Source organism: Odontesthes bonariensis, chromosome 16 (assembly GCF_027942865.1).
Source record: "Odontesthes bonariensis isolate fOdoBon6 chromosome 16, fOdoBon6.hap1, whole genome shotgun sequence".
Classification (NCBI taxonomy): domain Eukaryota; kingdom Metazoa; phylum Chordata; class Actinopteri; order Atheriniformes; family Atherinopsidae; genus Odontesthes; species Odontesthes bonariensis.
The window spans coordinates 25,649,749-25,721,837 of NC_134521.1; the positions used below are offsets into that span (position 1 = coordinate 25,649,749).

Below are 72,089 nucleotides of genomic sequence, written 5' to 3' on the forward strand. Positions count from 1 at the left end.
ATTTTTGTGAACATATTTAGTTCTTAATGGTCTCAACATACACACACTCACTCACATAGCACCACACATGCTGTTTCTTCTACTCTGAGTCGTTACCATAGATACCACATGGTGAGGCTCATGAAGTACAGTGGGTCCATCTCACGTGGGAGAAACCATGTATTTATAGAAGCATTGTGGTGTGGCCAGAAATGCGTTTAGACAAAGCACTTTTTTAAGTAATAACAGAGGATGAAGTGAAGCAGACTGAAAGGAACATTGTACAAGTCTGTCAGTAGAGACTTTAGAATGTCTGTATGTGCTTTTGTGTAATTTAAAAAAATAGTCTAACACCAGAGCTGTCCATGGTGCTGAAATTAATGTACAGTGGAACATTTAGAACGTTATCATTTTGAACAAGTTCTATGTTTCTCTCTGTCTTTTCTTTCTGTATCTTCTTCTGTTCATGTGAGCATGTTTTCCTGAACATCATATTCATGTTTTTTTTTCCGAGGAAACTTTTATAACCACAGGGACGTTCTACTTTTTTCTGGTTCTGCAATCGGAGAACTCTTGATACCCCAAAGTGTCAGCAAGTTTTAGGAAGTTTCTTTCAATAATCTGCAAGCTTTGCATCCAACTCCTTACGAGGCTGTTATATGTGAACCAAATTCAGAGCGCAAATCATGACATATTCAATTAAACTCTATTCTGTTGAATAATGAAACGATTAACAAACTCCTACTGAAGGCATTTCTTCTTCATCAAAACACACTAGATTTTGAAGTGGGTCCCCTTATCTTCCAAGTAATTTTACTTCTTGAAATTACATAATTGAATTGCCTCCCACCCTGGCGTATGAGGTGTATTGTTCTCACAGAATGAGGCATACCTAATTGCATTCCATCATAATCACTGTGCCTTTTTCATCTCAGTTGAGAGCTTAAGTCAAATGAATGGTTAAGTGATTATATTTTGTGGAAATATTGTCTGTTAAATTTAATGACCTCCCATTATTTGAAACTGCTCACTTGACATGGGCTTTAAAAACCTAATGACCAATTACAATGAAAGCATGAACTGGACCAGATGAAACTGACAATGAAATGTCAGAGCATGTTCGCTACAGCAGGATAATCAATACAACTGGCTAAAAGGTTCACCAAAGCTGACTGTTATCGTGCTGATTTTCAGGTTGTAAGATTAATACCTGTCTTATATAAAGATCTGAAGTTACATGGCTCCCTATTTAGCTACTTTAACTATCTGCTCCTCCACTCCCAGCACCACTGGCTGTGGATGTTTGAGGACATCCCTGGATTAGACAGAGACATATAGTAATTCAGTCAGGATGTGAGGCATAGTAGTTCCAAAACGGTCTGAAGTCACTTAGTATGTCTTTCACCCATTTAGGGAAAACACTTTGCAAGTAAGCACACCATTAGCACACCAGAAAATACTTGGTTCCTGCACACACTTCTCTTCTCAGTGTTGTACTTCATTTGTGTGAATACTGAACAGATTCTCTGAATTAGTGATATCTGACAAGTAGAGATTAGTACTATCTCTACTGGTGTGTCCATTGCTTCTTCCAGCTGCCAGCTAAACTGTGCAAGCATATGTGTTTGTGTATGTGTCTGTTTACACTACATGTGAGCCTCTACTTGTTCTTAATATTGAACCTATTGCTAAGCACACTAAGTGCATTCACTTCATTGAAAAACAAACAAAAAATGGCTTTTTGTCTCGGATCATTCACGATATAAGCTTGTGCGAACAAAGAGAATGAGGTCAGAATCCTCTCGTGGTCAACACACTCTGGTTGGTCAGATGGCTCGATGGGATCAAGATGATTATGACATTGAGGTCAGATGGAAACTGCCAATGATCTACTTCTAATACAGTACTACCTCCATGACATATGCTATATCTACTGCTTCCTCTGCTTTGCATCTGTTGATGCTGCATCTGTGTCTGCCATCGGCACAGAAGCACTGGCAACGATAACATTCTTGTTTTAAACTAATGTTGTTGCAATCATGGGAATGGACTGGAAAGGATTAAATCAAAGGTTGCTCATTTTCCATCCCAATATTCCCAGCAAAGTTGCTGCTATGTTTAATATTACCTATAGTGTTGCACCAGGCTACAACAGGTTATTTTACTGTAACTTTGAAGGAATCCATACAAACATATACAAACAGAAGGCAACTTTTTTTTTAAATTTATGTTATGTGGTTTCAAATCACATTGTGAGATCATTATATAACTTGTGTTTTGAGTACCAAGAGAGCAGTGTTGAGGGATTATGTTGCGTAATCAGTCTTCACGTTTTAATGCCGTCAGAAGAAAATCCTATATTTTCTCTCCCTTATATGAATTATTGATAATATGACTATGATACCACTTATAATGAAATAGTAATGCTACACATCATTGATCGCTGAAGATATGAAACTACAAAAGACTTGCTGAAGTTGGTCAGAGAGCATTAGATTCTTTTTTTTCTCTATTGTAGGAATTCTTGTCTATTTTTTTTTTTCAAGTTCAGCCTATGTTCAACACAGGAGTTATGAATTTCCTTTTTTCCACAGTAGTGGTAGTGGTACAGTGACACTCCCCTACACAGTGGTTGTGTTACCTCTATCAGAAACCCGTAGATTGAATAACAACTGTATTTTACATCAAATAAAAAATAAAAGTGTAGATTATTGGATGAGCCACTGAGAGCTCAACACACCAGTAAATATGATACAATTTTACCAGTTGTGTTTTTCCAAAAGAAAAAAAAGATTGACTTTGACAGTACTGTATGTCCCCCTTGTTCTTGGTCTGTTGAGTTTGGACATGTACTAAATGCATCTACCACCCACTCCACTCAACCACCCCACCACTACATGAATCATGCTTCATTTATAGTAGCAATTTTCAGGTTTTTTTTTTTGTTTTACCAAGTCTAGTGCTTTCACACACATGTTAAGACAAATACACACGTGTACACACAAGTCACAACAGATGAGACGGTAGTAGCAAATATTCTTTGAAAGGAATGCTTCATGCAAAAAGGTGTCTGAGTATCTTGTCCATTGATATGATCGTGCTATATCTGTGTAAGCTTCCTCTTCTTCTCCCCCCTGTCTCTTCATCGCTCCTCTCCAACCTTTCCAAGCACAGTATACGTTGTTATTTTCTTCAAGCCACAACACTGTCCAAAAACTCTAGTTGCATTTTAAACCTGTGTATTTCTTGGAAGAAGCTTTGTCCAGCTAATGTAACCCCCCCTCTTCACTCTCTTGAAAACTCTTTAGGCTTTTCCAGCTGAGCGATTCAGGCTGAGGCGGGCGCAACCGCACTAGAGGGGAAGTCAAGTCGTGCTGGACTGGCGCGATATCCTCGCACGGTTTACAACTAAAGGAAGACCTGACCCGCAATTAATCATGCCTCTAAATGATGGAATATGCTGACTGTAAAAGTTGACCTGGGATTTCTAGTTGTCGGGTGTTTGCGAGGCATGGCTTTCCTTTTAACTTGCTTATTTCTGTTTTGGTGAGTATGGCAACTCTCTCCTCTGCATGTTCTCGGACTTTTACGCACGGCAGAAACAGACTTTGCACAAATGTGCGCCTGAGAAACCCTGTATTTTCAAATGTTTTCATACCTCGTTAAAAAAATGCTGTCATCATTGTCTGTGTATTTAGTTACAGTGCGAGCAGTGTTTGGGGAAATGAGCACACCGAGACCTATTTGGATAACATCACGCGTATATTGGATAGATTACTGGATGGCTATGACAACAGGCTGCGACCTGGATTTGGAGGTATGACCGAGTATCATCGTAAATTAATTAACATAGGCTCTTAATTTCTTGCTTTCTTTATTTCTTCACTCAGGAGATAAAGTTTTACTCCTGTGGATGTGTGCCTCGTTTGCATTTAGCCTCCGCGTTGTATTAACTAATAACTATTACAGTTCCTTTCCCCTTTACATCATTACTAAATCACCAGCTAACTACTGTGAGCCTGACAATTTCATATAGTTTATTTAATTAATTAAATTTCTCAATCTTAGTCTGTGGATGGGTTATAGATTACATAAAGCTTTAATGTTTAACCCCTTTAAATTTGGATGAACATGAAATTGTTTCACCCAAAGTTTTTGTTAAAACAGTCACTTCCTTCTGCTGTAGGTCCTGTTACAGAGGTCAAAACTGACATCTTTGTCACCAGCTTTGGACCTGTTTCAGATGTTGAGATGGTATGTACACCTTGCAGACTGCTGAAGCACTCATTCAGGATAAACAGGCAAATTCACTGGCTGTCCTTCACGTGCAAGTGTTTAATTACTGGCTAAAATATGTTGCATAAAAATAAAATGTACAGTTTGCACTGTAACTCTAAGCATATAGTCTTAACTCGTGGTTTGCTCAGCCTTCATTATTCCAGCATTTGGGAAGGATGTCATTAGTACAGCTTAGGATTTTAATCTGGTTGACAATCCTCCCACCAGTGAGGCAGAGAGAGATGTGGCTGATGTTGGGACGGGATAGGCTGGCTACTCCTGCCATGGGATAGGCTGAATGATGGATGTCTTTTGTGCTTTACGCTGTGTAGGCTTTAGGCATTAGTTACTGTGTGACAACCTCTAAAACCACTGATATGCTGGTGGCAGTTGTGTTGAGAAGTCTGTAAACAGCTTTTTAGGGGAGCTGGGTAATCCATTTGCTTAAAGATCAAGATGGAATCATTGAAGAAATGATTTTGACTGTACGGATAAAATCAACTGCATACATTGTTCTGTTAGCTCCGATAATCACTCAGTCAAGATTTGAACTTAGTATAAGCTTAATTTACGATAGGAAGTAGAGCAAAAGATAGTGGAAAGTTCTAAAACAAGAAAAGATGTATTATTCCTTTGTTTTTGTTTTTTTAGAGGCAATCCATCTTTTAGATTTTGCCAGTAAGGTAAGGAATTGAAGAATAGTCATAAAAAGAAAAGAAATAAAAAAGAGCCAACAAAAAAATGGCAGAACAAGAAAACAACTCATCACATTGGCAATTCTCTGTCAAGCTGGTTCCTCTGAAATCATGGCTCATAAAACCATCTGCCATTCTCTCCAGGGGTAGTAGATAATAATGGCACAAGATAGTAGATGCAGGAGTAGCAGCAGCACCAGTAGTAGGACCAATGGTAAATGTAGTAAATAAACTGTTAACCCTTTTCCAGGAATACACCATGGATGTGTTCTTTCGCCAAACGTGGATTGACGAACGGTTAAAATTTGAGGGTCCAATCGAGATCCTGCGGCTCAACAACCTAATGGTCAGCAAGATCTGGACACCCGACACCTTTTTCCGGAATGGCAAGAGGTCGATCTCTCACAACATGACCACCCCCAACAAGCTGTTCCGCATCATGCAGAACGGAACTATCCTCTACACCATGAGGTAACAAGGCTGGACAGTGACATCCAAACCCAGCCAAGACCGGAATAGAGCACAAACCTGGAAAGCATATTAAAAAAAAAAAAAATAGGCATCCAAGAATATGCACAGACATTAAAAGAAATGTGCCATCTGATGCTGAAAACAGCCCTTGAAAGCAATTCAAACAAATATGACTCCAACTTTCTTCCAAAAGCAGATAGATAGTATGAAAAAAAAACACTCAGAGTCAGTGATGGCACAAAAACAGATTTTTAAAAATAATTAGTTTATCTGAATAGATCAACTTTGTTTTTAAAGATTAAGATTAAATTCAAAAGCTTAACATAACCCATTCAGTAAATTGGGATATATTAAGCAACAATGGATTCATGTTCATAGATCTCTCAGATGACCTGGCTGGTTATAGATCATGAGTGAGAGTTCAAATGAAATATTATTTGATGAAAATTAAGCAAGAACTCTGTGTCAATTTTTTTATTTATTTTTTGTTGTTTTTTAGTTAACTGACATAAAAAGTTGGGTTAGTAGAAGAATGTAGTTCACTATGGCATTATTCAAAGACTATTGTTTTGTAACTTAAACTTTATTGAGACACATAGTAACAATATGTTTATGTGAATATTAAATTCAGTCCCCCTCCATTTATAGGTAAAACATTGTCTTCAAAGATCTGACCTACTTAGCAGCAATGCATGCTTGTCTTCATTTTTATCTGCTACAAAGATTACTACAAAGCAAGTCTTAGATTTCAATGAATGCCTCTCCTGTGTCTTTTTTTGAAATGTCTATACTAAATCTTTCTGGAGCTTCAGATTTATTAAGAGATTGTGGTCAGATATATCTAATCAGCTTGTGTGCAAGAGTTCTAAGGAGACTAGTGTTTGCTTGCTGTTTGAGACCATTGTCCTGTTTTTAGGAAATGGTTGCTGTACTTCTTGGTTATGTTTCAAAATAGAAAAAGGTTTTGGAAGCCTGACCTCACCCAAAGAACATCAATTGTACTTTTTGTTAAATCACAGATATTAATGCCTCATTATGTCCCAGCACACACAGCAGCAACATACAGACTTGCTTGCCTCATCAAACAGAAAAAAAAGCAGAGCTTGGTGGTAGAAAGAAATAAATCTTCTATTTATGGGGTAACCTAATATTGAGTTTTGTGTTTATATTATATATATATTTTCAATTCCACTCATCTTTCTTCTAGGTTGAAAGCAACAAAACTGGTCTGAATTTGGCACCTAAACACCCTAACAGTAGAAAAAGATCATGGTTTGTCACAAAATACAGTGTCAGCTTGGAAAGAGGTGGAAAAGACGATGGTCTTTTTGGATTTAGAAACACTGAAATAATGATTCAACGTGTCTAGAAATGCAAACTCGAAATGTTAAGTCTGAAGATTGAAGGTTCATTTTTATGAATTTCCTCTATCATGCTGTGCGATGTTAAGAGGTTGTGATCATTTCCTTCATCTCTGTCAGATCAGGATGTCTCAAAAACAAATTCTCTCTCAGTGTGTCAGCCAGTGCGCAACATGGCCCCTCACTGAAAAGATTCTGTTTAAAACAGCAGCCATTACTTAGCTTGTATGAGTGTATCAAATATAAATCAAACACTCATTTCAACTCTTTTCCATTCTGACAGATTAACTATAAATGCAGAGTGCCCCATGCGCCTGATGAACTTCCCAATGGATGGTCATGCCTGCCCACTCAAGTTTGGGAGTTGTGAGTGTGTTTTTTGTTAAGCCTCACTGGTTTGACAGATGGTGTCACTCTTCAAAGATCACCCTGTCACAGAGTATCTGACCATCTGACAAGATATTTTCAAAGATTTGACTTTGAAATGTAACATAGTATACATTTGGGAACTGAAAATAAATATGTTCCTCATTCACTATGTTGAGTTATTTATTTGTGTAGTTATTCAATTATGTGGTTTCATAATTTAGAAAAAAAAGCTGTTGGCCATTATAGAAATGTTAAGTCCCAGATACCAGGAGACTGTATTTTTTTTGTTATTTAAACAAACTAAAATTGAGCAAAGGTCCTCTTCCATTCTATTTAGATGCTTACCCCATGAGCGAGATTGTGTACACATGGAAGAAGGGACCTCTGTCTTCTGTTGAAGTGCCAGAGGAATCATCTAGTCTGTTGCAGTATGACCTCATTGGTCAGACAGTTTCAAGTGAGAGGCTGAAGTCCAACACAGGTGAGCAGAATGTTTTTGAATATACTCCAAGGTGTGTTGTGTATTGAGATGAAATCACTTTCAAGTCACTGTTTCACAACTCTGAGTTGAGATACATTTTACTCATAGTTTCCTCAAAAGATAAATTGTGTTCAGGTAAAAGTTCAGAATATCATTGGGATTAAAAGAAACACATTTTAAATATAACAAAATTGTTAACATCACCAATATCATTTTGAAAAAACTGAGTATTTTACATTTTGTAAAGATGAATTGGGATTTTTTTTTTTTTCAGCATTTATGTATCACTGGCTGTAACAACTGTCTTTGATGTTTAATTTTGTAGGTGAATATGTCATCATGACTGTCCACTTTCACCTCCAAAGGAAAATGGGTTTCTTCTTGATTCAGACTTACATTCCTTGTATAATGACTGTTATCTTGGCTCAAGTCTCTTTCTGGATTAATAAGGAATCAGTTCCAGCTCGGACTGTGTTTGGTAAGTTCTCCTTTAATTCACTTTACTCATGCACTTCTCTGTATAACTTCCAATTTGACTTTCAAGCTTAATTTCCAAGTAAAGTAGGGAACAGGGATTTAATACATTAATTTCCTCTTGGAATGGAATCTTTGGAAAATTCAAGACCAATCTTGTTTCATCTGCCAAAAATTACAGCCATATGGTCTTGCAGAGAACCGACTCTCTTTTCTAATGAAAATTGCTCCCTCCATTGTAGTTTTGCATGACTGCAAGTTATTTAAATAGAAATATGTTACGAGGCAAATGGATATCATGTCAATTTGCTGATGAGAAGCTCTGAAATGAGAGTTTTAAAAGCTGTGCATTTGGATAATTTATTATGGGGTTCCTTCTTACATTTCGATTAATCATAAAAAAAAAAAATTAACTCAGTGATCTTAATCAGTTCACACTCATTAGAAATGCAAACAAATCTATGGCTGTAATTATATTTTAGCCTTTAAAAACAGCCTCTGCGCATTTAGGTTTGAAGTACTTTTGGTTGAAATACTCGTTTATTGAAGCTACTGGATTTAACTCTTGTTCTGTGCATACATAGAAAGCTGATAACTGTTGAACAACAATTACTGTTACGGCCAATTTTCCAACACATAAAGAATAAAGATGTTAGAGATGATGTTTTGTACATCCACAAGACTTTACACGGACTGATAGAGCAATGAAAATCAGAAAACCACAGCATGCTGGTTATAACATTAGCATTATGACCAAGCCTGATACATTTAATTTGTTTTCATCTAAGAAACATCCTGTGTAAACATGGCATACTAAAATGACTATCTTCAAAAGGAATCTTTGTGTTTTTCTCTGTATATCTGTTGTGAAATGGCTCCATAGTGATGAAACCAAATCCCGTAGACTTTTCTGTTGATGCAACATAAAACCGTAAATTGAACTTAACTGTACAAACCCTAAGCAAGCATACATATCCATATCTTTTGCATTCCGATTGATTTAAACTGCACATGCAACCTTCTACAAGAGAACAAAGACAGACAGTCATCAGAGTCTGTTTTAACCTCTCGTCATTTTCTTTATTCCTTCTCCACTGTGGTGTCGCTGAATTAATTGGGAATAAATGTCCTTTCTGAAATTGGTCATGCTAGGGCAGAGACGGGTAGGATGTTTACTTGGCCCTCTTCCGAGCACTCAAAGGTTCCGCTTGCTCACATTACATTACGCTACAGTTGCCACCAAGCTCCAGCCTCAGGACCAAAGAGGGTGAGAGACACAGAACAAAGACAGAGGAAGGATGAGGACAAAAAGAGACAAAGCAAAAATGGGAAAATGTGTGAAAGTACACAGACATTGTTGTCGTTTCTAAATGTATTTCCTCTCTGTTAAAACTCAACGAGCTGCAGCTGAGTGGAGGGACACTGGTTGTTCTTGTAGCTTATGGTTCTAGGGTCTATTATCTTTTGAAGCGAGCCACCGGTACAACATGCTTGCACTCTTGTTCAGAGAATGGATCCCAGTCATTAGCGTTTGCATAGAAGCCCCATGCAGTATGCACATCTGTGGCAACTCATCATCCTCACTCATTCTGCTGTTTTCATTTCACTCAGCATTGGGTGTATCATAAAGTGGGTGTTCTCATGATTGATTAGCAGTAAAACAGTTTTTTTTTTAGGAGGGGTTATATACAAAATGAAATATTTTACATATTTATTTTTAAATAAAGGGACAAGCGTGGAATTAAAGTGAAAAGGTCACTGCTTGTGAGCTCCTAAAGTTCTTTGAAAGTACTGTGTAAAATTCCATAAGAGAGGAGAAGAGAAGAGAAGAGAAGAGAAGAGAAGAGAAGAGAAGAGAAGAGAAGAGAAGAGAAGAGAAGAGACATTAAGTCATAGTATGTTGTGTTCTGGCTTGTCAACAACCTCTTCAAGACCTGAGAGTCCCTTGAGCACAGGTCTTGCTGACTTAATTGAGTGTGGCCTCATTTTTACCTTACTTTTTCCCTGTAAAAGCACATGAATGCCCCAAGCATTTAATTTATATCCTGTCTTTATACTTCATCCCCCTCCCTCCTACGCTCTCCTTTTCTCATTCTCTTGATGCTCCCTTCTACCCTGACAAGCTTTCTTTCCATGTCCCTCCTCCTTTTTGCAATCATTTAACTTGTGCTTGTGATTGAGACGGTTGGCGTTGGTTGATTGTTGGAGGAGGCTGTATTTGGGAGTTGTTAGCTTTTACTACTCAAGTGTTGTGAACATGCTTTTGAGAAAACATTTGTTGGATAAACCAATTCCATAAGTTTCCAATCTGCTAATGAAATGTGAACAACTACAGCGAGAATTTGGTAAAAGAATGGACAGCAGCATTTAATGGCTTTTGGTCTCTGCATGTTTGAGCTGAATGAAAGTGAATTAGACATGTGTTCTGTTACTGGGTCCCTTAAGTAGTTGTTCCTTGTCACTATCTTTAAGTGATTTAATACAGGAAGACTTGAATCTGAGCAAATCTGACCACCCTTATTGACATTATTCACATGCAAACTAACAGTTCATTTTTATTATTTATCTTGTGCATTAGACTGAAATCAGTGTCATTTTCTTTTTTGTAAATCTAACAATGTTTTCTGCACTACAGTATGTAACAATGTGTAAAATCGAGACAAACTTTTGACAAACCTTTAAAAATAGTGGTTCAGATTTAATTTAAGATGAGACAGAGGTCAGAAGCAAAGCACTGCTTGTCACTCTCCACTCTGTCGGATTACATTCCTTTTTTTTTTAAAGTTTATCCTTGTATCTTCTCACCCTTAGCTCATGATATGGCTAATTAACAGGGACAGGTGCCTATAGAAAGATACGTTTTCTCTTAATGTGCTGAGTTAAAAAGCCTCATAGCTCAACGTTATGGCCATGATACAGAGGGGATGCCATGCATCAAAAGTCTTCCTTGGAAGATTTCATTTAATTTGCACTGAACTGTATTTACATTTTTTAATTCTTTGTTTAGTAAAATTACATTTTAAAATCGCATGCTTTTAGGGGCCTTTTTGTAATTGTACACATACAGCGACTTGTGTTGTTTTCTATGTTATATATTTTTTAGAAAAACATTGATTGATATTAAATATTACTATTCATTGATCATTTCATCAGTTTAGTAGTGATCACAAAATGCACACATTTTTAAAAATTTAGTTTGGGTCGCTAATTTTACTGTATAAAACATACATTTACAATCACCAAACACTCTTCAGCCATTTTCTGCTTGTGCTACAGTGTTTTAGTGAAAGAGTAAACGTGAAGACTTATATTTACAGGATGTGAAATGAACAGGAATTTTTACCAGTGCATGATATGATGAGAGCATGTAATGTGTAAAAACGATGTGCCATGAAGACAGAAAAAAAGTTAACATATGCATTTGTTAACAAGTACTGCTTATTTCAGATAGGTATATCAGACCTGCCTGCTTGGTTTCCAAGGTGACAAGTCCCACCTGAGCTGGTGGTGACAACACCATTGTTACTGAGAAAAGATTCTAGAGTCATCCATTAGGAAGAGGGCAGTAATCAGTTTTTTTCACAGATTTTTCCACATAATGTCTGGTAAATACTCCCTTTAAAATTGCTTGGGATATGACCTCTTCGTCATTCAGTGAATGGGGATCTATAAATATGCCAATATGGGCCCATCCACATCTCGTCCAGCAGCTAACACTGCCCTTCCCTAACTCTGCTAAGCAATGACCAATTCTAATTCATCCATGCATTTCTACATCCACTACGTTATGACTGCATGTTCAATAAAGCCCTGTAAGAAAAAAAAAAGATTGATTCTCCTGAAAGTAGTAAATACTGTATAATACACTCATTTCTGTGCTTTCAGCAATTCGGGTAGTTCTAGCTCCAGGCTAAGTCAGAGCTGCTAGCTAGCCCAGTGCTCACCGCTTGTCAGGATTAGTGGCTTCACGCAGCAGAAGCAAGGCCAAGTGAGAAGCCGCTGCACTTTGTAATCTGTGTGGGCTAACCTCAAACTCACTCACTGTGGAAGCCCTTAAGCCCAGGAGTGTTGGGTTATCCTGGGAGTTAGCCAAGTGAAGTCCTGGCTGAGCAACAAACTGACCAGAAGTTCACTTACCATGGAAGCTGCCAACTTCAGGAGTTATCCCTGTTCCCAGGCCTCTCAGAGCTAGCAGCTTCTGCAGGCAGCGGACTTCTGGTTGGTTTGCACATTTCGCCAAGATTCCACTCCGCTACCTCCCTGGTTTGCCTAGTTCCCCAACCTGTCTCGCCCAGTGGTTCTAAAGCTGGAGGCTTACAAAGTTAGCTCCTGTTTGACAGGAAGAAAGTGAGCAAGCCTCTTACAGTGCTACAGTTCCTTACTCGGCCTTGTTTCTGCTGTGTTCTCCACCATCCAATCATGCATTTTTTTTTCCCTAAACCTAACCATAATGTTACTGAAAATAAAGTAGCTTTAGCTTAACACTGAAGGATAAGAAAATTACATATAAAAATTGGTCAAGGGGAAATTCACAAGAGAATCTGTGTATCCACCATGACAATTAAATATTCTGGGTTTGCTTGATTTTAAGTGTTTAAAAAAATGTGTGATAGTTGTTTGATAGTATAACAAGGTCAAGGTCAAGAGCATTTTCATGTCCACATATAAAGTAAGAATCTTGAGCAGAGAGCAGTTTGCAGAACCTAAACAATAAATCTTGTCCAACATTTCAGAAAATGTTTCTATTAGCACACCACAACAATAAACCAGAACAGTACAATCAAGAATAAAAACAAAATGTATACTAAGATGTGTAGTCGGGATCAATATGTTTCTAACTTTTGCTTCCTGTTTGTTGTCAGGCATCACCACTGTGTTGACCATGACAACACTCAGTATCAGCGCCCGCCACTCCCTCCCAAAAGTTTCCTATGCCACTGCAATGGATTGGTTCATAGCCGTTTGCTTTGCTTTCGTCTTCTCCGCCCTCATTGAGTTTGCGGCTGTCAACTACTTCTCCACCATTCAAGCCAACCGGGAGTTGCGGAAGGCAGCAGCCATGAAGGCGGCAGCTCAAGAGGCAGCAGCTGCAGCTCCAGCTCCAGCCGCAGGGAATGATGGAGAGGTTTCATCAGTAAGTCTGGCTCACTTCTTTACACTTGTGTTTACATGTGTCAACATATGTTGTCGTATCAACATTAACATATGTAAACTCATGCTTGAAATTCACCAGCTGAAGATGGTGGACAAAGCCTCCCGTGGCTAAAATGTATAGTCAATTTAGCCACTTTTTGTTAAATTAGGGTAACACTTTATTAGTTTTTACACCCCTGGCACTATTGTAAATACACAAACTCTTCCACTACACTTATTTCTATCGATTTTAAACCTAACTGCTTGGAACTGTTAAACATGTGGCAGTAACTTAAGTTTGTAAATATAAAAGCCATTTTTAAATACCCAATCACTTGAATGGCTGTACAAATGATGGTGGGATTGCTGGTGTTGTACATATACAGTCTATGTAAGCTGCATAGTTGCTGTCATAGATATTGATCAGAGCTGATGCTGCACCATAGAAAAATACCTTGTCCTAATTAAATGATATTCTTGGATGTCATTAAGAGAACCGAGTTCCTAAACAATGGGAAGTTTATTGCTGTAACAGCACTTGTTCTGTTGGACATTTACACTGTAAAATTGTGGCAATATCAGCTCAGTGTTAACAGTTCTGGCTTTACCACAATGTTACACCACCACCTTAAGAAACACGAGAAACATGCTGGAAGAGGTTGCTTAGTATTAGCAGTAGCTTTAAATGTTAAGAAATTAGCCTATACAAGCAATTGCACCATGAAAAGTCTTGCTGAACTTGTTGCTAAAAGCTCCTGTGTGCAGTCTACAGAATCCATCTGTGAGCTTATGTAAATTCTTACATACAGAAGATGGGCTACATTTTTTAACTGAATGATCAGTACACTGTTTTTTGTTGTACTAGTATAGATTCTAGTCTGAATGCAAAGGCTACAAATAATTTGTCTCTGTCATATCTTCATATGTGTGGTTCTATTTAATGCTTTTATATTTGTGAGTTAATATGCTCAGTATTACCTCTGCTTTTCTTTATCATTAATCCCATCTGTATGGTTTTGTTTCTCTGTCCTATTTACTTATTTGTTTGTTTATTTTTCTATACACTCAATATATGTGTTGGTTTATTTAATTATGTGGCATTAGCTTTTAATCACAGATACATTTTGACATGTTGCTTGTCTTCTGTCTCTTTTACCTTTTTGTAACGGATAACAAACTCAGCAACAAGGACTTTTTTTGTTTATTTTTCATTTTCCTACATTATCAACAAGTGTCATAAAACCTGGAATAGCTTGAATATAACTCTTTTGATTATACAGCAACTACAGTTTAATGATCCCTTTCCACAACTTGTTTATTAATTTCTCATTCTACTCTGTTTAGATTTTGCATTAATTCAGGCTTTTAGAAATTGTGTTTCTATGTAAGCAGTTTAATTTGCTGAGTTCTTTTTTTTTATTTCTTTGCATGGTGCATTGAAGGTACTTTATTTAATGATTTGATGGATGAGATTAGCCTGTGGCTTTTAAAGATAGGCTGGGAGCTGCAGTTGTGGTCAGGGACATGGCCACTGCTCTTTCAGTAGTTTACATCCACTAGGCACTAATGGTCAGGAGAGCATTGTGTAAAAGTGTGTTCTGTTGTGTTATTTGGGTCTACTTTCGTCAGCATTCTGCTAATCTTACAGCAGCATGACGTCAAAGTGAGTCTTTGTGCTAAACTAGCCTGCCTCCAGTTTATATCAGTCATCCCTGACTGAACACTTTGTTTGGAACACTTACCTGCTTCTCTACTTATCTAATCTGCAACATCACATCATATAGACACAATGCAGTGGATAACATAATTCTGATTCAAGTCTGGAGCTATGGTTAATGCTCCCATAAAAAAAATCTCAAAGAGAAAGAATTTGATCACAGTCTGAAAGTCTGACATAGTGGACAGACTTTCAAACACAACGGCAAAGTTGTGTTTGAAACCCTTGATACAGTGTTAGTTTATTAGGATCCCAATTAGCTAGAGCACTGCTGCAGCTTTTTTGGGGGTCAACTCAGAGCTTTAAATTGTGACATTTCCAACTTATATGACATAACATAAACTGGTATGCAATACAGTGCAACAGCTTCAACACAAAAACAACAAGTCTAAAGAAAAACCAAACAAGCCAGATAGCCTCCCATTAATCCAATATTTGTGCCTTATAAAGTTATTGACATTTATAATAGTTGAATATCAGTTGATGTTGGTCAGGCTTTTTGTACCTTTTAATAATTCACATGTATTTCTAGTCAAAGAGAGATATGTTTTATCTTTATTTCAATGTGGGTCACTCTTTTACATTAATTTTAAACAAACTCATTTCATGGTTATCTGGAATAAATCACAAGCCAGTCCTTGTATGTTTTTCATTAAAACACTGCTGGGAAATTAGATTCAATATTTGACCCAATCTGGATGTTATCATGATAATCGTGAGTAATGGAATCAGTATGAGTACATATATATTGATGTTCATATTCACATAACTAGTGATTCTAATTCCAGGATTTTTTTTCAGAACAGTATTTAATCACGTACAGCATGTGAAGTTACAATTTTCCCTCATTCATAAGCTACATAAATAAAGATGGAAATTGTTTTGAAGCATTTTGATTAGGGAAAGGTCTTATTTATGAACCAAGTCAGAGGAAGATTGCCAGCTTGGTTGGAGCAAACAGACTAATAACAGTCACCTCCATAACCATTTCTTACAAAGTTGATGAGCAGAAAAATATCCAAGAAGGCACAAATTAGTAAAGACAGGCTACAACAGCAAAGGACCTTGTCAGGTTTCGCTCCTGAGAGCCAAGAAAAGAAGATAGAGGCGGCTGTGGACACAGGCCCACTAATACTGGACAGCTAAAGACTGTAAAAGTGGAGCTTAGTCTGATGAATCTTAGCTTCTACTGAGGTGTTCTCCAGATGGTAAAGTCAGAATTTGGCATCACCAGAGTAAATCCTTGGATCCAAACCTGCCTCGTGTAAACAGTCCACTGCTGTAACTGGTTAAGTGATGTGACATAAACGTTTTTGTGGCTGACTTTGCACCTTTCAGTAGTTATTAATACTTTCCTCAACATTGTTTACATGTATTCTAATGCAGCCCAGTCTAACAAGAAAACTTGTAATAAGTAAATTTGTCCACATGTCCCAAACATAAAAGTTTCGTAAATTTAAGATGGCGAAATATCGACTGCTTTTTTCTGTTGAGCAGCATTTAGTCATGACATGAGGGTAATCACTACATATGATTCATAAAAAGTGTACACTGTCGGCATGTATATATTATTTTCAACTGTCAAACCATGTATTTCCTTTTTTTTTTGTTTTTAACATTTAGATCCAAGCATTCATAATAATTATATCCCTTACCGTGAAGTTTTAACTCTAAATCTTAGCCATCTGCAGCTAATAGCACAAGTAGAGAAGTAAAGAATAGCAAGTGGGAGAGAAGTTCAAAAGTACCATTACTGTGGAAAATGTTGCACAGGAAGGACATTCTTAAACTAGAGATCTGTTGCAGGACGTTCTTTGGATTTGCACTCTCCCTCTTCTTGATAATCATTTGTGGCCAAATACAGACATGAGTAAGACATGGAAGGTGGACATCATCATATCGGAGTATATACATGTATGAAGGCACATGTACATACTGATACTAGAAAACCTAAGCTGCATCTGTTTAAGGTACTAAAGCAAGGAAAACATAGCTATTGTACAATTATTGTGTAACTGAAATTTAGAGTTGTGGTCTTACGACCACTTTTGGTTTCATAATACAGAAAATCACAAAGGAAAAGTCATTTCAAACTGGACTGTTGCAGAATGCCAGATGCACAGTATACATTTGCAGAAGAAACCGCAGAAACTAAGCAATGCAATCAAAGGACCAGTATCGTTAAGTTTTGCTGAAACCTATTTTGGAATCCGTGTTATAAAATTGAGGTTGCTTCAAAGGGAAGCCCTTCCTAGTATAAAAATGGTATTCCTGTGCCTGGTAATTGTATTTATTTTTACTTTCTGAATTGTTCTCAAAATCTCTCGACAGTATCTATACTCTGTCATTTGCAGTCACTTGTGCTGCATACACTATGAAAACAAACATGTACTCTCTTTAAATGGCCGAGGCGGATGGCCACCCTTCCTGAGTCTGGTTCTGTCAGAGGTTTCTTCCTGTTAAAAGGGAGTCGTTCCGTTCCACAGTCGCCTCAGGCACGCTCAGGACGGGAGATTGGACTGAAGACAAGTTTCGGTGCAATCTGTTGGTTTCCTTAGCTAGGAAATTGTTTTTGAATTGGCTTTATATGAATGAATTGGATTATTATATAAATAATTATGATTACAATGAATTGAATTCCAATTGGCTTGAATTGGACTTTATTATTTAAGTGCCTTGAGATGATATTTGTTGTATTGATTTGTTGTATTTGGCGCTATATAAATAAGAATTAATTGAATTGAATTTAAAAAAAAAATATTTTGATGTTTACAACACAGCCATACCACCACCCCTCCTTCTTTTCTGATGGTCAAGCACACACATATGTCATCCCCATTTTTCTGGTTCTTCTCTACCCCCTGCTGTGCACTTAATGTGAAACTGTTTATTATTCACACGTACACAGACACATATCCCCATGACCATTCCTCTTTCGTCCACAGAAACACACTGAAAAACGACACAATCTCCACTTTATACACTGTTGTGCTCTCACACCCCCACATAATCTGCAACAGTCACTCATACACACATATATAAACAATTTACATGCACATGATTTGCACCAAATAATTCACCCAACATTCAGTTAACCCATTACTCTAAACAATGTTTTATCCATCCATCCATCCATCCATCCATCCATCCATCCATCCATCCATCCATCCATCTCCAGTATATCCATCCATTCCTCGCTCCCACTCCTCCATTCGTTCCTGTAACTGTGTGATAACCACAGAGAGTGACAAGAGGGGACAGCCAGTGGCTCTGTGAACGATGTTGCTGCAGATTATGTAAGAGCTGTAGATTAAGGGAATATCCAGCAGATCACTGCAGGCTCACAAGAAGGAGGGCAGGCACCACAATGAAGCGGAGTGGGTAGCGGCTTTACAAGCAAGCCCTGTCCATTTCTATGGAGCAAGATGGAGAGACGGATGTTAGAGGCCTAAGTGTTTGGGTGTGTGTACTCATTTAACAGAGAGTAACACAGAGAAACGGGGAGTGGGAGGGATGCATCATGGAAAATGACTGCTTTCACCAAATATGTAGGAGGGAGGTCTCTTTATTACACAATGAAAAAGGAAAAAAAAAAGTTTATCACCAGGAGTGGGAACCCCATCACAATTTAAAGGACTCTGACCTGTTAGGTATGTCAAGTAAAGCCACAATAGGAGTGAAAATCTGACAGCTGGAAAATAAACTGTTTATTTAATGAAATAAACACACATGGGCAATGTTGCCCATGTTGAGTGGTGTGGATGAGTAGGTGGTGCAATATAAGGTGCTTGGAATGAACAGACAGTAAACATTTGTATTTAGAAAAAAAGAGGACAAAAAGATTTATTATTTATAAAGATTTATTTATTCAGGCGCAGCCAGAAATGCCTGTGGTGACATAGTGATGACTGCTTGGGTGATGAGACATCCTGATTTAAATCAAAATGTTTTGATTAAGAAATTGTTCTGGTGTTTTAGCATCAAGAAGATCAGACTTAATCTATGTTCAGTGGTTTTCAACCTCAGGTGTGATCATTGACAACAAAAGTATTGTTTTGTGTGGTACATACATTTTTCCATAGTCTTTTTCCTGCATGCAAATATTTAATCATATATTATTTCAATGGGCAAGTAATTTTTAAATATCTTTGAAATATTTCACATCTACATCAACTGGAACACTTTAATTTTTCTTTTTTTACATGTTACTTCAAACTGTAGATCAGTGAAATATGAACATAAAAAGGATCTTAAACACTCCCCGATGTTGTTTTTTGTGTATTTAACATATTCTATTCCTTCAGTGTAGCACATGAACACTCCTTGGTAACTCAAGAAGTCAAGTTTGGTTTTATAGTCCAATATCCCAAATTCAGCCCACCCCCATTAAAAACAAAACAACAAAACCAAAAAGAAATCTAAAGATGATAAAAAAAAATATCTTTATATGGGCGGGTGTGGGGATACTCACAAGACCCCGGCTGAGCTTCTCTGTGTTGGAGTTCTCCCCGGTGAGTTATAATGCCGCCTAGCACAGAAGAGAAGGTACTGAAGGTTTCTCTGGGTGTTGTCCTGGAGGGGGTGTCACCCGAGGATTCCATTTTTCCAGAATTTTCTCACATTGGTTGGGGACATTGAATCTGAATGGACCATGTTCAGGATGCAGGATGCAGATTCCAAGATTTGTGGCCTGAAGGTCGTCGTGCCTGTCTTGGAGGTAACTGGAGGACCCACTGGTGGATGCTAGCGGTAAGGGAAGCCGTCAAGCTAAAGAAGGAGGACTTTTGGGTTTGGTTGTCCCAAGGGTCACCTGAAGCAGCTGACAGGTAGTGGAAGTGACAGGAAGTGGCTAAAAAGGCTGCAGCATCGGTGGTTGCTGAAGCTAAAACTCAGGTGTGGGTGGAATTCATGGAGACTTTAGAGAAGGACTTTCGGTTGGCCTCGAAAGTGTTCTGTCAAAGCATTTGATGACTCAGAAAGGGAAAGCATGGGCCTTCCCAGGTTGTGCTTGACCTGGGTGGAGAACTGCTGACCCGAACTGAGGATATTGTCAGGCGGTGGAAGGAGAACTTTGAGGATCTCCTGAATTCAGGTAGCATTTGAATCAGGTGTGCTGGAGGAGGGAAACATCAAAAACATGCAGGGCAGTGGGTCCCGAGGACCTGAATTGAGAAACACTGACTTAGGGTAAGACTCATCCATCACCTTGGCGGAAGTTGCTGAGGTTGTTAAAAAGCTTCCTGACAGTAAAGCGCTGGGGGTGGACGAGTTTCGCCTTGAGATGTTAAAGGCTCTGGACATGGTGGCTGACATGCCTCTTCAATGTTGCATGGAGGTCTGGGTCAACACCTATGGAGTGGCAGACCAGGGTAGTGGTTCCCATTTTTAGAAAGGGGACCAGAGAGTTCCAAGTATAGTGAGATCACACTACTGCGCCTCCCCGGGAAAGTTTTTTCCGGGTTAATGGAGAGGAGACTCCGACCGCTTGTCAAACCTCGGATGTACGAGTAGCAGTGTGGTTTTTTCCCAGGTCGTGGAACAGTGGAACAGATATTTACCCTTGCAGACTTACTGAGGGGATGGACAAGGCTTATGACTGTGTTCCCAGAGGGTTCTGTGGGGGGTGCTGAGGATACCAAAGCTGCTTTTACGAGCTATCTGGTCCCTGTATGACCAAATGAACAGCTGTGTCTGCATTCTTATTATCCCTTATTCTCATCGGTTGCTATGCGCAGGACTTATTGGCAGCAAGTCTGTGTAGCTCTCAATTTTTTTCGTTGTTTATATGATTATCTGTCATTTTTAATTTTTTGTTTTTATCTAAACATTTTTAGTTATTTTTAGTGATCGGTTTTTTATTTATATTTTTGTTTTATTTTTTATTTCTTGACAATGTTCACTGCTACTAAAGCAGTGTACACAAGAGAAGAACTGTTGGCAGTGTCAAGGATTGGACGCGGAATCAAACATCCATTTCCGACTGAGCTAAAAAAATCTGTACTGTGGATGCACAGCTGGAGCAAAACTAAAGGCAAAGAGGCACAACAGGAGGTGGAGGTAAAAGCCTTTTCTGCCCTCTATGATAATGGGAGACGCTAACTCACTATCAAACAAGTGTGATGAGCTAGAGGCGCTTGTACAGAACCAACGGCTGTATAAGGAGAGCAGTTCTTATACAGGAGGGCAGTTCGATGTAGGCTGTACCTACACCTCTACGGCAGCTTCCACCACCAGGCATCCTGAACCCAGCCACATCTCCACCTCTGCGGCAGCTTCCACCACCAGGCCCCCTGAGCCTAGCTGCACATCCACCTCTGCGGCAGCTTCTACTTCCAGGCATCCTGAGCACAGCTGCATCTCCAAATCTGTGGCAGCTACCACCGCCAGGTCTCCTGAGCCAAGCTACACCTCCACCTCTGTGGCAGCTTCCACCACCAGACATCCCGAGCCCAGCTGTACCTCCACCTCTACGGCAGCTTCCACCACCAGGCCTACTGAACCCAGCCACATCTCCACCTCTGCGGCAGTTTCCACCATCAGGCCTCCTAAGCCCTGCGGCAGCTTCTACCTCCAGACATCCTGAGCACAGCTGCATCTCCACATCTGTGGCAGCTACCACCTCCAGGTCTCCTGAGCCCAGCTGCACCTTCATATATGCAGCTACTCCCACCACTAGCTCTCCTCTGTCCAGCTGCACTCCCAGCCCCATCTCTATGGTTGTCAGCAACATCACTCCTGTCACTATCCCTCTGCTACAACCTCTGTGTCTAACTATAGAGGAGGTTGGAGCTGAGCTCAGGAGACTTAAGTCAGGGAGGGCTTCAGGCCCAGATGGAGTCTGTCCAAGGCTTCTGGGGGACTGTGCTGGTCAACTAGCAGTCCCTCTTCAGAGGCTTTTCAATATGAGCCTTTAGATGGAAAAAGTCCCGGTGCTGTGGAAAACTTTTTGTCTCATACCAGTGCCCAAATTAGGTAACCGGTGGAGCTGAATGACTACAGACCGGTGGCTTAGACATCTCATATAATGACGGCCTTGGAGAGACTCCTTGTTTGTCGCATGAGATTGCAGGTTGCTGAGGCTCTTGACCCCCTCCAAGTTTGCCTACCAGAAAGACATAGGAGTGGAAGACGCGATTCTGTACATGTTGCATCGGGCATATGCTTATATGGATGTGCCTGGTTCATATGTGAGAGTCATATTCTTTGACTTATCCAGTGCCTTCAACACCATACAGCCTCCGATACTAAAAGACAAGCTTCTAGGTATGGGTGTGGCCCCCTCCCTGACATTGTGGATTATAAAATATTTGTCTGCCAGACCACAGTATGTCAGGATGGGGAAATGTGTTTCTGGAATACTGGAATGCAGTACTGGGGCTCCACAGGGTATTGTTTTGGCTCCTTTCCTTTTCACCCTGTACACATCAGACTTTAGGTACCACTCAGAGTCATACCACATACAGAAGTATTCTGATGATATGGCTGTTGTGGCATGTGTGCGTGGTGGACAGGAGAAAGAGTACATGGACCTTGTGGAGTCCGTCTATGGCTGGACCAAAAATAACTGTTTTCTCCTGAACACTACCAAGACCAAAGAGCTGGTGGTGGACTTCAGGAGATCTAGAACTATGTACCAGTCAGTCTGCATTGATGAAGGGGAGATAGAAACTGTTCAGAACTGCAAATACCTGGGGGTGGTGCTGGATAATAAACTGGAGTGGTCTGCCAACATAGACGCAGTGTACAGGAGGGGCCAAAGCCGTCTCTTCTTCCTGAGACGGTTCAGGTCCTTCAATGTCTGTAGTGATATGATGGGCATGTTTTATCCCACTATCATTGAGAGTGCACTGTTCTATGCTGTTGTCTGCTGGGGGAGTTGCACTACAGACAGAAACTGTAGGTGCCTGGACAAACTGGTGAAAAAGGCTGGTTCTGTTGTAAGCAGAAGGCTGGACCCTCTCAGTGCTGTGGTGGAGCAACGCATGAGAAGGAAATCAGATTCTGTCTTGAAGAACAATAAACATCCTCTCCACAGCATCCTGGCAGAACAGAGGAGCAGCTGCAGTGAGAGGCTCATCTCTCTGCGATGCAGGACAGAGAGGTTCAGGAGGTCCTTTGTTCCCACAGCCATAAGGCTTTATAACAGTGACTGCTGACATGTTTTTCTCCAATTTATTTTTTTATTCATTTAGTCATTTATTATTATTATTATGATTAGTAGTAGTAGTATTTTTATTAGTATTATTATTATTGTTGTTAATATACAATCATTGTAAATCTTTATCAATTTTTTGAGCTACTTGACTAATTTGAATTTCCCCCATTGGGGGATGAATAAAGTAAGTCAAACTCGTTTACAGTGCGTTTTGCACTCCGCCAGGGCTGCCCCTCTTCACCGATCCTGTTTGTGATTTTCATGGACAGGATCCCAAGGTCCAGTTGTGGAGAGAAGGGTGTCAGGTTTGGGAACCTGAGAGTTGCATCTCTGCTTTTTGTGGATGATGTGGTTCTGTTGGCTTCTTCAAGCCAAGACCATCAACACGCACTGATGCGATTCGCAGCTGAGTGTTAAGCGGCTGGGAAGAAAGTCAGTTCTACCAAATCCGAGGTCATAGTTCTCAACTGGAAAAAAGTGGAAATTCTCTCCGGGTTGGGGATGAGTTCCTGCCTCAGGAAGAGGCGTTTAAGTATCTGGGTACGTTGTTCACGAGTGATGGCAGGTTGAAACGCGTTGGGCTTCATCAGTTGTAATGAGGGCGTTGGTCCGCTCCGTCATGGTGAAGAGAAAGCTGAGCCGGAAGGCAAAGCTTTCAATTTACTGTTCCATCTTTATTCAAACCCTCACCTATGGTCATGAGATGTGGGTAGTGTCCAAAAGAACAACTTTGTGGATGCAAGCGGCGGAAATGGATTTACTTCGGAGGGTGGCTGGGCTCAGCCTTAGATATAGGGTGAGGAGCTCGGCCATCTAGAGGGAACTCGGAGCAGAGCCATTTACATTGCTCCTCAACATCGAAAGCTGGCTAGCTGAGGTGGTTCAGGCATCTGGTTAGGATGCCTCCTTGTCACCTCATTTTATGGGTTTCCAGACATGTCCTACTGGGAGGAGGCCCCAAGGCCGACTCAGGACACGCTGGAGGGATTATATGTCCCTTCTGGCCTGGGAACACCACAGGATCCCCCAGGAGGAGCTGGAGAGTGTCGCTGGGGAGAGGGATGTCTGGACTTCTCTCCTGGAACAGTTGCTTCCATAACCCAACCATAAGATCAGCAGATGAAGATGGATGAAACCATTAGTACTCCTTAAATTAAAATTTTCTTTTAAATGTTAAACTAATTCAGGTTATTGCATAACAGCCAATAAATTCAGGATTCTTACTGCCTTGTTTCAAATATAGACAAAGTACATTTACAGACACATATGCATCAGTCATACCCTGTAATAATCATCCACATCTATCCACCTACTCAGCACCTACAGAAATGAACCTTAAACTGCTCACTGCTGTGTTACACTAGTAACATGCAGTTACTGCAACCTTAGTTCTTACAAACCTGTTGTCATCATAGCTTCATAGCCTGTTTTCATCAAATCATCAACAACACTTTATTTGGATCAGCTACGAATACACTGCAGGCAGTATGTACATAAAATACTGATATGTCTGTTCTACTATTGTTCTCTTCCTATTCTTTCTATACCATGTATCATCTAAGTATGTATATTACTCTTGAGATGTGAAAACTATACAATACAAGATACAAAAAAGTAGATACTAGAGAGTTACTAGATAGATTTAGGCATCAAGACCTTTAAATTCAAGTGTAAATCTACCAGCAGGAATGGCTATCTCAAGATCCAATATCCTTCATTTAATATATCTGATAATATTAGCTGTTTAAAGAACATTAGAATAGAATAGAATAGAATATAAAAAATACTTTATTAGAACAGCATCCATCAACAACATGTAACAATTACTCATTATGATTTTTAATACTGTAGTGCTGTTATTGTTCTGTATAAGTTATGCATTTCCACATCTACAAGATTTTTGTGAAACTAAGATCTGGGTGTGATAGGGTTTTTTGAGACTGCCAAACATGCAGTTTCAGAAGGCCTATCCAGAGCCAGAGGATTGAAACAGTTTAACAGTTTCTCAACCTGAAGTGGAGCATGTAATCGTGTAGCCTCACAAATCTAACCCAAATCTCGCTTTTTGTTTTTTTGACTCTATGAAAAGAAAATCCTTCACAGTGAACTGAATTAGTGTCGTGAACTGTAAAGATTTGACATCCTAAAATGTGTGCACAACTCATTAAAGTCAACTCTCTGCAAAAGTATCATAATGGAATCATAAACTGGCTATGATGGATAATTTACTAATACCACTGAATATGGCTAAAATTATGGAATTATCATGTTCTTGAGTCATGTAATCAAGGAATGTCCCCATCAAGCATATGTTTTTTTCCGTTCAAAGGTATTCACAGAATAATATAATAATATGGGATTCTCAAGTACCTTTGTTATTATTATTTCTGCTCATCTATTGCATAATTTAATAAAATCAGTGTTGGATTTAACAGAACTGCCTTGAACCATCAAGATGTGAAGAGAGTTTTTTTTGTGAGTTATCCTTTCGTACAGCATTGCTTTGTCTTCCAGCCTTTATGTTCCTCTTATTGAATACCTGCAGGAAAAAATGGTGTTCATTAACCCATTTCTTGGATGTGCACTTTCCTCATCTCTGTATATATACTGTATCTGATTTACAGCTATAACTCCACAGAGTGTGTTAATATCAGTGATTTACTGAAAGTTGATGAGGTATAGGATAACCATGTGTCAATATGCTGAGCCTCCTTTAATTTGTTATGGTTTTTTGTTTTTTTTCTCTACAACTCCCCATCAATCCTGATGGAGTGGGTTTACTGAAATCTCTCCCAATCAAACAAAAAACACAATAGATATTGTTTGTGGGTTGTAATTCTGCGGTTCTCATTGGTACTCTAGACATAGTTCTGCAAACACACTTACACTTCACTATACTGGCTAGATAAGGCACTCACATCAGAATTAATTTTTGGGATATTTGTCCACATTATAAATCTTGTTATTTTACTTTATCTACAATATTAACAAGCTTGGCACACATCATTCAATGACTCAGGGCACCATTTTCATTATCAATATCCTCACAGTGCATTGTGGAAAAATTGAGTTTAGTGCGAATTTCCTCTCACAGTTTCTGTACATTTCCTTTTTGCCTTTTAAAGGTGGATGCCAGTAGTGTGCTGAAGAAGAGGATGAACTCTGCTCCGCTGTTTGAGCGTCCTGCCAAAACATTTCCCAACCCACCTGTCAATGCCCAGGCTTTTCTGCAGCAAGGTTCAGCAGTGCCGGCCAACAATGTTCTGACTGGCACCAGCATCATTGACAAATACTCACGTATCCTCTTTCCCCTTTCGTTTGGCGCCTTCAACCTGGTCTACTGGATTGTCTATCTCACCAAGGACACCATGGAGATGTCCAGGTGAGCAGATGGCTTGGCTGTAACAAATAATTCCCGCATTGGTTTTGCCATGCTTGGAGCACAATGTGGAGACGAGACACTTGCCTTTTCAAGCGATACTTTGTACAGTTTATTTCTCCCTCAGACCTCAAATTGAAATTCACTGATCCTTTTAACCACCTTTTAAGTTACAAACTAATGAAATTGCTACCTCTACTACCTTCTTGTAGCCTTTTTCTTCATCAATTATTTAAATTTACAGAAAGGTAGGCAGCTGTTCCAAGGATCCCGTGGTTGTGATTACATAGACAAGGTTTGAAAAGTCTGAATGTTTATGAAGCTGACTGAAAAAGCTAGGTCCTTACAAAGCTGGCAAAAGTCTAAAATCCAAACTTTTACATGGAGCTTGTCTCTTTTTTTCCTTTAGCTTTACCATTCAAAAATAAAAACAGACAAAGTTTGCTTTAAATTCAGAACAACAACAACAAAAGAAAGCAATGTTTTATTATTTATTTAAATTTTTTTACATTATGCCTTTCCGGACTCAGTTCTTCTTCCAACCCCATAACTATTTGTAGTGACAGAAATGGGTGCCTAACGTTTTGAATAACAAATTAATTTAGTTTTATTGAGTTTGTTACAAAAGTCATATGAGTATCCTATATGGAAAAAAAAAAAAGGAAAAAAAAAACAAAACATCCAATGCAAAGCAAATTTGGCAACAATCGGGAAAAAAATAAGTCCCTTTTGATATGAAGAAACATTTGGCAGAAGCAGGTTCAGGGAGGGCAACCAGCTTGTGTTGAAGAGAGGAAGATAACAACAAAGATATAACAAGAAACAATGTGTAGAATGGCTCAGGCCAGCAAGTGCCTCAACTTCCCGCTCATCACATGAGAACATGAGTAATGCCCTTTGGCATAAGGTTTAATGTAGAGGGCAGCATTTAGCATTATATTTCAGTGTGAAAGGTTATCCAGTAGAATTCAGTAAAAATCCCCCATTCAGACAATATCAAAATGCTGTAAAATATCACTACAACAATCTCTCCTTAATTGTAACACCGTCACCATTGGCTCCAGCCATCACAGGAGGTAATTGAGTAATTGACTATTTTATTAATTGAATTTGAAGTAGAAGGTAAGTTGTGTTATTAGATACAACAGAAACACATGATTTTGCGTGACTAATTATGACTTGTACACTAGAACATTATACGCTTTGCCTCTGAAAAACTCCCATTGTGTCACATGAAGCTGCAAATGGACAAAACAAAACCATCTTTTGAATTGACTGTGTGCACGTGAATGAGAAAGGTTGGAGTTAATATGTGAGTGAACAGTATTTATCTTGATACTTTCCAAATGCCAAACCAGGTTGCAGACGGCACTGGTGGTCTCTGTTGCTTGTTATTCAGTGTGATGCAATGTATTAAGCACTGTATGATCCCAACTACCTGCTCTATACATAATTTGTATGTTACTGTGTTTTCTTTACATATGGCTCAGTGATTGCATAAAAAACGTCACCTCCTGCGCATTTTAGCAGCATTAATTGGTAAAATACAGACTTGGATTAGTCATTTACTGGAAATACAAGCTGGCAGTATTTAAGGTTTTTCTGAGGCCCAGTGTTGCTAAAAGCAGCCTAGCATTAAGCAGTAGTCCAAAGATATATCTATAATTACTTAAGCTTGCCTTATCATAAGACATGTGTATAATGTTGGTTTTTATCTGCAAATACCTATAAAATCAAATTCAAAATTCTAGAACCTTTTAAGCTTTTATTTGAAATTTTTATTTATTTACTCATTTTTGTAAATGTGAAAAGGCTACAACTGATGTCGGATTTTAATTAAGTTTTCAGACAAGGTGTGACTAGAATCAGGAACCAAGGAGCCACTGTAGTGTTGAAGGTAAAGTATAGAGGCTCAGAGGCACAGTAATGTCATTTCAAAATTGCCTTTCTGTGTTTTCCACAAGTACTGTATTTCAAATTCACATGATAATCCAAAGATACGCATAATCTGCAGCCTTTCAAAGAAATGTCTAATACCAGATGAAACAGAGCTGCAGTGTTTTCATGACATTGAGAGATGTATGTTGCTCTCTTACATCACCTCTTCAGATCCTGTAGGGCATGACACTTTGACAGAATGCTAAGGGTTATACTTGTTAAAGGAGAAAGTTCAGATTATGAAGTGTGAGTATGTTTGTGTGCATGGGTGCAAATGCACCCAAGTTCATGTTTGATTTGTCCCATCCTTAAGCTCTGAACAGATGTGTATGCCTGCTTGTACATCACCACTCCTGACTCCAGGGCATTTCAAATGTGGGGGTTCAACTCCTTTCATTCCCTGCCTTTCTGCTTCTCTAAAAAGGGAAAAGGCCCAAAGGCAAAAGCCGAGACAAGTCAGAGGACAAGGCAGTGTTGGCAGGCATAGGGATAGCTCTGTGTGACTAACCCTCTTAGTGACACTCTCTTAACTGTTTCTATTAATTGATAGGGACTATAGGCTTGGGAGCAGATCCTGAAAAAATGCATGTTGGAGAGCAGCAGAGTGACAGCCTTTCAGCCGTGGTGATCAATAGCAATTAGAAATAAGGAAATAATATGTAATATGGTATGCATGTCTGTTTTTGTAATAACTCGTGCATGTGCACAAGGCCAAAACACGATAGCAAGAGCAACGAGTGGAGAGAAGTGAATAAAATGAAAATGATTGTGACACAACACTGTACCACGGAGCTTACAACTGAAAACCCCATTGGTGTTAGAAGCAACCATTGCGAGGAACAAGCGTAACCACAGGTTGTCACCCTGGCTTAATGTGGTAACATCATGTGGACTATAAAAGTCAGAATATCAAACTGAACATGAATAAATAACCAAACATGTTGACTGCAAGCTGAATTGAGTGTATTTAAGCTCATAAAAATAGCTTCGTACAGACGAGGAAAAAAAATATACAGATAAAGAGCGTGTCATGTTTGAGTTTCCATACGTGGGGAACTCTGGAGTCCAAGGTGTTTTTTATAAACTCAAGCTTTTCATGGGGAAAAAAAAATTCCTTCCTTAAAGGAGAATTCCGGCTATTTTACAAACATATCCCATCTGTTGGAGACCCAGGAAAGTTGGCCAAAGGGAAAAACGTGAGAAATTTTCATGCCCACTGCGTAAAGTTGTCCAATTGCGCTGATTTCCATGAAAGCGGGCTCTATCGGGCAATCGTTTAACCTTTCCTGAGGCTCTTAACGTGTATCAAAATACTTTTTACTGAATTGGCCGTGGTGTCAGTAGCAATACAATTCAACCCAGGGGCTAACCATACCGTTAGCTAGCACAGACATTATACATTTTGAGATTTCAAAAACAGCGCACCTACCTCTCTTTTTGTGACAAAGTACACCATTTATAAAAAAAACCTGAATTTTTAAGATATGCCTATCTAAACATGCATAGCTATATGAGCTGAAGAGTAAAAAAACAAAGAGCAAAAAACTTTTAAAAACTTCTAAAAATTGGAAAGAAAAAAATATATTCACTGAATAAAATAAAATAGTAACTTTAAATTCATCATTGTTCAAAATAATAAAACAAATAATTCGAGCTATCTAGAGCACAACTGAACTGAATTGAATCACTGAATCATCATGAAAGTAACAAAGAGATGCATCACCATAAGTGCTGGACAGGTGAGGAGGACAAGATCGGTCACAAGTAAACCATTGGCACACAAGCAGGAGCAGAAACTTTCAAGCATGAGTTGCTTGATTCAAAGGGAGGATGTGTCAGCAAGCTCAAAGGCATTAGCAGCTCAAGTTTCTTCTTAGTGTTTTACTCCTGCTGCAAAAAAGAATTGTTCTCAGTTTGTCTCAGCTTCATGTAGTAAAAGCCAGCTGATGCAACTTACATGTTCAGAACATCTTTTATTACTTAATAACTTGAAAAGTCATGAAGATTTAAAAGATTTCTGTGCAAGATTAAGCCCCATATGTGTCAAAATCCTAACACGAGTTATTGAGTTAAAACCAGGGTAGGTTTTAACTCAATAACTCGTTCATACAGAGCTGGTAATTTGCTAGTGTAGAGTTTCTGATCTTTGAATAATGGAAACCAAATGTGTCATGTGACTGTGATCTGTGTGTGAGCTGCAGGCACATAACAAGAATCTTATTTTAAATCTTGCCTGTAGCCAGGCCAATAACATTTAGACAATTTGTCAAAAGAAATTTCAGCCGCACAAGTTGAATGTGCCACTTAAAACACCAATTTACTCCAAAAAGATAAACACACAGCTCCAGTGGCTCATGAAAGCCAACCCCTGCTTTACTTTGTATATTTGTCCTTAAATAGAAGACCCTCCTGTGCAGATGAGCGGCACCAGAAGCAGCAATTTTCTGTTTGTTTGAGTACATGTGCAGGTGGTTCTATGTGTACTTCTGGGAGGATATGGGCATACAAGTGTATAAATGTGCTATGGCAGCAGTGTCTGGTGACTGCAGGCTATCTTAATGATTAGCACTATTCAGCGTGAGACATAAAGGAAACAGATTAGATGAAAACACTTCCTTCCATGAGGGGCCCCAGCTGGTTGGCAGACTGGTTGCTGACTGGCTGACATGCTGACTGGTACATATGTGCAAACAGACAATAAACCTCTTTATTGACTATGTGAGTGTTAGTCTTGAAAAACAACTTCCCTGTTGTTGGTCATAAATCAAACCACTAAATGCTGTTTCCAACTCAATTCCTATTTTTGACTGCGGGGCCATAGCCATAACTTTTGGTGTAATGATCATTCAATTACAGGCCACTCAGACAGGGGGCGAAGAAGACCAATAGAAGCAGTAATCCACTATCTATCATGCTTCTCTCCTGTGCCTTGTGGGAATTGCTACAACTGCTTTTGTCATCCAGTTTGTCTGTGCTTGCATGAATGCATTTCTCACACATATACCTGCGTTTCCGTGGATGTCTGTAATGTGGAAAAATGTGAATGTTTACAAATCCTCATGAGACACATTGTTGTCAGACAAGAAAACTGCTCTCCATCTCCAATTCATTCTTCAGACATATGAGCTATATCGGCCCCATCTAATACCCCTTGCAGTAAATTGCTCTATCTATTTCTTACTTTATCACTATGTGTCACTCTTTCAAACACATTCTGCCCCTCTCTCAGATACCTCTGCTCTGTCTCTATTCTTTCGCAGCACCCCACTTCTCACTTTCTTTAGTACAGTGCACTGCCTGTGCTTGGTCTCCTCTTCGATAAAACTCAACAGGCTAAGCAGAAGGGTGTCTCCACCTCGTCTTTTCTGCATTAATCATCCAGCCAGTCCAGAGTAAAGAGGAATCTCATCCGTGCAGGACTGGACCAATCTCTGGCCCATCAACCCCCTTTACCAAGTCTATAGATTATCCAGACGTTGGAATACTTGAGCAAATACAATTAACATGGAAAGCCTTGTCTCAGTTCAAGCTCCTTAAAAGCCTATCAGAGTCTGTCAGCAGCTGCGTGGCAATGGTTGAAGACTCATTTGATGTCTTATGAAATTTTATGTCACACTGGAACTGACACACATAAAAAAAACATATTTCACAACTATTGAATTTTGAATTTAATCATTTTGAATTTAAATACATTAACCAAATTTCAGCTGATAAACATTTGAAAGGCCTTTATTCTTTTAAACATTTTCACCATGAGCCAAAAGTTTTTAGTGGGTGATATGTCCCGGTTGAAGGCAGGCCAGCTGAAAACCTAAAATATTTTACTATCCTAATAGATTGTTAGAACTAATAAGGCTAAGGCTTATAAGATTTCAGCTTTTCAGTATTGTTTTTTTTGGGCCTCTTTCATTGCATGCAGATCTGGATTTTATTAATTGTTTAATTATATTAGTCACAAAGATAACAAGATCTCCAAATTAAATACAGTGACAAACTAATTCTATATATTGTTGAAATACATTTAACCTGATTAATGCAAAGACATTTCAACAAAGCATGTTCTTTTCCTTTTTTTGTTTTCTTGTCCCAACAAATTGATCCCTTCACTTTTTATTATGTTTGTGACAATTGTCTGTTTCTTGGCTTCCATGTGGCACATTAGTCTTTGCCGTACTTGATGTTATGTAAACATAAATACTTGCAGCTGTTTTGAATTGTTTATTGAAACCCAGCAATCTATTTTGTGCTGTGAAATCTATTTGCTTTAGCAATATTGCAGTCCTTTGACACTGAACAGCACATCCAGTAAATTAGCAAAATTCTAAGTGCCTATGAATTATTTAGCTGAAATGTCAAGACGCCATTTCACTGTCAAAAATATACACAAACAAATTGAATAGTTCATTTTAATCCACCACCTAATATAGCCAGGCACACAAAAAACTGTATTCTGTATCTGAGGGATTAACAAATGTTCCAAAATATTTAAGATCGCTATAATTTAGGCCCATGTTTGCACATGGACCAAACTACCTACTTTCCCCCACGAAAAATCTTCTCACCTCTCTAGCATCCTAAAACATGCGGGAAGCTGGCAGTTTTTGCCACCAGCCTTGTGAGCTCTCTGGATGAAAATGGCTCTCAGTGCTGTCAAAAGTGTCTCCTGTTTTAACACATCAGGCAGAGGTGGTGGAGGTGTGAACTACCTGGCTGAGGTTCCCACATGAGTTCCACAAAGCCTTTTGGACAACACTGGTAGTGACAGACTGAATAAAATCCAATTTCAAATTGAGCCAGGAACGTATACAAGCCTTTACAACCAGAGCGAGCAAGAAGAAGCAGTTACATCATATGTAACATTTGTTTCTGTGTGCAGGCAGATCTGGAAGGATCTGAAATGGAGTGGGTGGGCATGCGTAGGAGTCTGTATGTGGATACAAATATGTTTGAATATGGTGAAATATGAAAATGGTGATTTTTCAAAACATTCAGGGTTCCATTTTTTTTCTTACTAATTCAATCTCTCTTTTCTCTTTTTGTCTTTCAGGGATACCATCTGAGCCCAGAGTTCATCTTCCTGGAAAACACTCACACTTATACAGACAGACGTGAACACACACACTTATATACTGCATATTTACAAATGAAAACAGATGACAGACGCTTGCCAAGCACTCTTTCATGCATCCTCAGTGCATTGTATGTCTTTTTAAGTAGTCCCATTGAAAGTGAGGGTTTTCATTACAGTTCTACCAGCTCCTGTTGCCAACTCGACCAGTGAGCTCAAAGCCATGTGGGTCTCCAGCTCTGGAACATTCTCAAACAGCTAGTTCTTTATTTATTCATTTATTTATTTAACTTCCCCAGTGTTAGGAAAAAAGTGTTACGTGTAAGGACTTTTGTTATATGTGTATATCATGTACCCTTGCCTGAGTGGCAACACCTAATACTAGCAATGCTGCAGAGCCAGAAATAGAGCCATGATACCAAGCTACTTTGTTGTGCTTTTATTTTGTTTGTCTGTACAACATGCATGCATTTCCAGAATATAGAGTGATTTTGCATGTGCGTTTGAAGTGACACATTCCCTTCCCTGATAATTAGAACACACTCGAGGGACAGAGTGTACTCTGTGTCTTGACTGAATCCATTGTGACTGACTGACTTGCAGGAACTCACTTACTGCCAGTTCTTCTTTCCACTCCTCGTTTTTTTCTCCATCAACACTCTAGTTTTTGGTTCATTGGCTTAATTTCCCTCTGCTGATGGAGTACAGAGGATGTGGAGCAAAATCTTCAAAGGGTTTATATGGTGTGCTCCACAGATACTGTGGCTTCATATAGTATATATACTCTCACATGCACATTAAAAATAGAGAAACGTGCATGTATAAGTACAGGGGGAAAAAAATACAGTCATTCGAATATGCACACATGCCACTCACATAAACTTCATCTTTTCGAGATTTTCACTTTGGCTGGATTATATGACCCAGATTTCCTATCGACATAAATAAAACTTAAGCCCTTCTCAGACATGCACTCCTTTCCAATCATCTGACTGCAACTGAACGCGTTGGCTTCATGTCTGATTGAGCATCTGAACGCTTTAATGCAAAAAAACATAACAGTAAAGTGTCTAGTCAGTAGTAATAATATAGTTACATTAATGGATAGGCACAGAGATAATAGAGATGGGTTAATTTGGTACAATATATGCTTGCTTTTCTGAGGAATAGCACAGATCATGCAAATAAATAACTGAATAAATAACAATGCTGTCCAATGTTTCCTACCCTATCGTTTTCACTACAGTTATCATGTGCAGCATTTGTTCCACAAAGCCACAGTTGATGGAAAAAAAAAAATGTTGAGGTTGGCTTGTGTGTTTGAATTTTTAGCATAATCTGAGCAAGTATGGGCAAGCTCAATGAGGGCTGGGTATAAAAAAAGAGGTTCATCAATTCAAATCCATTTTTTATTAGAATGAGTCATGAACAAAAAACTCAGATCAGTCTTTTAAAATTTGTTTGTAATTGTGGATGTGTAAATGGTCTGCACCTCTTTAAACCTCAGCTAGGTCTTATTTATTTTTCATACAAATACAAACACCAATGGTGGCACAGCTGCCATACACTGATGTCGCCTGCCATTGGGAGCAACATTGGGTACGATGTCTTGCCTATTGAGGAACAGGAGATCAAACTGGCCATCTTCTGATTTGTGAACGATCATCTGAGCAATGGTTACCCCATAGAGTATCATGACAGGAATTAAAGTAAGGAAGAAACAAAGAAAGAAAGGAAAATTTACATTGCCATTTACACTGCTTGCTGTCATCTTACGATTCCATAGAGCTTGGCAATAAACCCGCATTCTCCAAAGAAGATTAGGATCTTTATAAGTAATGCTCTTTACATTTTCCTCTTTCTTGTTTCTATTTATTGTAGTAATTGTAATTAAGGTTGCTAGTTCGTTCTTGAAATGACAGCCAATGTTTTTGGTTTTGGTTTTCAAAAAAGGGGCAAAAATAGGAAATGAAATCTATCACCATCAATTATCCAAAACGTATTCATTTGTAATCCACCTGTGCAGATTTGCATATGTATATGCACAGTTCCCAATTAAATGAGAGTAACATGTTGAAGTCATGCAGTGTCTAAAAATAAGCTGGTGTGTTTACTTTCTCATGTCATCCATCATCCACAAGGATGTTCTCATTAAAGGTGCCTCAAATTAACAGAGGCATCTTTTAAAATGAAAACATCGAACGAAGTACCATAAAAGTATAGCGCTCGTATCGTAGCAGTCGTGAAAACTGTGCACTTTCAGTGCCTGTTTCATATTTGCTTGTGATAAGAAGCCATGCACAGACTTTGAAGTCCAGTTATATGTCCTTAAGAAGTAACAAGTGTTTAATGTTTCCTTTGGAAGCCAAGTCTCAGATTTTCTTTAATATTTGAATTATATAAGAGAACTTTGCCTGATTTGTGAACAGACCAGCATGGTATGGGTCAGTTCAACTGCACTGACACAATAATTCAATACTGCATGAGTAAATCAAAGAAAATATGCAGTGTAAAAAAGAAGCTTTGATTAACAAGCTGCAAACAATTACACTGGATGGTTCATTAGAAACTCACATTACATTCAACGCCAAGGAATGAAAATTGTTTCAATAGATATCTGCTTGTGACAGTCTTGGTTTCACCAATATAAAACATTAACACTAAACTGTTTTTTTTTTAAGGTCAGGTAATGGTTGATTGGGAAAAAAACAACTTTTACAGCAGGTATATGGACATGTTCTTCAGGTCTTTGTTTTGTTGCCAATGAAATTATGTGTGATTACAGCCTTGTGTTGTGCAAAGGATTTACTTATCATATAGCCTGCTGTCGCATGTCTTATCTTTCTTTCACATGTACACTAGAAGCCTAAAGGGTTGCCAGACTGTATGCCCTGCATTGGCCTGTACATCAGGCTGTATGGTGAGAAAACCTTCCCGCCAGTGAATTCACTCAGATACTGGACCCATGGCTGAACCCCAATAGAGTTTTGGAGCTCTGATGACCTTCCACCTTCAGCGGTGACCATGTTTCTCACCAGAATAACCTTCACTCGTGCAGTGAAACAGAAATAAACAGCAGAAATTGTGTGGGCATGTTTGAGTGTATGTGGGTTTCTCTATGACTGAGATTGTTTGCTTTTATCAGTGAACTGAGCAATCTGGCCTCTGACCCAGCATAGCTGCTTAACTCCATCACACCACTGCGAGAGCCACATGTGCATGACCTTTTTATGCTTTTTAGGGCTTCTGAATGTAGAGGGTTGTGAACTCCATAGAATACAGGATACTATAAATATTGTGGCTGTGCCCACAAACTGCATGGACTTTTTTGTTATTCTTTTTTTTAGCCCGTCTTTAATATTTTTTTTTTTTACATTTCTGTGTTGCCATTTGGCTACCACCTGTCAGACAATGAATGCTCTACACTTTTGTTTAATGTGTAGAATTTGTTAATATGATTAAGTATTTCTGTATGTTTGAATTCCTAATGTATAGCCCTGATAAGATTAGCAGCACTGAATTAACCACTTTTATTTGTTCAAATGACAGATGGCAGCTTTAACATTTTCCCTGTATAATTCCTTAATAATTGTTCCCTGAACGCACTGCTCTCCATTAGTTTTATTGTCACAAAAGAGGCCAGTTTTTATTGCAACAGAAAACAATATATGCATATTCAGGTCTATCAAGCCCTGTTGACAAATGAACCCGTACTTACTTTTCCCACAGTATTGTATATTGCTGTGGTTAATATATATATATATATAGAGAGAGAGATTTTTCTCTTCAATTTTGTATAAAACTACCATTGCACAATGAAAATTGCAGTCTTCTAAAGAAACTTCAACATCTTGAAGCTGCTGGATTTTTAGAATACAGTTCATTACGTAAACATTTTGAGATGCAACATCTGTAGCCTTTCACAGTGGGATACCTTTCTTACCATTACTGTCACAGGCTTCATTGTATATCTTTGACAGAGGCATTCATACAGATGCTTATATTTTTTCTTTCTTCATAAATATCCTTGTTATGAAAAATCTTGTATTAAACTGGTTTAAATTGTTTTTATTCATCGACAACATTGTATGAAGCTGTTGATTCTTATTTCACACATGAATGTTACTGTGCTCTAAATTTGCTTCCATTATCAATCCCACCAACCATAGCAATGATTTGATATAAGTTGTTATGAGAGAGCTGAAATCATGGTTTTGTCAGAGATTCACATATTTATGTAATTCGGTCTTAACAGGGTCTATTCTGTGAGCAGGTTAGAGAAAACAGTGAACCTCCATTTCAATCACGCTCTCCTCTCACTATGTTTCAGTATTTTTACACTAATAACCAGCTGGCAGGCGAGAATAACAAAAAGACTGGTGGGAACGAGAAAATAGGTATCCTCATCAAAAGTCCTGCTCGACTGGGGAACAAACGTGTTCTTCCAGACCCTGTCTTAGTCTGGGTCACAGTAGCCAATCACTAAAGGGTAGAGTGCCATCTATTGGTGCATAACCTGAATCTTCTTCTCTCCATTGCCATCTATTCACTAGCTCTCCCTCACCCCCACAGACACGGTGGCGCACAACTCCTACACACTGACTCACCATATGTTTTTTACACATGCACAGAGAAAATCACAGTTTGAGCAGTGCACACCGTAACAGCAAGCTCACAAAAACTGACATGTAAAAGATATCTTGGCATGTTTGTATGTGGGGGTGCACAAAGATACCAACACATGCACAAATATGTGCTGTATTGCTGCACACATATTGATGCAAATTCTGTAAATTGAGCAAAATAACTCAGTAGCAACCATGAATATATTACATTCACACTTAATCTGAGCTAAGCTGAGCAGTCAGTGTGTTGGGTTGCACATCAGTAATGTGATCCTGTATACAAAACAAGAAAGGCAAAAACAATGATCTAAACACCCATTCATTTTCAAAGGTGTAATTTGTAATAAAAATATTGTGTGGTCACTGAAAACACTAGAAAAAAAAGAACAAAAAAAAAAAACAGTACTTCCAAACTCCTCATACTCAACCAAACATAGGCTCAAGGTGTGAATTTAACAATTGCATTTACCCAGTTTCTCAGGTTTGAAAATTATGTTGTCTTGAATTTTATCAAAATAATCTTGTGCGTGAGTATTGCTTTAATTCCTCTAGCAAAATCCATGTTTGAGGTATTGTGAACTTTTTAAGGAGGAGCTGTTGGAGCAAGAATGTATAGTGTAAGATAGAATGGCATTGTATTCCCTGACTTTTGACTCCTGAAAAAATAGCTCATATATTCACATGTATACACACACACACACACACACATGAATAAGCACATACACTTCCCACACAGACATTTGTGAAATGTGAGTGAGCAAAGTTGGGCAAAAATGTAGGTGCGTTTTAATGTTTTCCACTCTGGATGATTTTCACCGTGCTGTCAGCAGGCACCATATTAACCACATCCTACTCACTGAAATGCCAGACTGTGACATGCAGTCGGATTCATCAACTTTCCAGACTGTCAACCCAGTACAGAAAATAGAGAAAATGAGGAGCGGATTGAGGAAGGGAGGGATGAAGCACAAAGGAAATAGGAATGTAACAAGCCAGATGTAAAGATGGAGAGGTGAGGGGAACGTCGAGAGTAAACTGAGAAATGGATAGTATAGAGAACCAGGAGGAGTGAGATAAAATATAATAAACAGACAGAGGTAGGCGATAGTGCATTCAGATAAATGCTGAATAGACAAAAGGGGTAAATCAGCAGAACTCCAAACATGCCAAGTTGTTCCTTGAGACGAGATACAGCAGTACAGCCCAGCCACAGCCCAGAAAGTTAAATTTCACACAGATAGCTACGGTGGCCCTGAAGTGCAAATCACAACGGCAAAAGAGAAAGCACAACGGCAAATCAAAAAACACAACGGAAAATAAAAAAACACAATGGCAAAAGAGAAAACACAACGGCAAATTAAAAAACACAACGGAAAATCAAAAAACACAACGACATTAACCAAAACGGAAAAGGTAGGTACCCTCGGGCAACATGAATCGCCGCTGATTGGACTGGTGGTGGTCCGTCCTTTAAACCGGAAGGACTATGGTTTACATGTTTTCAAACTATGAGCGCTGCTAGTGACAACGTACGCGCTGCTATTAAAGAATATTTTGATGCAAATATCCCGTCTTACATGCTGCTTTATCTCTCGATGTTAACAAAAAGGTCTCAAAAGATATTGACAAGATGTTGTTAAACTTTATATGGAGGAACAATAACCACTATATTAAAATCAGAAATAATGAACTCATATGATATATAATGGTGGCCTTAACTTTTTAGACTTTTACACTTTAAATAAAACTTTCAAAATAAATTGGCTTAAACAATTTATCAAGTACCCATCTTCAATTGGAAATATATAGGCTCCAAGTGTTTTTGACAGCACAGATCCAGTTGGCTATATGTCTAAAACAGACGAATTCATGGACATGCATTACCAAGGCAAAAACACCATCAATTGGACAGGTGGACCAAAACAGAAATAATCCAAACTTCCATGGTGTCAAAATGGGGTTTCTTTCTCATTTCAAAGCAAAACATAACATAACTTTATAACAAAAACTTCATCAAAAGTACAAGAAGCAAGCAAAAAAAAAAAAACCTACATCCAATACGCTGCAATGCAAAAACTGAACAGTTAGTATTTTACATCAGTTTTACTGATTAAAGAGGGGGTTGTAGGTTTGTAAACAAGCGAGCATGGAACCTGCACTTTTGTCAGACTAGCATTTTAACATAACTATGCAAAACATGCTTCGATATGAACAATCCTCCTGTAATGGCCAACCTATGTTTAGCATTATACGGTGTAAACTACAAGCCAGCAAGTGTCAGACCGCTATGGCTATGGAAGTAATGTCACGGCTAAGGTCATGGGAATCTACTGCATTCAATAGCATCTTTTTTTCCATTCACTGGGTTCTGCTCCATCTCCACAACTTACCTGTTATTAAGCCGCGTCACCCAGTTCAGATCCGCCCACACATCATATTTAATCAAGGTACCTGTATAACTGAGCAGAGCAGATATGTCGATGACCCTTACCACAGGATGACTGTAACATGGAGAAGGTGCCTGAAGCAGTGTGTCAAACCTGCTCTACAAGTCTGCAAAGTTATTCAATGGAAAAAAAAAATCTATTTTTTAAATTACTATTATAATTAATCTACATGCTTTTGCACAGGCACAAACCCCACCTGTTGATTGGTAGGAGAAGTTTTGTGTGTTGGTAGTTTTTTCCATGTAGGTGTCATGGTAAAATGGCAGCATACACAATCATGACCTCTGTAGAGGAATGAGCATTCACTAACTTTAAAATATTTTGAACAAGACTTTGTTTTGGGGTTATTACCCCATTTAGAACAAACAAATATCTTTAACCACCGCTGAATCGAAGTCATTAAAATGCAAAATGAAACCCTGCTCTGCATTTAGCCCCAGTAACCCTCCTGAGTAATTGAGCTTAGTCTGCTGCATCATGGTGGTAAATGCACAGACTCTGTCTCATTTCATGAAAATATATTTCTTGGTTAATTTGATGAGGAACATCCTGTTCTGATTAGCCCTGGACACGGGGGATGCTTAAAAATAACCACAGAATCAGTGACAAACGACCTCCTTCGATACACTCAAGTGCTCCATATGCACTTAAAACGGAGATACATTATTGTGAAGAAGAAAGTACACCAGCTTTTAATTCCAAGGTTTTACATACCAGGACAAAACAAAAATTATCTGCTCTTCATCAGGTCTTAAATTAGGAAAATGTGACTTCAGATGAACTATAAAATATGACATATTACACTGTGTCATTATTTATTTGATATAAGCTAAGCCTAAATCTAGAAGCAGTGTGTAAAAATCCACCCTTTCTGCTTCCACAGGAAAAAAGAAATGAAGTTTCAGTCATTGAAAGGTGTACTTTCTTTTTTAACATATATGAAACTAGGCAGTAGCGCAGTTTCAACAAGCATTTCAATATAAGATTAAATATATCTATAATTCTAGCAACATGTGTCTGTGTGTTGTTTGTGCTGCATCATGACTGTGGTGAGGAGATATATTGGTAACATCCTGGCAGACATGTCAATTAAGTGTCAAGAAATGCAGGAGTGCAATATCAATGCAAGATGAAAAGCAACATGCACCACCACCACCTGGGCTGCATTTAAAACAGTGTAATCCCGTTGTCATCTTTGGCAGTTCAATGATCTACTGCAGTTGTAGGCATAGGCACCCTCATTGTCGGTATTACAGTGGTTTTAATAAAATCCGTAAATAGCAAAACCTTCAAGCAAATAATTGAAATTCATCTTGATACCATAGCAACAAAGTTTTTCTTATTGCAAGAGGTCAGTTGGAGCTTGTGGAATAGACAGCAGGGTATAGTAACAGTTGGGTCTCCCACGCTCACAGGTGAAAGGTGACAGGTTTGTACTCTACTCTGATAAATTACTCATAGACCCACATTGTTGTCTTTACTTGTGTAACTCACAGCCTAACCGAAGACAAAGACACTGATTTATACAACATTTACATTTGTTACTGTGGCTCTTCATCAGCATCTTCTGCGCTGCGCTGCAGTAGGTAAGATAAGAATAGTCTTAATTAATCTGCTTTCTGTAGTTTCACCTTGTATGTATTATATTCTGAACGCACAACTCACAAATATTAAATTATCGCATTTCGATGTTAATTAATTCAATGTGAGCCTTCCAAAGCCCCTGTAACAAAATAGCCTCCAGTCACACAGTGTAATGACTTTGTCTGAGTTGAAGACTATGATTTAATAATACATCTGTTTTAATACATCTGTAAGTTTTATGAAGTGAAATTAATAGATGTAATTCTGTTGTCTAACCAAGTGTAATCAAACCATCTTAATTAAGCAATTTTGCACACACAGGCTCCAGTCTTATCTCTTTATGTTTGTTGTAGACCATCTAAGTTGTGAAATCCGTCACTTCTTTGTCTTTTTCAAATCCATAATTAACTTAAAATAGCCTGGCAAGTCATTCAAAGGTGTAAATATGATTATTATATGAGTGAAAGAAATTTAAAAAATAATTAAAGTTTAAAGTGTTAGGTTCAATTGTGATTCTAAATTGACCAAAGGAATGAGACTGAGTGTGCATGGTTATTTTTCTGTGTTCGAAGAGACTCCAGCCTCCCTGCGACCCTGCATAGGATGAAGTGGGTATGGAAAATCGAAGAATGGCATATATTCAGCCATGCATCGATGTGGCACTGGCAAAACTGTATTCAAAGATTTATGAGTACAATCTCACCTCATAGTTTGTTTGCTCAACTATTGTGTGGTTTAACCGTCCTGCTGACAAATGTGTACCTTATCCCCACTTTCATTCAGGCTGTGGTTTAACTGGTGACAAAGAACTTTAAGCAAAAACATTACAAGATTTTATTATGAAGATTACAGCAGGGAGAGTTACAGAGTGAGAAGGTATGTGTGATCGAAGTAGAGAGCACATACTTAGTGATGAAAAAAGGCAGTCTGCACTTACAGTAGAACCAGTGCTATTAAGCAGCTTCCTGCAAGCTCGACAGTGGATTATACTCTGGAACAAAGTACAGAGGATGCACTTTGCCATTAATTCATGTGATATGAAATAAGAAACTAACGGATATCCTGTGTAGAACAAACCCAGCTGTAAAATTTCTACATGCTTTGCATATACTTTGCATTCATTTTCACATTTGGCAAGAGCAAATTAAGATGCATAGCTTAGAAAAGAGAAACATGTTCATCTTTGCACATCCTGTAACCTTTCCAGGTCTGGTATATAAACATTTATGTAAGCAATTTACAGCATCCAGCTTTACATTAGGTGGCATGATTCTGGCATTAAAACATCTCTGTGCTTGAAATGGGCTTCTTCGCTCCATCTACCATTGGCAGGAAAAACCTTCCTTCTTCGTAGATCAGATTTCCTTTCTAAATGTATCAGTTATTTTTATTATTAATCAATCATTGTACAGCTTGAGGTTGTGGTATTTTACTTTAAAGATACATTCAGAAGATCTATCAGCTTAGATCACAAGTTATAGGGGACAGAGAAATATTAACTAAAAGCATCTAATGAGTTCTGTGTGGCTTTGTGAAGCATTAGCATGCATCACAGGCCAAACTACTGGGAATTCATTGACAAGACTTGAAAGTGTCCTAAAACGCTCCTAAACAGCTCTTGCACAAAATTACGTGGACCACAGAAAACATAAAGTAGATGTTACAGAAGGAAGGTGAAGTGATTCAATGAATTCATGGAAATTCACAACAAATGGAGGTATACTCTGCCAACAAATGTAGAATGACTTTGCTACAGTCTTTGGGCTTTTTTTTTCCACTTTTTATTTTCCTAGTTTGCATATCTTAAGTGGAAGATTGATGGCAGACTACATTCTGTGGACAGAACTTATGCAAATGAGAAAAACAGGAGGCCTCCCCGGAGTTTAAAACGATAGTTGAATGTGAAAAGACAACAGTGATGCCACACAGAGTGTGTGCCCCCTGATTCTACTGGAAACTGGTGTGTCTATACATCTTTTAATGTACTTGGTAATTTTCTCTTGCTGATGTTGTGCTGTGTGTTTAAATTGATTTCTATGTGAGTACAGGTTTGTGTAAAAAAAAAAAAAGGATATTTGTGTCTTTCAGAATGGTATTGGTGATGTGATAAGAGTGGAGGTAGGGGCAGAAATATTAAACACAAATAAGGTCAAATCCACATTACCATGGTAACCAACCAGAAGAGACCAGATGGCCCATCTGCTCCTCAGCTAACTTTGAGTTGGTTCTCCCACACCTCATACCAGCTGCTGTTATACAGGATCTGCATGTTCACTCAAGCAATAACATCCCGCTTGTCAGGCACTGGAATATAATTCTGAAGAACACGGTCATGAAATACAGAAAGGGAAAAAAGGAAATGTTCTCTGCTGCCATTCTTCCTTTCTGTAAAAGTAAAGGTCAAACCAAATGGGGTTACCATATTTTTTATTCTTGCTCAAAGAGGTGTGTTGTGGTATTTCTGAAGATTAGGGGAAGTTATTTATTCATTTTTGTGCCGTAGGTTATAACAGCTAAGAATCCTGTTTTTTACAAGTGCTTTATTCTTCTCATTTCAGGACTGACACGATTTTCTCCTCGTACACCTGTTATTGGCATAACCCTTAACTTTGATTTATAAGTAAACAATCCCCCCTTTGTTTCATTTTCTTAGAAATACTGGTATATCTTAGGCCACCTAAAGTACTCTGGCTTATTTTTTTTTTCTCCTCTGAAGTAGTTTTTTGAGATGCAACTTGTCCTCTGAAAGTGCCATTTGACAGTATTCTTTTGACATGATTTTTGCTGATTGATGTGTTGGGTTCTTTATTTTCAAATTCTCTGTGATGCACTTGCTTCTCTGTAAACAAAGCTTGACACACTGATTATCTGATGGCATGGGGACAACTGATCCAACTGCCTTGAAATGCACCATTAAAATCCTCAAATCGAGGCAGTATTTGATGCCAAAAGAGTCTCTCTCTCTCTAGAATAGCAGTCTGACTGTTACTTTCACTGAGTTCTTTTGCAATGTTTATCACCACAAATGCCACTGAGTTGGCTGGAAACTCGAGGCACTTTCATATTCATAACTATAAAACTATGGATTTTATAGATTAATTACTTAAGCAAGTCTAATAGGTAAATCAAATTCTCAATTTTTTAGAACGAGCTAAACTGTCAGTTACAGTTTTTCTCGATTGCTAAGACACATTTCTTGAAAGCTGCTCTACTTTTCTCTAAACTGTGAACACAAAACCCAATTTTCAAGCTACAGTCACAAAACCTCAGACTCTTCTTGCAAACAGTTCAATATGTGCTCAAAACTGAACTATGTTGTCAAATTGTGCCCCGAGTCAATCAAAATGAAAAACACTACTGAGCAGTCACTAAACACAACATAGAAAAATAGAAAACACAATGCTCAGGACATGAAGCTGGAGAAATAAATGTTTATTTTTGATTCTTAATGCATGTTGCAAAACGAAAAAACACTGCATTTAGCACTTGTACAAAAAAAAAAAAAAAAAAAAACTGAAATCTTGTGTGCAATAAGCCCATGTAAAATAATAATAATAATAAAAAAATAATAATACACAAATATACAAAAAAGGGGATCACTCTGCCACAGCATCATGTCTCCGTACTAGGTCAGGCCACAGAACTTCATCAACATCACAGGCCACATTTTGTCTGGCCAGGCAACGGGGGAAAAAACCCCTGGCATGCTGTATCCAGGCTTGGCATGCCTCCACACCCATGTCACGACAGGCAAGTTCCATGGCCTCCAGTAGATTTACCCTGGTGTACGGTTGGCGTTCATACACCTTCCACCGCCATGAGGAGAAGAATTCCTCTATGGGGTTTTGGAAAGGGGAGTACGGTGGAAGGCAAAGATTGAGAAAACCTGGGTTCATATTGAACCACTCTCTAACCTGGAGAGCTCTATGAAAACTAACATTGTCCCAAACAACAACATAGATGGGATGCTCATCCTGCTGCTCTAACAGAGCATCCCGCATGTTATTTAGGACAATGAGGAGCTGGTGAGTGTTGTAAGGCCCCAGGTTGGCATGATGGTAGACAACCCCATTATTGCTGATGGCAGCACATAATGTTACATTGCCACCACGCTGCCCAGGGACACCAACAATGGCTCGATGGCCAATAACATTACGACCTCTCCTTCTCCGCTTTGTGAGATTAAACCCAGCTTCATCCATGTAAATGTATTCATGGGCTCTTTCCATCGCATCCAGTTGAAAATCCCACTGTAGAAATAGATATAGTTTTGTAAGTGATACAGAAAAAGTGACTTAGGCCACTACAGTAAATCACTACTAAGAGTAATCAACATTGAATGCGTCTGGATATATACCAACCTGTACATACTGGAATCTCTGCTCTTTGACTCTGTCTGAGTTGCGATCAAAGGGCACTCTGTATAGCTGTTTCATGCGCAGTCTGTTGCGCTTGAGGACACGATCAACAGTGGAGAGGCCGACACTGTTGATACCCTAAAAATTGACATGGTCCTCAATTATCTTCTGCTGAATTTCCTTAAGTTTAATGGCATTGTTCTCTCGGACCATGTCGACAATTAGGGTCTCTTGTTGTGGGGAGAACATACCTGTCCTCCCACCCCCATGTGGCAGTCTTTCAATTCTTCAAAAAGAGAACATACAGTTACAAACAATATACATGGAATACTCGGCCTACAAACAGTTAGACCAACCCTCCATTACAAAACTACAGTACATTGGTACAGTGATTGTACTGAAACATATTTACAGTATACTGTGGTACAATACAGTATGTCATACAGTAATTGCTGTCAACATTTACATACTGTACTATAATGTCAAAAAAGGTAATTACCTGTTCTCTTCTCTATATCTTCTGATTATGGTGGACACAGTGAATCGGCTGATGTTGGGTTGTACCCTTTGTCCGGCCTCCCTCATGGTCATACCATGGATAAGAACATGGTCGATCACTGTAGCTCTGATTTCATCAGATAGTACTGTTCTTCGCTGTTCTTCGCTGACCACCTCGACCACCACGACCTCCTCTCATACGAACTCTTCCTTCCATTGTAGGGCCTCACAAACCAGTGCTCTCTGAACTGGCTTATATGTTCCCTCACATCATTAGCCACAAGTGTGATCAATTTTGAATTGTTGTGTTCAAGTGGTGACACTTGTGCTTTAATTGTGTTTCACTTTTGTCACCTGTGCTCACCATTATGCAGCACAGGTACATCACAATGAAAATGTGTTGGTAAGTTGTGTCTAAACAGGCGAAAAGAGCTTATGGTTTTGCCAAAAGAGTGATTGATTCAATCAGTGGGTTCAGGCAACTGAGCATTTGGTTCAGACAATAGGGTTTAGTGTTTTAGCAATTGAGAAAAACTGTAAACCAAATCTGATTCTTCGATTACGTCAAACTTTCTGATTATTTCAGAGTTTATGAGAAAAAAATTTCTCTATCAAGCAATTCATCATTTTTATTGCAAATGTGATTAATTGCGACTAATTGCTTGCCAGCTCTAATATGTATATGTGTGTGTGTGTGTGTGTGTGTATATACTGTATATTTATATATATATATATATATTTAATTGTATTAGTGCTGTCAAGCTATAGAATACTATTGCTTCGTTGTTGTTTAAATTTCAGCCAAATCATAGACTTTAATGCCTTTGGTGATGTCTGATACATTCATAACAAATTATTAATTATTGGGTCCTTATGAAAATATAGCCAAACAAACCAAGCTTATATCTTGCTGGAAGGCACTTTGTAAAATTGTTCAAAAAAATAAAATACAAATAATACTTCATTATCATTATTCAAGATAAACGCAAGAAACTTGTGCTAAAGAAAAAAATGGACCAGACTCAGTGAATAATTCCCTATAATCCCCATATAGATCAGTGAGCAGTGCTGCCCAACATGTCATTGGGGTCATCAAGTGGGAACCTCCTTTCATCAGTGTTTCGTTTAGTTGGGCCCACGACACCTCCAGGAGGCTAGAAAAAACTGTTGTCCCAGAGTCACCCCCCTAATGCCAGCCATCACTGCTCCTCACAACACAACAACCATCTTTTCATTTATTTTTTTCCCCACAGCCAGAAGCTACCCCAGCCTCTCACCAACTGCACACCAGTCACAGCAGGTTTGGGATTCAAACCCTGGTTCGGGTAGGGGGTAATGAAAATATAGAGGGTGCCAGAGGTGGAGGCATGACAAGACACATTAGCAGATTCAGCAGACAAACTCACCTAAACAGTCCTACAATCACTAAACAATGCCAGCAAAAACAAGGCCATACAACTTAAATGTATCACTAACACCTGGGTCTTGCACAACATTAGCACGTGTAGACATGAGGGGCTTGAACCATTGTCTCTGTGAAGCAGTGCAAAATATGTGTACAAAATGTATTTCTAAAAGTAATGAGAGTTTCATAATGTGTCTCTTTTTGCCAAAAGGGACAGTCTGAAAGGGGAATCAAATAAAACCCTTACATCTTCGTGGCCTTTTCAGCTTGTAATGCCTTCTGCCACTTATGCAGTACAAATAGATCAGGGTCAGAGTTGCTATCCGTCCGACTGGGGTGTATTGAGTTAGAATGCCAAATGGATATTTTACTGGGTGATTTTTCACCATGGCAGCAACTGTGATTATCATGTGCGCATGAGTCGTGAGTCCATAACATAAAGTCTTCTGCAAAGAATATCTCAAAAGGAAGTCTGACAAAAAGATCACAGATTACTGGAGCAGTGTCCTTGTATTATGAGTAGAATTTGAAAGACAAATTTAATAGGAGAGAACAGATGACAGAGGTAGAAAACGGGAGAGCAGGCAGTGAGGGAAAAAGTTAGGAAAAAAACAACTGGTCAGCAATACTGTGGTTGGCTGTTTGGGTGGGTGTGAAAATGAGCAAGGGCTAGATGAGAGGATGGATGAATTTATACATGTGTGGTTAAATGGCTTCAGCTCAGATCTGGGAAATCTGAGAACCAAAATATCACGAAGAGTTTTGGGGGATTTTTATTAATTTTTCATTTTCTACATCTAAATGGCTAATTCCAAACACAGTGCAAAGTAAGGAGCACATACATTTTTTTCTGTTATTTTACAATTTGTTTTGGTTTAAAAAAAAAAAGATAAACAAAAAACTCATTAAAAAAAATTATATATATATTTGCATTATGTATTGGAAATCATATGAGCCACTGAATTATCGAGAGGTCAGATTTGAAAAGTTGTGCTTTTTGTTCTTGCTTTTTTCCCCTCAAGATTAATGTTTGACTGCAGGTCAGATGGAGAACAGAAAAGACACAAAATAATGACTGATAGTCAGTGTTTTATTGTTCAAGGCACAGATTAATTAGTCTGAGCACTTTTTGTTAACAACACATCAATGGTGTTGCGCTAAAAACCCAGTGATCCAGGGGGCGTTCTACATACCAGTTCTATCAGAAAATAGTGCCAACAATACGGACTAGTTACTGACAGTCCCTGGGGTTACATGGCACTGAAAGGATCAGATAATTGGGAATATTACAATAAGAATGAGTTGAGCAAGGGCAATTATCCTTGGATATATGGCGGTGAATGAATCGGATCATTGGCACAAAGCATGTCATACTCCGATACGATAGGTGGCGCTGTACCCATTTCAACTATTGGTAATAGAGCCACGTCCGGTTGACCCCTTCAACAACACCAACAACAACAGCAAACGAAAACAACAAAAGCATTCGAGAAAATGGCAAATGAAGAGCAAGATGAAGCTACGTCCCTCTACATTTCGTATGTGATGAGCTGCTTGTTGCACAAATGCGATGCACAACGGCACATTCTCCATCGCGTTGTTTGTTTCTTTCCGACGGCGCCTACAACAGTAATATCGTCTCTTCCGACTTACGGTTCCCGACCTTGGGAAAAAATCTCGATGTGCAGAACGCAAAGTCTAATTCACCTTGTGCTTCACTGTCTACAAGCACGTTTATTTTGACTTTCAACCGAGTTATCTCAGTATATGCTATATTGTCCATGAATTGTTATGAATTTTGATGTTGTAGAGTTGTGGATTTATTTTATCAATGGAGAAATTGAGCAGCCTTGCTTTGTTGTCTAGTAGATCAATCCTCATCTTACATTGAAGCTCCCAGATCAACAAAGTGACGTTGACGCAGCTTTAGCAGCAGAGAAGCTATTAGGCTTGTGTTGATAATAATAAACTCCTGGACTATGTACAAACTTCCAAATGCATTGTTTTGTGAGTACAGACCATATCTGTACTACTGTAGAAGTTTGGTGTCATGGCATGTGATTTTAGTGTGGTAATTTTGGAGATACTGCCAGGGTCCGTTAGCGCTTGTACTAAGCTATTCGGAATAACTCAGTAACTCAGCTGATGTTCAGCCAATATCGGAAAAACTTCGGGTGGGCTACTTGGCTGGATATCACGGTTCAAATGACCCTAGGGTGAATCTACTCCGAACCATCCCTTTAATCCGATCGCGAGTAACTCGATTCGATCCAATTTCTTGTCAGATTAAGGTGTATACATGCACTTAATAACTCAGTCTTATTGTAATTTCCTTTCAGTGCCATGTAACCCCACTGAGTGTCATGTCTGCTAAGTCTCCGTTTTCTTTTGCTCATCACACCTGCTCCCTGATTGTTCTCCCCACCTGTCTCCCTTCTTCCCTCATTTCCTTTTGTATATTACCTTCTGAGTCTCAGTCTCGTCGCCAGTTCGTTGTACTTCGCGGTCCTCGTCCCAGCATTCATAGTCAAAGCCATAGTCTGTTTGTGTACGACCTCGTCTGTTTTCTTGACCCGGCCTTTTGCCTCTCCCTTCTCGGATACCTTTGCCTGTCTGACTGCCTGCCCGTGTACCGAACCCTGCCTGGAATAAACCTGCTTTCTTTGTCCGAGCCTTGCATGTGTTGTGCATTTGTGTCCACCAGTTCTGTGCTCTGGGGAGTTCATGACAGACAGATATTTTGTCAAAAACTGCAAACACGAGTGTGCAAGTTAGTGTGCATTTTCTAAAAATCAAACTGTCTAAAGCCTATTTGTTACCTATGCATAAAGATTGACTTTACACAATGATAAATGTTATATATAAAGAAAAGAAAAGAATATAGCCTTAAGCCCAAATACGTTGGACAAATACATAGACTTTAAAAGATAATACCATATGCGTTGACAGGTCAGTGTCCAGCTGTGAGTACATAAACTCAAATAAATTCAAACTCTTTAACTTCATGGGTGTATGAATTATTTAAAGAAAAAACTTGTTTTACATTTTAAATCACCAACTAAATGTCAGTACTCATACTCACATTTATGCGATTTACAATGGGCTAAATCAAAACAGCATAGAACAGCTTTAACTGACCCATTTTGTGAGTACAGATTCAATCAATTTATACCATGGCACTTTTGCTAAATTTCTCCCAAGTTGGATTTCATTTTCAGTCTTTTTTTACAATGTAATACAATGTTGGGCCCCGTGCACCAGCATGCTCTGGTTGAATTCATTGAGTTTTGTTTATAGATTGTGATTTAGGTATTATTTGAAACTTATTTTCCTATCTCCTTTCAGTTTTTAACCATAAGAGTTATGGTGGAATAAGAAGACAACTGTTATATTGTAACTGTCTCATCAGTAAAAATACACACAGTAATTTGACAGTAATAAGAGGAACAAGAAGAACAAGAAAGGGGCGGTGAAAAAAGTGTAATTTTAAGTTCTATGCCCTTTTCTGTATTTTCTCTTTTTATGAAGAAAACAAAATATCAAATTATAATGTTACAAGGTTTTTGAGATAGTCAGTACACTGAATGCAGACAAGGGACAATTCTTATTCCTTTTCCATGTCACCACGCTGCTTAGTGACAATGAAAAAAGGGAGCAGAGGAGAGGTGGATATCAGTGGAGATTAAAAAATGTCACGTAAAGCGATTTTTAGAAAGTTAATTAAAAAAAGGATTTTATTAAAATCAGCCTTAAATAAATAAATATAGATGTTGCTACGGAGCACTGAATGTTGTGTTTGAGCTTGAGAAGTTTCATTTGCTTTAAGATTCTCTCATATTAACCCTAAAACATTAACGTCAGGTGATTTTCACCCATACGATGCAAATGTTCTAGGTGGACCGAAGAAGAAGTTCCCAGCAGCCTTATTGATGAATCTCGTTGACTATTGCCTAATTTTTCACAAATTTCATAGACTTTTTAAAGGGTCACCCCATGGTAACTTTTTGTCTTTTGTGAGGTGTAGAACTGAAAATAAAAGAAGAGAATTTCAATTTGGCATTTATTGTTATATTTTGATGAGAAGTATTTTTGGGGGGATATATTATATGAGGTAAAACACACCCAATGCCAGTGATCATGTTACAAAAATGTACATTAGTGTTGTAGGGTTAAAGATATTTTTTATTTTACTTAACCGTAACAATTACAAAGCCTAAACCAAATTATCTCACTTAAATCCATTAAATAAACATTTTTTTACATTGTATGGTGGCACCATAGAAAAGGTAATAATAATAATGTGAATGATAATTTGAATAATAATATGAATAATGATAATAATAGTTCCGCACCATCCGAGATTGAAGAGAGCAAGCCTCCCTGACCTGTCCCCACTATATTCTACACAAGCACCATCGAAATTCTGCTCTGTAGCTGCATCCCTGCCTGGTGTAGAAATTGTAATATGTCCGACTGTAACACACTGCAACGAAGAGTGAGAGCAACAGAGAAGGTCATCGGTGTGCCCCTACCCCACTGAAAGACATTTAGCAGACCCACTGTTAGAACAGATCAAAAAATATTGTAAAAGACCATCCCACTGGGCTGTTTTCTCTTTTTCTATCTGGCAGACAGTATTGAACCTTCCACACTGCTTCTGCTAGACTGTGTAACAGCTTCGTATCGCAGGCCATCAGAACTCTCGATGCACGCATCTGCCTCTCGTCAGGCCTTATACACTTTTTAACATCCACTCTGTAAATTGCACATGCGCTTTAAATTCTGTTAGTACTGCTACTTATATATGCTATCAATATGCAATATCAGTCATTAAAGTTTATATCCATTCCACTGTCAACTTTGCATTGTTGTGTTGTCTGTTTATTGTATGTCTATTTATTGTTTTTGAACTGTTGTGTGCTTTCTGACCTCTGAAATATCATAATGTGCATTTCATTTTTACCTAAATGGTACACTACACCGTTTATTGTCTGTTATAGTTATCATCTTTTCTTATTTTGTTGCAATCAAGGCCATGAAGAAGCGTTGTCTAACCTCACTTTTTACTTGTACACTGCTGTTGATGACAAAGTATCCTTGAAAGTTGAATAATAATAATAAATCCATCATCTGTACAAATTCATGAGATGTTTTGATACTCTTATAGTATTTTATAGATCTTAGGGTGGTTTTCATTTAAATCTTTTTCATATTGCCTTTGAGAGACGTCTTTTCCTGGCATCACATTTGCTTTTTTAAGTGCAAAGAACACAAAAAGAAACTCATGACTCAAATGTTGCAAATGGTGATGGATAGATAGTATAGTACTATAGTAGATAGTACAAAATGAGAACAACTGGAGAAAAAGAAAGAAAGATAGAAAAGCCCCAGTTCAGTTATTCCAAACTGTCATATTAGTCTTTTTTTTTTTTTTAAATGAAGAATCATCTAATATTGTAGAATTTCACAGAGGAATGGTTATGGAACTTTGTCCAGCAACAAAGTTTCACATATTGTTTGAAACATATCTATTCAAGCTAATACTTACAAAATATCATTGTTTGAGCATCATCTGTGAGTGTTATTCAATTACAGCTGTGTCTGGTCAAGCAGTTAGACCCTGAAGTGCTGGATAGTGGCAGTGTTTCTCCAAACAACAATAAACCGAAGGTACTGGATGTAACTCAGATTATATGAATGCATGAGGAGATAATACATTTTAAACTATTCTGAAATTATTGGAACAGCTATATAGAGAAAGATATTGGAGATTGCGTGTATTATCATTGAATCGATAGTTTATATGGCAACTGGAAGTTAATTGAAAATAAGAAAAAACACATATCTACAGGCAGAATACTGGTTATTTCATTATTATTATGAACCTGCCTGATACAATTGCAGCCCATGACATTTCACACCTCTGTCCCACAGAGGCATTGTGTCAATAAGGGTGGGTGTGAGGAGAAAGGATGTGGATGCAGATCCTTGGAAATCAAAACTTAATTTATTTTCAAAAAAGGTTTTAACAGAAAGCTCGGCTGAGCCGGATATAAAAAAAACTAAACAAGACTGTGAAAACAAAACATGACTGTGACAAACAAAGCAAAGGCCTTGATTTGGCATGAAAATACTTAGCTGGCTGTGACATGGACCATAGATGACGGAGAAGGATCTGACAATGAACATGGAAAGACCTGGGGACTAAATATTGTGGAGGGTGATTAATGATAAGAGTGCAGCTGATGGGGAAAACACAGGTGAGGGACGTGAGGCTGATGGCAGGGCAGGAGAGGGTGCCATGCCATGAAACTAAACACAAGACCTGAACCTAAAACATGAGAAAACTAAGAGCTTAAGCAAAAACTAAAAACATGGCAAAAACCCACAGACATGACACATTGCACTTTAACAAAGTGATATGGCTTGTAAAAACAGAACCAAGTGGACCAAATTAGAACTTGTGGGGTCTGTGTCTCTCCCATGTGCAGCTGCTTGCTTTCTGAAGAGATACAGTGCCTTACGAAAGTATTCGGCCCCCTTGAACTTTTCAACCTTTTGCCACATTTCAGGCTTCAAACATAAAGATATAAAATTTAAATTTTTTGTGAAGAATCAACAACAAGTGGGACACAATCGTGAAGTGAAATGAAATTTATTGGATGTGTCAAACCTTTTTAACAAATAAAAAACTTAAAAGTGGGGCGTGCAATATTATTCGGCCCCCTTGCGTTAATTCTTTTGTAAAAATTGGCTTTGTTCTTAGACATTATGAATGAAATAAGTCTCAGTACTTTTCCATGATGACCTAAAGTGATCCAGGAGTAGGGAGACAAAACAATTGGGAAAGCCTGGGAGAGCAAGGGCAGATTCACACACACACACACATTGTTTTGGGCTGATCCAGCGAATAAGACGAAGCATGTTGAACCTACTCATATCCAATCATACTCGGTCGAGTGTGAGTCCAACCTATGAGGCTATAAATACAAATTACAACCGGAAATCGAGGCAGTCTGACAGACTTCCTGCGGGAGCTCTTTTCCACTGAGCCCAGCGCTGATATGCTTTGACGTGTGACTACAAATAAAGACTTCATTTTCACTTGAATTACTCCGGTCCGTTCTTGAGCTTCCAATTAAAAGAACCGAATCTAACACTTTGTAGCGCCGCCTTTTGCTGCAATTAAAGGTGCCATGGCACAAAAATAAATGGAGGCTTTTATATATTTTTATAGGCTTTAGTGGTCCCCTAATACTGTATCTGAGTTTTTTTCCCCAAAATTCTGCCTTGGTGCAGAATTACAGCCAGTCCCAAAAATGAGCTTTCCTTAGGATCCTAAGAATGAGCTGTTTAGGGTCTGCAGCTTTAAATGCAAATTAGGAGAAGAAAGGCGGGGCAAAGATTGCTCTGGTTTGCAAAGATGCACGTAGCGCTAGTCATTTCAATCAGGAGAAAGGCAGATATTGTGCGCACCATAACACCAACAGCAGGACGGCTATCAAAACAACAAATAAGTACACAACACTCGCGTTACAGTAAATGAGGTGTCCACTCGCATACCTCATGCTATTTACCGTTTCATTAGCGACAGTGACCGAGCTATTAGCTGCAGAGCTAACGACACAGACAGACTGACCGTTTTGACTCTGGAACCGTGAATGAATCATTATCCTGATGAAATGCACTGAATTTGCGGATTCATTGATCTTCAGGAAGCTTGAAGTAGGGGGTTTTGGTCTAAAAAATGAGCGAGCTAACCATCTCATGGGCATGCAAACACCTCCATAAGCCCAGTTGGCAGAGATAAGAGCTTGCTAACATGACACACGCATACCTGATGCTATTAGCTGCATAGCTAACGATACAGACACTTTCTTGTGGTAACAAGCTATGTAACTATACTGTACATACAGGAAAGCAACACAATTATAGAGCGTTAAATTACTTACTTGTCCGAGGTCTGTAGTTGGGCCAAAAAGAGTTGGTACTGATCCAGGGTTAATTTCAGAAGTTCGGCAAGGCCAGCTCGGTATTGGCCCAAGTTCTGGAAACATTCGTCGGTGAAATGTTTGCTGCACACATACACAAATCTCTTTGGTTCTGCCGTCTCTTTCCCAGAAAAAACTAAATCTGTCCACTGGCTCTTTAGAGGTTCTGATGCAGGAGCTCTAAACAGATTTTTTACATCCATGTACAGAGCAAATACAGAGCTGTGGGCGGGGAAAGGCAGTTTTGGCATAGCCATATATGGGCTCTGGCGGGAAATACCCTCGACGTCATATGAGGCGCTACGTCATATGAGGCGGCTTTCCCGATCAGGCCATCTGCATGATCACATTACCAAAGGCGGAGAATAATTTCCAGTGCATGGTTTAGGTCTACCGTCATTTTTAGCCACTGGGGGACCGCAGGCAGGCTAGGGGAACTCACATTAATGTTAGACAACCTTAAAAAGTGAAAATTTCATGCCATGGCTCCTTTAAAGCTGCAAGTCGCTTGGGGTATGTCTCTATCAGTTTTGCACATCGAGAGACTGAAATTCTTGCCCATTCTTCCTTGCAAAACAGCTGGAGCTCAGTGAGGTTGGATGGAGAGCGTTTGTGAACAGCAGTCTTCAACTCTTTCCACAGATTCTCGATTGGATTCAGGTCTGGACTTTGACTTGGCCATTCCAACACCTGGATACGTTTATTTGTGAACCATTCCATTGTAGATTTGGCTTTATGTTTTGGATCATTGTCTTGTTGGAAGATAAATCTCCGTCCCAGTCTCAGGTCTCTTGCAGACTCCAACAGGTTTTCTTCCAGAATGGTCCTGTATTTGGCCACATCCAGCTTCCCATCAATTTTGACCATCTTCCCTGTCCCTGCTGACGAAAAGCAGCCCCGAATCATGATGCTGCCACCTCCATGTTTGACAGTGGGGATGGTGTGTTCAGGGTGATGAGCTGTGTTGCTTTTACGCCAAACATATCGTTTTGCATTGTGGCCAAACTGTTCTATTTTGGTTTCATCTGACCAGAGCACCTTCTTCCACATGTTTGGTGTGTCTCCCAGGTGGCTTGTGGCAAACTTTAAACAAGACTTTTTTTTCTTTGAGAAATGGCTTTCTCTTCATAAAGGCCAGATTTGTGCAGTGTACGGCTGATTGTTGTCCTATGGACAGACTCTTCCACCTCAGCTGTAGATCTCTGCAGTTCATCCAGAGTGATCATGGGCCTCTTGGCTGCATCTCTGATCAGTCTTCTCCTTGTTCAAGATGAATGTTTAGAGGGACGGCCGGGTCTTGGTAGATTTCCAGTGGTCTGATACTCCTTCCATTTCAATATGATTGCTTGCACAGTGCTCCTTGGGATGTTTAAAGCTTGGGAAATCTTTTTTTATCCAAATTCGGATTTAAACTTTTCCACAACAGAATCTCGGACCTGCCTGGTGTGTTCCTTGGTCTTCATGATGCTCTCTAGCCTGGCGACGCCATCCTACGTACTTCCGCCCAAAGATTTTGGCTCCGCACATAGTCTGGCCCAACCCCCCTACGTCGGTTCGCTCAGTGTTTCGCCAATCAGCAAACAGTTGAGAGTGGTAACGCAGAACTCACCCGCGGAGTCCATTGTAGTCCATGTAATTGTAGTTCAACCGCAGCGGGGAAAAAAATGGCGACGGAAGAAGAGACGCTTGAAGCTATCCATGAAGTTGTCTCAACTCTGGAGAGCATTACACAATTAAAACAAGAGCAAGAGGAATGCCTCGTCAACATTACTGATTGGTTAAGGGAACTCCAATGAATTTAAGTTGCTGAGTAAGGTCCCACCCTCCATGGGAACAAATTCCTCTTGGGTTTTTCCAGACTGTTTGACGGAGTCAACAGTCGGCTTTCGCCCAGGCTAGATGCTCTCTGCGCTTTGAACAGAACCCTGAGACTATCACAGAGCAGGTGCATTTATACGGAGACCTGATTATTATTTATCTTCATCAGTCATTTGGGACAACATTGGATCATTCAGAGATCCTCACTGAACTTCTGGAGTGAGTTTGCTGCACTGAAAATAAAGGGACCGAATAATATTGCACTTCCCACTTTTCAGTTTTTTATTTGTTAAAAAGGTTTGACACATCCAATAAATTTCATTCCACTTCACGATTGTGTCCCACTTGTTGGTTTTTGGTAGAAGGCAAAATAGATGACCAGGAAGATCTAATTAAAGTTTGGATGTGTGCAGTGACAATTAAACAAATGTTTATTTGTTTATTCTCAATTACTCTCAATTTGGAACCTGCATTTCTCCATGAACTTGCAATCCCTGATCTCCTACCCAATAATATTACAGATTGTGATAAAACTTGCAACCAATACCAATTACTTAGACTATTACAGCGTGGAATTTATGAGAGGGTTTAAACAATAAATGGGAGCAATGAATTAATTTGAAGAAATAATGGTGAAACAAAAGCTTTTTTTTTTTCAATAATTTAATTCATAAAAAAGATATTTCTGGAAACCTAACTAAAACTGTAAGCAGGTGGTTTAATTTCACGTGATTATTGTTTTTCTGGAGTGAAACTGTATATTGAATTTTTCTTAATGATAATGTTACTAGAACTAGCTCCAAAACACTTATGTTACTACAGGTTGGATCAATAAATCAAGCTCAATCTATAATATTATTTATTCCTGTTTTTTTTTTTGGTACAGGGTCTGCAGTAAATCTTATGTAAAAGCCTTGTGTTTTCCACCGGTAGGTGGTCTTGCATGACCGAGCTGAGAGCTAAACCAAAATAATCCCTATTGAGCATACAAAATGAAGAAGATTGATTTATTTTTTCCCTCTTGAATTAAAGGTATTTTTCTTATATTATACTGCCTGTGTCATAATCACTTTCTTCCGTATAACAGGCTATAGAACAGTGTAGCTTCATGTGGAGACAAAAATGGAACATATTTTGATTCTGCAATTTTCAACACCTGTTTCATAACAGGCTTTTTGTGCCGATTTATGAATCATTCCTCAACTAGGTTATTGAAAAAAGATTGCTTAAGGTCATTGTATAATGATAGGCATGTACTGCAGTCATATTTCGCTATAGTATTAATTTGCTTTATCTGTAGACCCAGTAATGTTAGAGGTTAGTGAAACCTGTTGATATTCTAAATCTGAATGAGACCATTCAGTGCACACTAGGGGGCATGTATGATTAAAGAAAAGGGAGAGCAAAGAGGAGAGGATGAGAGGGGGGAAAGCAGGAGAGGCAAAGTATAAGTCCATTAAATACATCAAGGGAAAGGCTGGCAGTGTCATGAAAAAGATAGGGAGGAGGGGCCCAAATGAGGTTATGCAGAAAGATAAGAATAATCTTTGGGCAAAAATTAAAGGTGAATATATTAGCTGGGACCTAAAGTTGCATTGGTAAGAGAACAACAGATGATAGGAAGGCAGGGTAAAACAGCAGATGGTAAAGTTGAGTAACAGATGTAGAAGGGAGAAAAAAGGCTAAATCAAGCCCTGAATGAGGCAATGAAATGTGGGAAAGAGATAAAGGCAATGATACAGATAAGACTGAGGTGAATGGGGTTGAGGAAGAACTGGAGTAAAGAGGACAGTAGACATTTAGAATGTATAGTAGCTGCAAAGGACTAAAACTAAGAATAGAAACTGGGAAATCTGTTATTTTACAAGAGGAACAAATAAGGAAGTGACTTCCTGAAAATACATTGACAAAGACTTGATGGGTGTAGAACAAGAAACAAATAGCAGTGCCAGCCTAATTTAGAAAGGTGGAGGAGCCCGAGAAGAGGGAATAGAAAGACGATACATATCAGCAGAGGGATTGAAAGAGCAAGCATAATGATAACATACAAACAACAGTTTGGTAACCATGGGATAAGAGATGAAGAGTAAATGCTCAAAGCCATAGTAACATAAAGAATTGGCTGGATGGGCAGTTGAATGCCGAGTGAATAGATTAAGAATGGTGACTAAACGGGTAAGTGGATGAAGGTGAATACGTGAGAAAAGCGGGTGTAGTGAGCAGTTGTTTCAGCATGGTCAGTTGTTGAACAGATATGTGAAAGAAGAAAAGATACACACATCCATTCATGGAAACTGTTGAGGGAAGAGAGACATGACAAAATGGCCACAGAAATGTTGTGAATTTCTTGGTAAACGACAATAACAATGATGAGGTTTTGCCCCATAAAGTTCATCACGTTCTATTCTCTGCCTTCTGGCCTGTTTGTCAGAGATTGCCTCCTGCAGAAATACACAGCAGTACTTGTGCAGCTGTACTCTACATCAAGTAATTTACAGCTTGGTCTAATATGCTGACGGTGCTCAAGTAAATACCACCTCCAAGGAGAACCTTCAAGCTAGTGTTGAGTTGACATAATTCAAATACATATATATCATTTTAAGGCTGACACTCTGCCCCGACAGCCCAAACCTTCCCTCTCCCGTGGCCCTCTGAAGACATGATCTCATCACCCAAAACATAATCATGAAATTCATTTAAGATTGTTACTTTGAGGCACTTTCACAGACACATTATTGGGTAAAATAATGCTGAAAGATTTTCTGTATTAAACATAACCTGGAAAAAAAATAGAAACATTTCCAGAAACAAAGTTCTGCTAATACAAACATGACAACATAATCTGATTAGGATTGGTTTATCTGGCCTTTGATTAAATCTGTGGCACTTGAAACCTATCAGCCTCCCCACAGAAGTTGAGTTGGGCAATAAATTTGGCATAGTAAATACAAAGATCTGTAATGCTTTTCAGTCACAATCATAAAAGTAAAAAAAGAGAAAGTTTGGTATTTCTGTGTTGTTGTTTTTAATCTGTATGTTGTGTAAAGGGTGAACAGTGTTGTCAGTGTTGAAAAGTGTGTGCAACATTCTTCTTCTCTTCTTTTGGGACTCCAGAGCAGTCTTCAGCAAAGATAAGCTTTCAGTTTCTTGGAGGGAAGATAATAAAGGTTCAAACTGGCTCTGAAGCTGCCAGCCAAAAATGATAGCTTCAAAGCACACTGCTTTCTTCATAGACTTACAGAAGATATGCAACATCTTTCTGCAGTCCTCCCTTTTGCTTCTTCATTTTCAAGATGAGGTGACTGTTCCCTCATTATGCCACAAAGTGGTCAACCATTTCCTTGTATTCAGCCTCTTGATTAATACTTATACAACCCACAACTGCAGAGTCATCTGAGTACATCTGCAGATGACAATGCTTTGGGTGGTATGTTAACAAATCAAATGCAGGAATAAATAAAGGGTAGATAATGAAGCAAATAAAAGATTGGAATGAACTTATAGGAGAATAAATACACATAACGATAGGTTTCAGGTAACACTATCAACTTGTTGGGTTTAGACACCAAAATGATTTGGTTAGGTTTGTTCAACCAAAAGTACCTGCTTAAAGGTGGGGTAGGAGATCCTGGATTTTGAGTCCAGCGAAGCTGCATTTTGAAAATACACAGGTAAAAAGTCCCAACCCTGTTCTTCACTTTCCCACCGAAGGCACGCCTCTAGAGTACATGAACGCGCACAAGCACGAAGGTTCACGAGCGCTGTTCTGACAGCAAGCATCGATTGTTGCCGTATTTAGTATATGCTAACTATACGTTTAATAATGCTAGGTGCTAGCCAAGCTGGCTCTAGTTTAGCTTCCTGCCAAGCTTCTGGACGCGTAATTCGTTTACGGAGCAGGGTACGCGCACAGGGGGAAGGAGGGGGAGGGAGGAGCAGATTGCAGTTTGATAGACGGTATCAGTATCCAATCATTGTGAACGGATTGGATAGTTTTTTTCCTAGATTGTACGTTCTAGAGGCCTCTAAAACTTTTCATATTTGTGTCAAAACTTTTAATTAATTGGTTGCAATGGGGGTGTGAAGAGTATTTCAAGCAATATGTACAAAAATGTTCCAGAAAAAGATCCCCTACCCCACCTTTAAGTTTAGGAAAAGATTGTGATGATTTCATATATAATGTTAATCCATGATGTTTTATTTGGGAGCAACTGGCCTCTAAGGGTGCCGCCAGAATAATAATATTGAATAATATTTGAAAAAAAAAATGTATATAGCGCTGTTATGCCTCTCAAGGATGGCCGGCTCCTCTTAGAAACAACTGAACCCTCCACTGAACACAGAATGAATCTCTCCTTTTGGCTTGGCTGTGGAGATGTTGTGTTTTTCTGAGTTGTACGTTGGGCTGAGCAGAGTTTACAGAACACCAGGGCGGATTCTGGTTGCTGCCTGCTGCCACATCTGTTCTTCATCTCCAGTCCTCAAGACTCCTTTCTTAAAGGGGATAGAGAATCAAAATCATCTTTTTCACGTTTTTGGTGTTAGTTCTGAGTCTCCCCGCTGTGAGGAGTACACACAAAGTGCCAGCAAGTGTCAGAACCTCTGTTTCAAGTACTCCCCCTTTTTTGAATTGCCGCCAGAAAATGGGCAAATCCGTGTTTGAGCATTAAGTGATGTATCTTTTGGCGCAATCGCCCCCCCACACCCAAATCCACAGCCACCCCCTTTCAGACACGCCCCTTCGGCGAGAAACAGAAACAGGTGTGCCTTCCAAGACTGTAAAAGCGGACTACGATCGTTACATATTCTGGCTTTTATTTATTTTTAACAGCATCCCCAGTACATACAATCGCCGACTTTTCCTTTGCTCTTCACATTTCACGGAGTACAGTTTCACAAACCTTGCACGATTCCGAGCAGGCTTCAGTCGGAATTTAATGCTCAGTAGAGGGTCAGTTCCGACTTTGCAACAAAATCAACCCCAGCAATCAGTACAGCCTGTAAGTACAGTGAACCCTCGCTATAACGCGGTTCACCTTTCACGGTCTCGCTGCTTCACGGATTTGCATCGTGCATTGTGTTCTGCATTCTGATTGGCTAAACAGTCTCTCCGCTTCTTCACTACCTGTGTGTCAATAACGCTGCGGTTTAATATGTACACGTACACGTTCATTACAGTTCTCAAACATAATCGATGGTGGCATGTCGGTATATAAAAATCTTTTTGCCCAGAAGAAAAAAGAGCGACAACAACTACCGATAACGAATGTTCTTCTCTCGAATAAACACACCTGCACCGCAGGCTTTAGAAGAAAAAAATGCTACAGAGCGGAGTCAGGATGCAGGAGCTCAGTCAGAAGAGCAGTGAAATACACATGAGTCACTATTTGTCCTACTGTACTTTTTATTTCTTTTCATAATCATTTTTCATTTTTTCCCGTTCTAATCCAATGACTCGAGTCGCGGTGGGGCGGTGCTGATCTCCGCAATTTGAAGCCTTCAGTTCGTATTGATGATTAAAATGATTATTTTACAGTACAGTAGTTATTTGTAAAAAAAAAAAAACGTTTATACAGTACTTTTATTTGTTAAACAAATGCTTGGGCCTGTAAAAAGGTTTTGTTCTTTGGTTTCAATGCATTATGGAGTATTTCATTGTATAATAATTGTAAAAAAAATAAAGGTTACTACTTCACGGATTTCGCCTATCACGGGTTCTTTTTTGAACGTAACCCCCACGAAAAACGAAGGTTCTCTGTATCACATTTTATTTTGTTTTAAATGTGTGTTGTGCCATATTCCTGTTGTAAGAATTGCACGTTAGCTCTGGCTTGATCATCTAAAGGGAATGAGCTTTATTTTCAGTGAGAGCAAGGGCAGCCAATCAAGCAATGGCAACCGAATAGCGCCAACACCTACCTGCATTTCATAATGGGGTTGCCAGATAAGCTCTGAAACAAGTTGCCAGATCTCTAAAACAAGCTCTGAAACGACGCCAATAAGGGCAAATGACGCATTCTAAACCCAGCATAGTAACATAGCTGTTTCAGAGAGCCTTTAGGGAGGTTCTGAGCCATTACAGACCCAACCAATTTTTTTTGGGCTACATATCACATCACAGAACAAGGATTAATGCCCCATTCAACCTTTCTCTATCACCTTTAAGGAGCAGCAGGAGCAGTTTTCGAAATACGGGGGGTACCGGGGGGGGTCTGACCCCCCCGATTGAGACTTGATACCCCCAAATGGGCCTAAATTACACTTTTGGGAGGTACTGAAAAAATTGATCTATTATTAAAATCAGGTGTTGAAAATGTCTTGTTACTTAGTATTTTTCAATGTGTACTATGAATAACCAAATAAAATGAATTTTGGAACACCCCTTCAATGGACTGTACCACCAGCGGGCGTTTCGCATGTTCGCAGGCAGCTCGCGCATAGTCCAAAACATCGGCAGCACTGAGATGCAGGGTGTTGATGCCTGTTTAAATGATGTTTGAGATGCGAGCGCGTGGAATTAAGCTGTCAAGGTGGAGGTTTCCCGTGATTTGTTAAATGAAACTAACAAATCAGACTAATATTATTACAACTTTAAAGCACTGAACTTACACACACTCAAGACAGGTGACCGCCCTTCCCTTTCTCTCATGAGAAAAAAGTTAGCCTAGGACTACATCAGAGGAATTCCATCGAGTCAACATGCACAAGGAGTCTCAGTTCAAAGACAGAGGCGGACTGCTCTAATCCAGAATACACCAACCAACATACTTGATGTCAGAAAATAAAGTACAAGGCTTATCATGTGTTTAAAGCACAATTGGAATATTATCATTTAACTAAGTTAGAAGAAGGCAAATGGATAGTGTGACTCCACCAAGCAAGAAGCAAGGATAGTTGTGTTGAGCAAGGAGGCAAAAAGGATAGCATGCCCACGGGTAGGAAAAATGGGATTCCTTACCATATGTCCGCCGTGACAAATATAGGATTAATCATAATTTTGATTGTGTTTGAAGCCATTTCATGTAGCAGCTAGCAGTATACCATGACTACTAGCACCACGGGGCTGTCTGATAGCACTTTTCAATCTCAAGAAAAGCGCACACTGTTTACAGCGGACATTACAAGCTATGTTGAATTTGGCAGTTGTAGTCTGATAATTTACAGCTTGATTCTGTATGCGTCATTGGGTTCACTTTGCTGATTGACATTTCTTGATTGCGTTTCATGGGCACTACATAATGCAGGCTAGTTGCTAGTTTGCTAGTGGGCTTTTGGTAAGCCATACAGCTGTTTGAAGTTGGGTCGTTGCTAGGTTTAATATTTATGTATTATTCTGCATGTGTTGGTTCTGCTGCTGTGCTTGTTTCTAACTGGAAAGTTAGCAACGTCCTGCTGCAGCAACGTGTGTGAGACAAACTTTGGCTAGGTGGTTGAACTTGACAGTGCTGGGTGCAGATTTGAGCTGAATTCACCTGCGCAGCGCTGATTTTGCAGGGTTGCCAGATGATTTCCAAACATGCTCAAATCCCGCCTGGAGGCACTAAATCTAAACTAAACCAGTCTAAACTGAATTCTATTTATTTCTATGGCCATAGAGCCATATACAGATACAGAAAAACTCGCCCAATACCCATTTTTACCCGCAGACGGTCATCCAAAACAGTCCAATCTGGCAACACGGAGTTTACGGAGACGAGTGCTGTGATGTGATCTTCCCGCAAACGTGGTCACTTGATTCATATGAGGCTCTAGCAGGGAGTTTGCAAATGATAACGTATTGTTGTGTTTGCATATCATGATTTTTTTTTTGGGGGGGGGGGGGGGCGTGACGTCATCAATTGATCCGCAAAAAGTCCGACCCCCCCGAAGCCCGGTGGATAATTCGAACACTGAGCAGGAGCGCCAGTCTTCACCAGATCATGAAACCATTTACTGTGGTAATCCGGCCAAGATTCTTTGCCTCGAGTCTGTTTAATCCGTGTTTGTTCTTACAACCTCCCTACTTCCCAGAGTTGTGTTTCCCGCATCCAGTTCTCTGTTCCCTGCCTGGACCCATTCCCTCCCCAGTCACCATTCCCCAGCGGAACTCACTCACCTGGTTACATCTGCCAGCTCGCCCTCCTACAACTCCGGTGTTCCACAGGCGAAGGTGCGCTCCTTCCAGCAGTCATGTGACATGTCATGACATCACGGCGAAAATGGGTGTTGAAACGAGTCAGCTGTTCGATAGGAAACAATAACAAACATGGCAATGTGTAGTTCGGTTCAGGAAAGGTTAAACGCTTGCCCGAAAGAGCCCGCTTTCATGGAAATCAGCGCAATTGGACAACTTTTGCCAGTGGGCATGAAAATTTCTCGCGGTTTTCCCTTAGGCAAACTTCCCTGGGTCTCCAACAGATGGGATATGTTTGTAAATTGGCCGGAATTCTCCTTTAATGAGTTTCACAAAGCTTTTGACCATCCTCTCAGAGAAGATAATGCTGCTAAACGCCGGCTTAACTTACTTCAGGGGAGCCAATCAGTCTTATTCATGTTATGTTCCCACAGTCTAGTTTCATCATCCGGCTCAGCCGCGCCTTGTTTTGACTCTTGTTGTTTTTGATAAATGAACTAAGTTTGCTTTTACACCTCTGAAGTCCGCATCCGTGTCCTGCCAACCCCTAACCTGAACGAAGGAAATCACCAACAATGGACGCGGCGGACTCTGACCGATTCTGGGAGGTGTTTGAGGACTTCTGGCGCTGCTTGGAGCGGGACACTACCTCGTGGCAAAAACTACAGGTGACTAACGATCTCCTGGACTTTCTTTTAGAGAAGCGGGATCTCCAGAAATGGACTGATAACCTGGCAAGCATCTTGATTCATGCAAGGAGGGTACAGCGTGATTTGTTGCTGGACATTTTTGGCATGGAGCCAGAAAAAAATAACGGCGCTGTACAGATCTTCCCTCACCTCTCCAACATCACAGTCCACAGACCCACAGTCCACATACCCACAGTCCAGAGAGTTCCAGCCCAGAGAGCTAGTGTAACCTGCCTCAGCTCTTACTGCATAGTAAAGGTTGGGTGATACAGATATGGTTTCATCAAGGTTAATATTCGTGCAGACCAGTAAATCAGAAGTCTAGTTTCGCTATAGGAGAAGGGGGTATTAGCAATTTGCATTGAGTGTAAGAGTAAAGAATTCACACAACTGACAGGTAAGTAGTTATGTGGTATTTTGTATTGGTTTTAAGAAACAAAATGAAAGAAAATAAATAAATGAATGAATAAAGAATACAAAATTGAATGAGTGTCAATAAACACCTCAGATTTCAAACATTTCACAAATGAATTCACTGACAAAGCCACAGTTCTGTTTTTTTCCTTTGTTTTTCTAATTTGGATGGCTCGCCACAACCACTGAGTTCTCATCCACCTTACAGAATAGGAAGAGTCTCAGCAGAAGAATTTTCCTTGCAGATCTTGAACCCAGGAAATCATACAGCAAAAAGACCCGGCCTATAAGGGCCAAAAAGAGGGTTACTATAACATTCTTGTAACAAAATATACCTCTACATATAAACATATGTATATAAACAAATATATACATATTTATTCATTAATAACCACTTTTACTATCCATCAATGAACTGGCATTTTTCAATATTAACATGAAACAAAATGGCTGAGCCATCACTCTTCTGCTCATTCTTCCTTTTTACCATCACTCACTCTCACAGAAAACACATGAGGCAAGGGAAATGCAATTAATATCATAACATTTGAACAGATATTAATTAATTTAACGCTTTTAAACAAAACATACATGAAATTAACGCCTCTTTACCTCACATTCCCACTAGCATATACACATTCTTTTCATCCATTTATGAGACTAACATTAACAAAGTTTACTCACCAGAGGCTCAATCATTACACACACAATCTCCAGCACAATGCAGGTCAAACGGCTCTCATCAGTCCAGGTTACACTTTTAAAGAAACAGGGACACGGGAGTTCAGCAATGTGTATTTTCCTAAAACAAATTTAGCAAAGCTAATGTGGCTAATGGCTAAAGCTAACGCCACGGTTGCTAATAAACACCACTCACGCTCTCTCTCGTCCTCTTTGCAGCATACGGTGTCCTCTAATAATCCCACAGCAAAAAAAAAAAAAAGGAAGGTCTCGCTCTCCACACCGGTTAAAACAATGACAAAACCGACTAAATAACTCTCTTTTGCTCAAAAAAAAGAAGTGCATGTCCAGCGAAATGGTAGCATGCAGCTGCCTTTAACATCGGTCTGATCGAGAGAGAGGAAAAAAAACACGACGACGCATACACCTTGACGGCGCCTGATTCGCTACAGTACATCATGTGAACTCCTCATGTCACCTGAATCTTGTACACTTTGAGAAAGGTGCATTTACCACACACACTTATACTATTTTTCCAGATCTAAATAACCATATGTGCATTTATTGATTTTACTATTTATTGACATATTTGAGATTTTAATCCTAAATCATATTTATTTATTTCACCAATAAACTGATGATGGTAACCTGGGTTACACCAGTGCCAGAGTCCACAGAGCTAGCAGCCATGGAGTCCACAGAGCTAGCAGCCATGGAGTCCACAGAACTAGCAGCCATGGAGTCCACAGAGCTAGCAGCCACGGAGTCCACAGAGCTAGCAGCCACGGAGTCCACAGAGCTAGCAGCCACGGAGTCCACAGAGCTAGCGCCCATAGCGTCCACAGAGCTAGCAGCTTGCTTCATGTCACCGGAAGTCTGGCCATCTGCCAGACCGCCTCCGGTTTTGATCCCCTCCATCCCACCCACTTTTTGGGTTGTCTGAAATCCAACCCTTGATAGGGGGCTCTGTTATGTCCATGGGGTGTTGCCCATGTTTTCAGTTCTTTTGTGTTTTATAATGTTTTAGTTTATTTCATGTCTTAGTTTTTAAGTTCATGTTTAGTTAAGTCTCACTCACTTTTCACCCAGCATCATACTCGCCAGTGGAAGCAAGCAAGCCAGAGAAAAAAAACAGTTAAAATTGTAGTTTTTTTTTGTTTGTTTGTTTGTTTTTTTGGGGGCTTTTTGTGCCTTTAATGATAGGACAGTTGGAGAGAGACAGGAAGCAAGGGGGCAGAGAGAGGGGGAAGACATGCTGCAAAGGGCCGTCTGGTGAGGGACTCAAACCGGGGCCCGCTGCAGCGAGGACTGTGGCCTCTGTTCATGGGGCGGCTGCTTAACCCACTACGCCACCGACCGCCCCAAAATTGGAGTTTTAACTGCTGAGTAATCAGAAATGCCAAAAATGAATGGTTTTATGTTATGAGTTTTGTCATATTGGCTTCACTTAACTCCAATAATGAGTTAATTACAGGTTTAACTGCACCAGTCACAAAACAACATTTGGTGCAAATTATTAAAATTGTCAGAACACCATTGAATCTTGTGTCATCTGAAAAAAGAAAAACAACTCTTTAATATTTAGGGTACCCATATCCAAAATCATCTTGAAACTTCAACTGACCTTCAAATGTCTTTAGTAAAGCCTGTAGAAGTCACGTCAGATTAAATACCTTTTAAGTGGTGGCAAACTTTTCTGTACAGCTTAGATGGCACTGTCAAATATCAAAAAGATGAGGTGTTCTGTGGCTACCAAAGCTCCAAAAGATGATGAAAATCCAGATTATCAACCATTGTGATGGGCTACTCCTCCAGCAGAAACAATTCAATCACCCTCTCTGCAATGTTTTTGGCCAAGACCGTTGGTCCATGTTTTTTGGTCGTCTCTCCTTCTCCCTTACCTACCGTCCAGGCTCCCCGTAACGTCAAACCAGATGCCTTATCCTGACAGATACCCCTCGACCTAACATAACCTATGAACTAATACCTCCCTTCCTGCCTTTGATCCAGTCCTTTACTATTATTACTGCTTCTGCCTAATACCTGTAAATGCAACATCAGAGGCACAAACACTAAACAGCTCATCCACTTCATGCCATTGTGTCTGCATTTAAAGGGACACTAGGTAGCATTTTCACCTAAAATTATAGCCTTCAGGAGTTTAACAAAGGTTAAACAAGTCAATGGTAAGCGAATGAAGCCTGTCTCGCTCCCAACAGGGGTCTGTATGCTGAAAATCCCATATGTAACTTCGGCAGGAGCGACCCGCTTCTGAAGTGTCGTGATGCGCAAGAAGAGTCGTTTGTGTTTACGGCACTTAGCTAGGTACTGTATGCTAGCTGTAGTTGTAGGCTACGTGTTCGCTTGCGTTGAAGAGCCAACACCAAGCGTTTAATATTCTGCCTTTCACAGACTGAATATGAAACGTTCGATGTTGGCACTTCCCATCTTTGTGAAATTTCTCCAAGCGTGATCTTGTTCATCTACCATAGTGACCTGCGTTTTAGATCGTAAAGAGACAGGTGATGACGGTGCTCTAATTCCTCCTGAGTTCGAGACGTAGCCTAGCTTCAGAAATACACGGACTGACCTGATTAGAATAAGAATAGCGTTTTGATCCGAACAAGAATTGTTATCTACAAATGAAAATTGATTCATTTGTGACTGTAATCGGAATAGTGTAGAGCTAGTCTGCGTTTATTGCGGCGTGTATGTTGGTAGTGCCTGCGCGCATCTGTCTAAGATGTAACTTTTGTAAGTATCTGCTAATACAAAGGAATCACTCCACGAATACACCATGATGAGGGAAGAATCCCATTCAAGATCAGCAACAGTCCATCCATCCATCCATTATCTGCCGCTTGTCCGGGGATCGGGTACCCATATCCAAAATCATCTTGAAACTTCAACTTGAAAAAATATACAGGTTACAGTTATAGAATGAAATTATGCTTAAAGTGCAGAGTCCAAGGCTTTAATTTGCGGGTATTCACATCACAAATTGACAAAAGTTTGTGTATTACAGCTCTTTAATGGCTGCAGAGGATTTGTGGGGGCATCCACTCAGCGCTTTCTGCAGAGCGTAGGCGTGACGGGGCACAAGCTCAAAAAGGTCACTAAAGACCTGGCCGAGGAGGCTGAACAGCAGAGCTTCTGGCTTTGGCTTTGATGGAACGATCAAATGTGGGGAAGGCAAGGGTCCTAGGGTTAGCTGCAGGGGGTGGTAGGTAGATGTCCCTACCATTGCTTCACCACCATGAGATGTTCCGGGATTAAAGGAGCGAAACATCAATGAAAGGTGACTCCTGGTTGGTGACCCTGCAGCTACCCGGATGGCACTGTCAGAGGTGCGACAGGCAGTAATGTCTTGCAGGTATCCTTTTTCCTGTGCTTCCACCAATCTGTGAAACCCGATTAACAATTAAAATGTAACAAGACATTTTCACATTTAATTTTCTAATGTAGAAAATTGGATGTTCATATGTTCTGTGAAGTGTGATCCAATCCATTCTGCTGGATTTCGCTGAATCTGAGCAAATAGTAAGTCTACATACACCTCAGAATTCATCTGGCTGCAAATGCCTTCAACACACATTTACAACAATCCCTGCTGACCCTGTACCATAGGCAGTAAAGCCATGTATAATGCATACCCCTGCCATCACACTACCGCCACCTGTTTGTTTGTTCGTTTGTTTTTATTTACTTTTTAAAGGCACAGTGTGATGTCACCTTTTATATTCTTGAGGCTTATGGCTGGTATGACTGAACAATTTTATAAACTTCACCAGGGTATGTTTTACTACGATATGTAGTTGGATCATCCAACTCCACCCACATCCAACTGAGCCAGTCATGGTCAACATCATGTCGGTCTGAAAACAAACCCTGCCCTAAACAAGTTAGTCAAGAGGCTACTACAAACCTAAACTTTATACGAGTATTTATTTGGCCAAGCTTTTATTTAT

The 72,089-nt window shown here is 39.3% G+C and overlaps 1 protein-coding gene across 1 annotated transcript; it reads left to right on the forward strand.

Annotated features, from left to right (window-relative positions):
* The first annotated feature begins 3,129 nt into the window (after nt 1-3,129).
* On the forward strand, nt 3,130-34,705 carry gabra6b (gamma-aminobutyric acid type A receptor subunit alpha6b). The gene is made up of 10 exons (XM_075486699.1): nt 3,130-3,525; nt 3,678-3,796; nt 4,166-4,233; nt 5,203-5,423; nt 7,068-7,150; nt 7,491-7,634; nt 7,960-8,112; nt 12,971-13,242; nt 26,239-26,495; nt 33,478-34,705. The coding sequence occupies exons 1-10, from the start codon at nt 3,437-3,439 to the stop codon at nt 33,488-33,490; spliced, it is 1,419 nt and encodes a 472-aa protein (XP_075342814.1). The 5' UTR covers nt 3,130-3,436; the 3' UTR covers nt 33,491-34,705.
* The last annotated feature ends 37,384 nt before the right edge of the window (nt 34,706-72,089 follow it).

Bases quoted from the DNA above. Each gene is read 5' to 3' on its own strand.
- gabra6b (XM_075486699.1), top strand. From the start codon at position 3,437: ATGCTGACTGTAAAAGTTGACCTGGGATTTCTAGTTGTCGGGTGTTTG. The intron at 5,424-7,067 runs GTAACAAGGCTG...CCATTCTGACAG, and splicing joins ACTATCCTCTACACCATGAG to ATTAACTATAAATGCAGAGT. The intron at 13,243-26,238 runs GTAAGTCTGGCT...TGCCTTTTAAAG, and splicing joins ATGATGGAGAGGTTTCATCA to GTGGATGCCAGTAGTGTGCT.